This window comes from Mesoplodon mirus, assembly GCF_964341445.2.
Source record: "Mesoplodon mirus genome assembly, chromosome: 3".
Classification (NCBI taxonomy): Eukaryota; Metazoa; Chordata; class Mammalia; order Artiodactyla; family Ziphiidae; genus Mesoplodon; species Mesoplodon mirus.
Genome location: NC_138978.1, coordinates 179720144 through 179792232, shown reverse-complemented (window position 1 = coordinate 179792232; position 72089 = coordinate 179720144). Strand labels below are relative to the sequence as shown.

Genomic DNA, 72089 nt, shown 5'->3' with positions numbered 1-72089 from the left:
ATTTGTACTATTTTTTAGATTCCACTTTTAAGTGATATTATATAACACTTGTCTAACTTACTTATCATGATAATCTCTAGGTCCATCCATGTTTCTACAAATAGCATTATTTTATTCTTTTCTAAGTTGAGTAATGTTCCATTGCATATATACACCACATCTTTATCTGTGAATTATGTACTTTAAATGGTTAGATTGTATGGTGTGTGAATAATTTGCATAAAATAAAATGTACTGACTTTAACTTTATAGTTTGATAAATTTTGACAACTATATGCACCCATGTAACTACCGCCCCAAACAAAACACAGAAAATTTCTCTTTCCCCAGGGAAATTCTGTTTCTCAGAAAAATACCCTTTTTATTTAATTCATCCTTCCCCCAAAAGATAACCACTGTTCTGATTTCTATCACCATAGCTTCTTGGACTTTATATGAATGGAACCAGACATTATATATTTGGCATGTATGCTTGACTTCTTTTGCTTAGCATAAAATTTTTGAGATTAATTCACGTTATTAAATGTTTCTTGTTTGTTTTTTGCTGCTGACTAGTAGTCTGCTATAGGAATATATCACAATTATTTTTTTTTGCTTTATAACAAATTTAATCAGTTATACATATACATATGTTCCCATATCCCCTCCCTTTTGCGTCTCCCTCCCACCGTCCCTATCCCACCCCTCCAGGCGGTCACAAAGCACCGAGCTGATCTCCCTGTGCTATGCGGCTGCTTCCCACTAGCTATCTACCTTACGTTTGGTAGTGTATATATGTCCATGCTGCTCTTTCACTTTGTCACAGCTTACCCTTCCCCCTCCCCATATCCTCAAGTCCATTCTCAAGTAGGTCTGTGTCTTTATTCCTGTCTTACCCCTATGTTCTTCATGACATTTTTTTTCTTAAATTCCATATATATATGTCAGCATACAGTATTTGTCTTTCTCTTTCTGACTTACTTCACTCTGTATGACAGACTCTAGGTCCATCCACCTCATTACAAATAGCTCAATTTCGTTTCTTTTTATGGCTGAGTAATATTCCATTGTATATATGTGCCACATCTTCTTTACCCATTCATCCGATGATGGACACTTAGGTTGTTTCCATCTCCGGGCTATTGTAAATAGGGCTGCTATGAACATTTTGGTACATGTCTCTTTTTGAATTATGGTTTTCTCAGGGTATATGCCCAGTAGTGGGATTGCTGGGTCATATGGTAGTTCTATTTGTAGTTTTTTAAGGAACCTCCATACTGTTCTCCATAGCGGCTGTACCAATTCACATCCCACCAGCAGTGCAAGAGTGTTCCCTTTTTTCCACACCCTCTCCAGCATTTATTGTTTCTAGATTTTTTGATGATGGCCATTCTGACTGGTGTGAGATGATATCTTATTGTAGTTTTGATTTGCATTTCTCTAATGAGTAAAGATGTTGAGCATCCTTTCATGTGTTTGTTGGCAGTCTGTATATCTTCTGTGGAGAAATGTCTATTTAGGTCTTCTGCCCATTTTTGGATTGGGTTGTTTGTTTTTTTGTTATTGAGCTGCATGAGCTGCTTATAAATTTTGGAGATTAATCCTTTGTCAGTTGCTTCATTTGCAAATATTTTCTCCCATTCTGAGGGTTGTCTTTTGGTCTTGTTTATGGTTTCCTTTGCTGTGCAAAAGCTTTGAAGTTTCATTAGGTCCCATGTGTTTATTTTTGTCTTTATTTCCATTTCTCTAGGAGGTGGGTCAAAAAGGATCTTGCTGTGATTGATGTCATAGAGTGTTCTGCCTATGTTTTCCTCTAAGAGTTTGATAGTGTCTGGCCTTACACTTAGGTCTTTAATCCATTTTGAGTTTATTTTTGTGTATGGTGTTAGGGAGTGATCTAATCTCATACTTTTACATGTCCCTATCCAGTTTTCCCAGCACCACTTATTGAAGAGACTGTCCTTTCTCCACTGTACATTCCTGCCTCCTTTATCAAAGATAAGGTGACCATATGTCCGTGGGTTTATCTCTGGGCTTTCTAGCCTGTTCCATTGATCTATCTTTCTGTTTTTGTGCCAGTACCATACTGTCTTGATTACTGTAGCTTTGTAGTATAGTCCGAAGTCAGGGAGCCTGATTCCTCCAGTTCCATTTTTCGTTCTCAGGATTGCTTTGGCTATTCGGGGTCTTTTGTGTTTCCATACAAATTGTGAAATTTTTTGTTCTAGTTCTGTGAAAAATGCCAGTGGTAGTTTGATAGGGATTGCATTGAATCTGTAGATTGCTTTGGGTAGTAGAGTCATTTTCACAATGTTGATTCTTCCAATCCAAGAACATGGTACATCTCTCCATCTATTTGTATCATCTTTAATTTCTTTCATCAGTGTCTTATAATTTTCTGCATACAGGTCTTTTGTCTCCTTAGGTAGGTTTATTCCTAGATATTTTATTCTTTTTGTTGCAATGGTAAATGGGAGTGTTTCCTTGATTTCACTTTCAGATTTTTCATCATTAGTGTATAAGAATGCCAGAGATTTCTGTGCATTAATTTTGTATCCTGCAACTTTACCAAATTCATTGATTAGCTCTAGTAGTTTTCTGGTAGCATCTTTAGGATTCTCTATGTATAGTATCATGTCATCTGCAAACAGTGACAGCTTTACTTCTTCTTTTCCGATTTGGATTCCTTTTATTTCCTTTTCTTCTCTGATTGCTGTGGCTAAAACTTCCAAAACTAGGTTGAATAAGAGTGGTGAGAGTGGGCAACCTTGTCTTGTTCCTGATCTTAGTGGAAATGGTTTCAGTTTTTCACCATTGAGGATGATGTTGGCTGTGGGTTTGTCATATATGGCCTTTATTATGTTGAGGAAAGTTCCCTCTATGCCTACTTTCTGCAGGGTTTTTATCATAAATGGGTGTTGAATTTTGTCGAAAGCTTTCTCTGCATCGATTGAGATGATCATATGGTTTTTCTCCTTCAATTTGTTAATATGGTGTATCACGTTGATTGATTTGCGTATATTGAAGAATCCTTGCATTCCTGGAATAAACCCCACTTGATCATGGTGTATGATCCTTTTAATGTGCTGTTGGATTCTGTTTGCTAGTATTTTGTTGAGGATTTTTGCATCTATGTTCATCAGTGATATTGGCCTGTAGTTTTCTTTCTTTGTGACATCCTTGTCTGGTTTTGGTATCAAGGTGATGGTGGCCTCGTAGAATGAGTTTGGGAGTGTTCCTCCCTCTGCTATATTTTGGAAGAGTTTCAGAAGGATAGGTGTTAGTTCTTCTCTAAATGCTTGATAGAATTCGCCTGTGAAGCCATCTGGTCCTGGGCTTTTGTTTGTTGGAAGATTTTTTATCACAGTTTCAATTTCAGTGCTTGTGATTGGTCTGTTCATATTTTCTATTTCTTCCTGATTCAGTCTTGGCAGGTTGTGCATTTCTAAGAATTTGTCCATTTCTTACAGGTTGTCCATTTTATTGGCATAGAGTTGCTTGTAGTAATCTCTCATGATCTTTTGTATTTCTGCAGTGTCAGTTGTTACTTCTCCTTTTTCATTTCTAATTCTATTGATTTGAGTCTTCTCCCTTTTTTTCTTGATGAGTCTGGCTAATGGTTTATCAATTTTGTTTATCTTCTCAAAGAACCAGCTTTTAGTTTTATTGATCTTTGCTATCGTTTCCTTCATTTCTTTTTCATTTATTTCTTATCTGATTTTTATGATTTCTTTCCTTCTGCTAACTTTGGGATTATCACAATTATTTTATCAATTCACCTATAAATGGGCATTGTGTCATTGCCTGTTTTTAGCTATTAGGAATAAAAGTGCTATGAATATTTTTGTTTTTGCTTTAAGATCCTTTTAGTACCAAGGGTCACATGGAGTTCCCTCCCCCTAAATCTAGGCAGGCTCTCTCACTGCGTGGTGAATTAAAGCATTGAGGAGTAATGCTGTGCTTAAGAGACTGTCAGCTTCCACTTCTGATCTCTTGGACCACTCATCTGGGAGCCTTGAGTCCAACAACCCAGCTGAAGAGACCACAGGTAGAGGCCCTAGACAGACACCATGAAAATAGAGAGGGCCCAGCTGCATCTAGCCTTGCAGCTGTCCCCATCGAGAGACTCAACATTCGAGTGAGGCTATCCTGGACCATCCAGACAGGACCAGCCACCAGCTGAGGACCACCAAGTGACCCCAGTCAATGTCACATAGAGCAGGAGAGCTGCTCAGCCAAGCTCTGCCTGAATTTTTGACTCACAAAATCTTGAGCCATAATAAAATGGTGGTTGTCTTATGCCACTGTGTTTGGTCCTAGTTTTTCACACAGCAATAAATAACAGAACAGGATGAGCATGGACTCATCCTGCATCTGGGGCTCTGTAGTGTAGTTGAATAGTGTCCCCCAAAAATTCATGTCCATCTGGAACCTCAAAATGGGCCTTATTTGGAAGTAGGGTCTTTGCAGATATAATTAAGGTAAGGATGGAAATGCAATTATACTGGTAGGTCCTAGTCCAATGACAAGTGTTCTCATAAGAGACAGAAAATGATACACAGAGACATAGAAGAAGACAGTGTGAAAGCAAAGGCAGAGATGGGAGTGATGCAACTACAAACTAAGGATCCCCAAGGAGCACCAGGAGCCACCAGAAGTTAGGAAGATACAGGAAAGGATTCTTCCCTAGAGCCTTTGGAGAAAGACTTTGGCCCAGCTGACACCTTGATATCGAACTTCTAGCCTCTAGAACTGTGAGGTAATAAATTTCTTTTGTTTTACGTCACCAAGTTTGTGGTCATTTGTTATGGCAGCCCTAGGAATCTAGGACTTCTATTCTGTTGCATCAATCTGTGCAGCTCTTAAAAGTGTGACTGGTTTCTCCATCTATGTCAGGGTCAGCTACTCCCTCAGCTGTACTTGTGTTACCGAGTCCAAGCTTGTACTGCTTGCCACACAATAGGCCAATAAATCAAGAGATGAGTTGTTGGGGCAAGGAACAGGGACTTCATTTGGAAGGCCAGCAGACCAGGAAGATGGTGGACTAGCCTCCCAAAGAACCATCTTGCCCAGGTTTGGATGCTAGCTTCTTTTGTAGAACAAAGAGGGGAAGGTGAGGAGGTAAAGTAAAAAAAGGAGATACATTGTTGCAAGTATTTCCTGGTTCTGGCCAGGCTCCAGAGAGAATGTGTTAATTCACAGGTAGGCCTGGTCAGAATGTTTCCTGTGAGCTGAACAAAGGTATTTTAGCTTAATGCTCAGGCATGGGAGAAAGAGTTCCCAGAGACGGGCTGTTAGGTACACTTTAAACGATAGGCAATATCCCTTTAGTGATTAACTTGTAGCAAAAGCAATAGAATAGAAAGGTTAAAGTAAAAGAAACAGATCTAATATGGAGTCAGATTTGTTCTTCCCTATTACACTCGCAGGGATGCAAGCAGCATGGGTCTCTTCTCTCCTGGAAAGTCTTGTTCCTTGCTAGACTGAAGTTCATTTAGATTTCTTTGCAACTTCAACTCTCTGTTGGGTTTTTTAAATGACTAGTGTGTAACTTATCTAGCTTTTTCATGTTGTTAGGATGAGAGCCACATTCTCTTGTAACTTTCTAAATTCTAACTGCAAGCTCATGCAGAACTTTTTAATTTGCCATACATATATCTCAATAAAAGCTATCACATAATGAATTTATAACTACCTTTTTGTTCTTCCCATTTTTGTAATATTATAATAAAAATTATCTGAACCAGCATTGGTATCTGAGAGAATCTTTCTTTTAAGTTCGCCTTCAGTATAAGAGGCAGTGGATTAGGTCGGTCAGTTAATAATGAATTTACCCAGTTTTATGCACTTCAGCCCACAGTCCCCATCGCTACATTTCTTGTTCCTCACTGTGCTTCTCACCAACTGTTCTGTCCCCCTGTTTCTCTGGCTCCACCCCTGTTCCAGGCCAAGACAAATATAGGACAGACTCCTTTCTGTCCAAAAATTAGACTCTCTAAAGCTGAAAATAAACTTGTAAGTAACTGTGTGTCCTAATTCCTACAACGCTAATGCTTCCTGTACCAGACCAGATCTCATTCCCTAGCGCAGAGGAGATTTCTGGGGAAACAAATCTCCAGTCCCATTAGGATTTAACTAAACGGAACCAAGTTTTTAGTGCTAAAATTGTTAGTGTTATAATTAGACAAAATTATAAATATAAATGGTTCTTTGCATAGTGAAAGCAAAATGTAAGCTACACTTTCATTAGGAATTGAGCATCTTTTTCCAGTTCGCCTCCAGGAAGTTCTGTCAACAAACTTGAAATGTACACTGCTTTGCAGATGACACCACACTTGTGGTTCATTCCTTACATTCATCACTACATGTAGTGAAACATTCCTTTGTCTCTACATCAGACACTAACTGAGGATCCAAGGCTTGGGAGAATATAAATATTTTTCTATAAAAAAGAATTATAACCTGATTTGCTGCTCCTTCACCCAGATATTTGCACTGCTGGTATTTTTTATCACCTCCACTGCAGACTGGTCTTCAAAATGATCAAAGCTACTGAGATGCTTTATTTTCTTTTTCCCATAATGATTTTTTTAAAAAATACCCAGAGCTGATGAAATATTAAGTCATATATCTTTATAACTAGCTAAATCCAAGGTGATTATGATATTCTACCTTTCCCCTCCCAGGGAGGTAAAGCCAGGTCAGATGGGCACAGGGCCAAACAGAGCAAAGGTTCAATTTGGGTTTCGGTAGACATATTAATGTCCTAAAAAGAAGGAGGTGGCGAAAACCAGTGAGGCAGTACGATCATGCCCAAATAAAATGCCAAATATCAATCCTGGTGAAGCTAAATCCATTGTCAAGACTAAGGACAAGACTGGGAAGTCAGGAGCCAAGGATACAGAAGGATGGAACAGTTGATAAGGAGCAAGGCAGGGACAAGGCCATCTGGCCCATGACATCTATTGTGAACAGAGCAGTGTTCTTATAGGACACTGATCACATGTCACTGGGTTATAGGGGCTGATTTGAAGATGTGGAGTTCACTGAGGATAGGAGAGGCCCTCACATTTCCAAACTGGAAGTTGAAAGGTCCTCATATTTCTTCTGGACTGAAAGTCTTAGATATTTCATTGGCCCATGCCAAAGGATGCAGTGGAACTGAGGGAAATCTCTACATTTCTCTCTCAAATGGCAAGAATTTATGTAAAAGAACCTATCTGTTCTCCAGGTTTGTGGCTCACCTCTACCCCCTACCTCCACTGGGCACCTTCATTCTGATAACAGCTTCTTCAATTCTAGCTCTAATGTACCCATTGTATCTTATAAATAGCCCTTTATATCCATGTTCCTAGATCTGGAGCTCTGACTTACCTTTAGAAGTGTTATTCCCTGGAGACAGTTCCTGATCTTAAACCACAGAGGTTTAAGGCTCAAGTACAGGTGGCTTAATCTCCTGGGCACTGACCCCACCTGCTTGGGTTCAGAGAAACAGCCAACCCGGAGTCCCCATTAAGTTCTCTGGCCACCTCCCTTGGACTGTTGGTCTATCATGGCCACAGTCCTCAGGCACCAGTGGCTGGAACCATTGCTCTTAGCCAGCACTCCAGCCCTCAAGCTACCCCTGCCATTTGTACTCAGTGACACAACTATCAGACCAGTCTGTGATTCACCCTTTCTTCAAGAGAGAAGCAAGAGCCAAATAACCCATATTTGCATTTGTTCCCAAATATAGTGTCTAGCATTCATCATTATCCAAATCATTATCCCTATGCAGACACTTTCGCAGGAACTATTATCATGGAAAAGAACAGTAGTGCCGAAGCCAATGATAAATTAGCATATTTCTCCAAATATTTTATATTACTGAATATGAGTGCCCCTATATTTCAGAGATGTCAAACTATAGTCAACACAGAATGGATAAAGGAAATGTGGTGTATATATATATATATATATATATATATATATATATATATATATATACACATACATACGTACACACAATGGATTATTCAGCCCTAAAAAAAAATAGGAAATCCTGCCATTTACAACAACATAGATGAACCTGGGATTATTATGCTAAGTGAAATAATCCAAACTCAGAAAGACAAACATCACGTGATATTACTTATATGTGAACTCTAAAAAAAAAGTCAAACTCATAGAAACAGAGAGTAGAATGGTAGTTACTAGAAGCTGGAGGGGAGGGGGAGGGAAGATATTGATCAATGGGTACAAACTTTCAGTTATAAGATGCATAAGTTCTGGAGACCTAATGTAAAGTATGATGACTATAGTTATTAATAATGTATTGTATTCTTGAAATTTGCTAAGAAGGTAGATCTCAAGCCTTTCCACAACAACAACAACAAAAAAATTAACAATGGAAAGAGATGGATATGTTAATTAGTTTGACTATAATAATCTTTTCACAGTGTATACATATATCAAAATATCATGTTATACAACTTAAATATGTACAATTTTTATTTATCAAAAAAGAATAAAAATAAAAAATAATGTAGAGTCAACAAAATATGGAGATTTGCTATATTTGGCGGGCTAGCACACAATTTCTATGCTAAAGATCAGGCCCAGGACCCACTGGTAAGAGTAACAGAGCTACCAAGGTGGGTGAACTTGATGCCTGACAAAGTCTCTTACAGAGAGCCAGATATATCGGGGGCTACTAGGTACACAATCTAAAATAGCACTGATAACAGGCTCTGTTAGAGAAGGGACATATAGACACCATGCAATAAATGCAGTCCTGGCCCAAGTCCAGCTCACAATGTGCTAATGGGTCCACTGGCTGATCATTTTTATGGTCCCAGAGAGCATAATTGATATTGATACATTTAGCCTCTGGCAGAGCCCTCACATTGGTTACTTGACAAGCAGAGTAGGTGCAATCAGGGTAGGAAAGGGCAAGTGGAAGCCCTTGAAACTTCCTGCCTTCCTCTTCAAATAATAATTCAGAAGAAATACTCTATCCCGGCTGGAATGACAGCAATTAATTCTACACCTAACACCTAAGGGATGCAGGATTGGTGGACCTATCATAAAACATTTAACTCACCAATATAGCCCTTGAAAAAATAAATATGCCTCCCTGCATTCTGGCAGATGATGGTAGGCTATCAAAAATTTAGCTAATCTGTGTCCCTAATCACAGTTTGTATGCTGGGTGTAATATCTTTACTAGACAGTATATATATTTATCTGGTGAATGAATTCTTTTCAATATGCATCAGAAATACAGAGAAGAAGTGCCTGACTTCACATGGGTTGGAGAACAGTACTTTCCTAGTCTTGCTCCGGGGCTATGTCAACCCTTCTGCCCTCTGTTTCAATATAGCTTGAGGGACCATTGTTGATTTGCATATCCCACAAAACATTAGGTTGGTCTATTATAATGATGATATGAGTTAATTAGACCCAGTGAGTAAGAAATGAAAGAACTGTAAATGTCCTAGCAAGAAGCATGCACTTCCAGAGGGAGGAAGATTCATTCAGGGGCCTGATACATTGGTGAAGTTTTGAGTAACACAGTGGTTTGAACATGATAGAGCATCCCCTCCATGGAAAATATAAGTTACTGTACCTTCCCCCTCCTTCCACCAAAGAAACGGGCAAGCCTCTTCAGGTTTTAGAAGCAATATATTATCTGCACTTGGAACAACTGATGTTGAGATCAGTTTATTGGGGCCATAATAGGCTGCCAGTTTTTGTTTTGCCTTTTTTTAAAAATAAATTTTTGAACTACAATAGAACTTTATTTTTTATATAAATTTTATTTCTAATTTATTTTATTTTTGGCTGCATTGGGTCTTCATTGCTGTGCGTGCTTTCTCTAGTTGCAGCGAGAGGGGGTTACTCTTCGTTGCGGTGCGCGGGCTTCTCATTGCGGTGGCTTCTCTTGTTGCAGAGCATGGGCTCTAGGCACACGGGCTTCAGTAGTTGTGGCTCGTGGGCTCCAGAGCGCAGGCTCAGTAGTTGTGGCACACAGGATTAGTTGCTCCGTGGCATGTGGGATTGTCCCGGACCAGGGATCGAACCCGTGTCCCCTGCATTGGCAGGCGGATTCTTAACCACTGCACCACCAGGGGAAGTCTGGCTGCCAGTTTTGAGTGGGCATCCAAAGAAACAGAGAGCCCTACGATAAGTATAGGTTGTGTGACAAGGAGGCCAGCTGGCACATGAACCAGCAGATATCACAACGATAGGAGAATACACAGTGAATAAAGTTATCATGTAGAGTTTTTGACAAGTCACAGTAGGAAAGTCATCACACAGAAATCTAAAGTTCTGGAGCATGCAGTCTGCAACAGAGAATTATACACCATTTGAGAAACAACTCCTCATATACTGTGGCCATAGTGGAGTGTCTGACCATGGGGCATCCAATGAACGTGTCACTAGAGCTGTCCCTCATGAGCCTGGTGCTGTCAGATACACAAAAATCAGGTGGGCACAGCAGCAAATCATCAGGCCAGAAACTGTCTGTGAATAGATGGCCCAAATTCCCATGCCACTCATCTCTGTTGCAGTGACAGCTCTTCCTCAGTTTACACCTATTGTGTCATGGAGTGGAGTGGGGTAGAGTGAGTTTTACACAATCTGATAGTGGGGGGAAACAAACAAAGGCCTGGTTAATGACTAGATCAACTCAATATCGATGTGAGCCAAAGGTAGGCTGTGATCCTGCAGCCTCACAAGTGGGCTTGAAGACAGTGATGAGGGGAAACCACCACAACAGGCAGAGCTTCAAGTGATGTATTTGGTCATCCACTTTGTATGAAGAAAGAAGCAGCCATGGTAAGAGTATACATAGACTCCCGGGTTGTGGTAAATGCCTTGGCTGGTTGGCCAGGCACTTGGAAGAATCAAGCCTGAAAGATCAGGAACAAGGAGGTATGAAAGAAAAACTTTAAGAATGGGTACAAAAATGTAAGAATGTACAGAATACACATGAATGCCCACAAGAAAGGATCCAATGTAAAGGAACTGTTGATAAAACAAAATCCAGCTGAGTAACTTTGAAGACCTAATTGGCTTTATTCAATGATTTATTAATCAGGCAGCATCCCATCTGGCAAGAAGAAAGGCATTCTGTGTAGTTGTACGATTTGAGGCATTAACACCACCCTCAGCTACCATTCTGTAGTTCCTGCAACTTTTGTTGATTCTCTGTTTTTGTTTTGTTTTGTTCTGAATCTCTGTGGCATTCACAGGTCACAACTTCAGAGCCACATTTTCTAACTTGGTCATTCCCTTCATTTCTTTTTCAGTATTCCAATCTTAGGGAGATCATTTGGCAGTTAGCAGGTGCAAACATGCCCTTAAAACTTTTGAGAGACTACAATGCACCCAGGAGTTTATTATGATTATTATAAACAGGATAATTACCAACGTTTGGAGTGAACTTTGGAGCCAAGGTCCCCAAGACCCAAACAATCAAAATCAAATAAGTCTAAGAAAGACCTCAATGAGGGAGTCACCTTTTTAAGCCAAGTGTCTTGCTCAGTGAGCTTATGTAACTGAGTTTCAATCTCCCTGGAAGTGTTAATCCAAGTGCAGTGGGTGATGTTGACCACAGCACAGATACTTCCTTGTTCAGCTAAAAGATAACCAATGGCTATTCTATTACCAAGAACAAATTTGGCCAGAGAGTCTAAGTATTTTTGTTGGGTATCTATTGCTTTAGCAGTAGATTCTGCAATATGCTCAAGAGTTAAGGAGAGGTTCCTGATCATAACCCCATTTGTACTCACTCCTAACTAGGGAAGTAGAGCCTTGCCAAAAGAAGTGAATCCTGAATAGCGAATACCTCCTGGCAGGTCCCTTCTAACTCAATGGTGTAAATCCAGGGAAGCTGACAAATGAAGTGTCTTAGTTTCTTTATAGATAGTTAGGCACACAGTTAAGACAACCTAAAATGTGTTGTCCTGTTATGTGCCAGCCATCTAGGCATTAATAGGCTCAAAGAGAAAAATAACCACCACAAAAAAAGATAAATCCTGTAGGGGCACCAACAACTTCTACTAAGGTGGCACAGGTAATGGACTCATTTTCAGATATTGTTACATTTGCCTGTTCAAGCCAGGGGTCAGTTAGATATTTTCCTAGCCTGAAATTAAAAAGTAGTTCTAAATTCCAGAGAGTACTCCCTTTGCAATGGCCTAGGAGACATGGGTAATGGTGTTTCCAGACCAATGTGGGGAAAAGAAAGGGTTTCATGTTTAGTTAAAGTATTAAGTATCGATTCAGTGTCTTGGGTGGAAGCAGTCCACATTGATGTCAGCTATCTTTCTTCCTAGTCAATTTGACTTGGAGGTCTACAGCATTTGTACAGGACCACGTGTCAGGCAGAGCCTTTTTGGCTTTCAGATGCATAACCAAGGTTCAAACCCTTGAAGTTTGGCTGCCATTGTGTAATGAGGGGGACCTGGTATAGTCCCTTCCAAGGACATTCAAAGGCAGCCTTTGCTCTTAGGGATTCTAAATCAGAAGAGTGGGAGAAATTAGAAATGATAGTTTGCAGAGTTATAGCCAGCTATTTGAGGAAACTAGAAGAATTCAGGATCTAGTCCAGTTTGCATATAACAAAACCTCAAAGACAATTAATAGAATTAGAATCTAATACTTACATTGGTGCAAACAAAATTTTTTTCTCTCTACAATTATCCCCATTTTACCAAAGATAATCACAGTAAAACCATTTTTTTTTTTGCATTAAAATTGGCCTGATTATTTACATAAGTGTAGCAAGAATAGTGATTGACCATATAAGGTCTTTTAAAGACTGCTTTGCTGGAACTTTTTATCTCAGATTGAATTCTTAAAAGCTTTTGAGGCCAGGAAGCCAAGCCAAAAACTCACCACTAGATTTTACCTGCAATAACATTTCAGTCAAAGCTTTGGTAATACAGCCAATGTTTCCAATTGTGTCCTGTTATAAGGAGAACAGATTCTTACTGAACTTATGCAAATAACTACTGAAGGAATTAGGTAGGAGAAAAAGTAAATGTTTTCATCTTTGTCTAGAGAGGTATAATTTACTAAATTGCTGTAGGCCTTAGGTAGCTTAAGAGAAATGATTTCCTCAAATCTGATAAAGTAGCAATGTTTCAAAAAAGAAGTTGTAAAAAATTAGAATTATTCTCCTCAATTCATTCAGTCCCATGCTATTAATTCTTGCTTTGCTTTAATCCAGTTTTTTTTTTCCATTAGTCCTGGAAATTCTTACCCAGTTCAGTTTTATGTCTTTGAAGTTATCGGAATCCTGTAATTGTCAAAAGTCCTTTCCATGAATCTTTTTGAAAGTGAAGTACTTTTGCAGAAACACTTTTGCACAAGTTTCTGAGTAAAATAGTAACTGTCTGTAAATGACAAAGATTTTAAAATGCCCATTGTTGGAGCTCATTTGATAAGCAAATATAGTTATTTTTGTGATGTACAACATTTTATGATAACAGCTAGAATTATGATGACAACATTATACCAGGATATATCAGGCTTTCAGGAATTTCATGTAATTTCTGAAACTTATACATATACCTATGCAAACACAACATATAGAAGGCATAGTGTTACTTCTTACTTAACAATGCTTCCCATGTAATTTAACATAACAAATAAGCCTAATTAGTTTAACATCTTTCCTTTTATAAGGAGAGAGAGAAAAGTCTTTTGAGGTATTTCAGGGACCCCTCTGAAAAATCCCAGTTAGTTCAAGGTCAAAAAGATTTCGTTGAGCATTTGATTTGGGAAAGTTCGCCAAAAATATCAAAAGGTTTAAAAAAAAAAAACTTGGTCAAGTAAGATCATAGATTACTGTGAAACAATATTTAGTCAACTATTTAACCAAAGTGACAATTAAAGACCTCACAGGCACAAAAATGTACATAGTAGCAAAACAAACAAAATCAAAAGATAAAACAAACCCTAGCGATTTCAGTAGAGAAGACTGTTTTCTTAAGTAATCAAAAACCTGATAAGGCACAGGAAATTATTTTTTGTAAAATACAAAATCTTTGCCTCCTAGGCAGATTACCTAAAATCTAAAGAAAATTTTACCATCTGTTATCAAAATCAAACCAGAAGTCCAATAAGTCTTTCTCCTTTTAACAGTAAGAAAACCAAATTTTAATCTTACCAGCATACTTTTGATATTAAAACTCATTCACTTAATTAAATTCACTTTAATCTTAGCCAGTTCTGACCACACATAAAATTCCTTTCTAGAGATTTCTTTTCCACAGCCTTCTTACAACTTTCTTTTTTACATTCAGATTTTGTCCTGTGTTTTTCCTTTTTCCCATTCTGAAATAACCAGCCTCACTTTAGGACAAATTACTTTCTTCTCTCTCAACAAAATGCATTTCCATTCCTCATAACCTCTTTTACTGAAAACACACATACCATCTTCCTTGCATACAGAGTTGTTTCCCTCATTATTTCCAGTAGTCCTAATAACATATACTAGAAATCTTAACCTTTAAAAGATTTAAAATTTTCAGGGTAATATAAAAGTATTTTGTATTACATATAAACTCTTTTATATTAGCATTATGTGGCTTGGCAGATTTGTAAATACTTTTTATAATTGCTATGCTTTCTTGTAGTAAATGTTTTAATGTAGCACAATATATGTTTACTCACAAACACAAAAATCTTGAATTTTTCATCAACAAGAAGTCTAAAACAGATAAGCCATGTTCAGCAATTAATGTTTTAGTATTTTGTCCTATTTACAAATGATCCAGATATTTAATGAACCTAAGATGCCAAAAGCGCAGCCTCTCTGCATCAGTGGTGCCAAACTGAATCTCAGAGACAGAGTTTTGGGTGAAGTAGAAAGAGATAGCTTTATTGCTTTGCCAGGCAAAGGGGGGACACAGCAAACTCCTGCCTTGAAAAATTATGTGTCCCAATCTGGGAGTATTTGATGAGGAGTTTTATAACAATATTTAAAGGGTGAGGTTGCTGACAAGATTAGGGTGTGTGTGCAGGGCCTCATGGTCTAATCTTGAGGAGCTTCTCTGGTTCCTTTAATCCTTCCTCAGGTGGTTTCTTGGCTGCTCCTCCCTTGATTAGCAATCCACCCTTTGGAACTCAGGGAAGGTCATGGAGGCTGGAGTCTTGCCTACAAGAAATCAGGGACAAAAAAGAGGCTTCTGTGCCCAGGAGCCCACAGGACTCACTTCTCCCCCTTCCCCACAACACCCCTCCCGCCACCACCACCCGCCCCCTCGCCCAGTTTCACTTCTATCATTTAACTTAACTTAGCAAAATTTTAAGGCTCCACGTTATCAAAACGATTTGGGGAGATCATTTGAAAAGTTCACCTAAAAAACTTTAATCCAGTGTACATCTACTTGTTAATGTTAATGTTAATGTACTTGTTCTTAACAATTATGTTTAGACTACCACAAAAGCCTCATGAGACAGTAGACAAAGTCAACCATTATCCCAAGCTATTTTTCTTGCTGACAAATGTTGTAAGAGATAACATGAACTCATTTGACCTTTAGTAAGCCTAAGTAGAATAAAAGTATTATATACAATGCTGACAGTTGTAAAGACATGCCTGTTTTAATTAAACTAGCTTTATTTTTTTTCTTTTTTTTTTATTAGTTTCTGCTTTATAACAAAGTGAATCAGTCATACATATACATCTGTTCCCACATCCCTTCCCTCCTGCGTCTCCCTCCCTCCCACCCTCCCCATCCCACCCCTCCAGGCAGTCACAAAGCACTGAGCTGATCTCCCTGTGCTCTGCGGCTGCTTCCCACTAGCTATCTACCGTACATTTGGTAGTGTATATATGTCCATGCCTCTCTTTTGCTTTGTCACAGCTTACCCTTCCCCCTCCCCATACCCTCAAGTCCATTCTCAAGTAGGTCTGTGTCTTTATTCCTGTTTTACCCCTAGGTTCTTCATGACATTTTTTTTTAATTCCGTATATATGTGTTAGCATACGGTATTTGTCTTTCTCTTTCTGACTTACTTCACTCTGTATGACAGACTCTAGGTCCATCCACCTCATTGCAAATAGCTCAGTTTCGTTTCTTTTTATGGCTGAGTAATATTCCATTGTATATATGTGCCACATCTTCTTTATCCATTCATCCGATGATGGACACTTAGGTTGTTTCCATCTCCGGGCTATTGTGAATAGAGCTGCAATGAACATTTTGGTACATGTCTCTTTTTGAATTATGGTTTTCTCAGGGTATATGCCTAGTAGTGGGATTGCTGGGTCATATGGTAGTTCTATTTGTAGTTTTTTAAGGAACCTCCATGCTGTTCTCCATAGTGGCTGTACCAATTCACATTCCCACCAGCAGTGCAAGAGGGTTCCCTTTTCTCCTAAACTAGCTTTAATAATGAATATTTCCCCAAATCACATGAACTTGAAATTCATTTGAGCCACTTGTTATTATATTTCTGAGAGTTTAATTTATGTAAGCACTTAATTTTCTTTAAGCCAATTAAAAAGGGACTCTTTTACAAATTAATTTTGGCAATACCATCTAGAGATAGGAAATGCCACACATATGTAATGCACACATATAGACACACGTTAACATAAAAACAGACACAGAGACCTTATGACTTCCATTTTTTTAATTACCACCATGAATCAGATACAATAATACAAAACTCACCAGTTATAAAAGAAGTTGGATCTAAGTTGCTTTACTGATAGATGGAATAAGTTAAGGTTATCTGCTAGGATGACTAAGGCTTTCACACATGATTTTTCATTTGCCTAAGTTTCAGATGACCTCTCCCCTACTTTTTTCCTTCAGATAAGAATTACTTCCCTGAAGTTTGCACTTTAAAGAGATGGCCTAGATAAGAGTTAACATTTACTCAGGGAAAGGATGCAAATTTCTCCAAGAAGAACTTTGGTTTCCTAAGGCCAATATTTTACAGACATTTCAGATAAATGGAAGAGGTTTGGGGACTGGTAAAACAACTGATGGACTTTGAATTGTTTCTGGAGCCACATATCTGGTCCTGTAAAGACCAGATTAGGTTTGTAAAACAAGGGCAGCTGTTTTTAATTACTCAAAGAATTGGTCTGCCACCTAAATATCAAGGACTATCACACCCATACACCTATGTTGGAATGTTTTTTTCTTTCCCCCTGGGTACGTTTAGCTTAGGGGAGAAGGCCTAAAATAATTCCTATAAGACTCTGAATATCCACTTCCAATTTGGCCAAATTTCTGATCATAGAGTTACTAAATTTTTTCAGATTTATCAGTTTTCAGTCAATAGAAACAATAACTATATCTGAATCCAAGGGATATTGAACAACCCCTTGGATTCAGGATGCATTCCCAAAGAGGATGCAGAAAATATTATCTTCCCAAGATCTTAGAGCCACTCCCACATATAGCCAAAAGAAAGAAAGACTTAGATACTAACAAACAAAAAGGTAACAGTTGTCCCTGGGAGAGAAAGGATCAATAACAAATGGATCTGGATTTGGGCAGGAGGGAGACAACATGAAATCTTATTTTTCTCTCTCAACAGGGCTCTACATACAGAGTGTACTACTACAGTGAGTACTCAAATAAAGAGGACAGAGGGCAGCAGTAGAAGTTACATCAGTCTTTTTTTTTTTTTTTTTGTCTTGTTTTTTGGTACCTCTGTGTGTTTAATTTTTCAGTAGCCATTTGCAATGAATCTTTCAATGAAGCTACTTTGGAATTTTGAAGTCTTTTGGAGGTTTCTGCATTACCCATTAAAATAGGTATTCCATTCTGTTTGATATGGGAACCCTTACTTTCAAGTGTACTTCTTAAACAATCATATCTAGTTGGAACGTTCCTCATAATAGCCATTGTGATTCTAGGATGTAATTTCCCCTTAGGGCTGCCATCAGTTTGGTAGGACCTTAGCCACAAATGGAGGTTAACTCATATTTCTATCCAGCCATATCTAACCACAGATGGAATGCAACCCACATCTCTGTCTCGATATATTTTGGGACCCTCAACCTGTTGTTTACCAAGCCAAGTTCTCAGAACACAAAATTCTAGGTTGTCTTAGTAAGATTTTGCCATTTTTGTAGATATTTATAGTTTCCAGGACCATAGCTCTTAAGAAGGTATGCTGGTAGATTGTAACCAAGCAGGACCCCATGGGGGCCTTCCCGGGACCTGCCCTCCCCCATATCCTCTGCTTTAGCTCCTCTCTGAAGTACCTAGATAATAGTATCTGATGCACATTTCCTGAGTTGTGTTGCAGATGTTAAAAAAAAAAAAAAAAAAAAAACACCTCTCCTACAAATGGAAGACGTTAACTACCAAGAGCACATCGTCCCAGGCCTCCTGGAGGCTAAGGACTGATAACATTAACCCCTATGACACCACCCTGCTACCTCACCATCAGCAAACCAGAGAATTGTGCACAAGCTGATCACATACCCTGCGGACCCCCACCCACCCATGCACTACCTGAGAAGAATCCACATTTTATCCAGACTTGGATCCATGTCAAGCCTTCCTTAGGGTGCATCACTCAGTAAGCACTGAGTTAGTGTTACTAATTGACCAAAAGCGGAGCCCTTCAGAAGCAATGAGCCATGAGTGAAAATTCTGAGGTCAACAGAAATGGCTCCTATGATAACAGAGTCTCTATAATGTTTCCCCTGATGCACTGGGGTGGCATTCAGGAACAATTAAAAGGATCTACCATTCATAGAGGGGAACTTTACTGCAAAACTAAATTGAATCCACAGCCTACAAGTGAGTACACACGTACACACACCCCAACCTCTCCATTGTGGAAAAGCAGCCATGCTTGATTTCCTCGTCACCAAAATGATTCATCCATAGCAGACAAAAGAAATAGCCAAGTTCTATCCAGGTGCAGAACAAGAAATGCCTTTTTTCTCTTTGCACATCAAGTTAAAAACTACTGCTTGTGGAGCAAAGCTGAGATTGCAGGACAAAAGCAGCAAAATCTAGCTCACTTCTGGGGAAATACTGAGACTCATTACAATTGAAAGCTTTGTCTACCTTTGAAGGAGAAACACCTCTGTAGAAATATAATAGCCACAAAATCTCTGTCTTTTAATAGAGTTGCATGAGGCCTTTAGAACAAAAGAAGTGTGTATCTGTCTCCCCTACAAGACCTGGCCCAGCGTTTTGTCACAGGGTCTTAGTAAATTATTATTGGATGGATTGCTCATATCAGAAAATCCATGTGTCTTGCTGTCATCTAGATCCTTTCTACTTAACATGTGGTCTGTAGACCAGCAGCAGCATCCTGGGAGCTTGTTACAAATGCAGAATCAGGCTACTCCCCAAAGCCACCTATAGAATCTGAATTCTGACAAGATTCCAGGTGATTCATATGCTCATTAAAAGTTTTATAATCACTGCTGTAAACAAACGCTCTCAACAAAATGTAGAAACTCTGCCCCAAGATGACTGAGGGCCTATCCAGTCAATCAATCAACAAAATATTTCCTGACAGTCTGCTCTGTACATGATGCCAATGGGGTAGCCAAACCTTTATCCAAACACTAGAACATTTATGCAAAATAACATCAACAGAATGACAGTTTGGCAGTAGTTCTCTGGAAGGCACTGGACATACTACAAAGGGACAAATGAGAGAGGAAATTTGGGCCACATGGGATTTGTCTCAAAAGGAACCCTGGGAGTCTGAAGTATATTAGTACAGCAATGATTATTCCCTTCAGCCTCTGCAGACCTCTCCAAGGTGCCTCTCCTGATAAGGGGGCAGGCAGATCCGAATGAAGATCTTTAATTTAATCTAAATTAAAGATAGCAGGAAATAAGCGAGCAGTGCATTAGAGTGGAGCTAAACCAGGGGAAGGCAAGAGGCAGAGGCCTGTCCCTAGCAGTGGCTTTAATAACCAATCTCTGGGCTGCCAGAGACAATCTTCATCAGCAGTCGTGAGCGAGTGAATGAATGGCTTCTGTCACCATTGTGACTCTGCTCCAGCTGTAGTTCTATTGCCTGTTGGATTTCGTTTTAAAGTAAAAGAAAGAAGTACCCTGAATGAAACAAAAATGTGTCCCCTGCCTTCTATTTAAGTTCAGCAATGGCTGGAAGACAGGAGATCAGAAGGCAGACTGAGTGAGACATCAGGTTACTTCCTTCCTTCCCTCACCATCCACACCCCTTGCTCTGGGTGTGGCAAGAGGGTGAATTGGTCCCTGGGGGATATTTGGCCAAGTATAGAGACATTTTGGATTTTATAACTAATTGGCTGGGTACTACTGTCATGTCATTTGTAGAAGCCAGGGATGCTGCTAAAAATCCTACAATGGAAAAGACAGCTTCTACAACACAGAATCCTATGACCTGAAGTGTTGACACTGCCGAGGGTGAGGCACTCGGCTCTATGAAAACAGCCCCATGGGGACCCTTCCTGCAAGGCCCTCTTCAGGCAACAGATTCCTGTCATTATTCCTCCCATATGCCTCAACTTCCCTTGGGTGTTTCTTAAACCTACCACTCCCCTGAAGTTAGCACCAACATGAAACTTCCTTCAAAAATCCCAGCCACGTGAATCTTTCGTTGCTTCCCAGACCCTATGTTGAGAGTTTAGCTAAGCTACTTCATGATATTTTTATGGAACCAGATTTATTTACCTGACTTGCAAGCCAAATGATGAGATGCCAAGGTTTGCAGCAGAGATAGAGTTTATTCACAAGACACATAACTGAGGAGATGAGAAAAAATATCTAAAATCCACTTCCCCAAAGGTAAGGGGTTTGGGGTAAGCTGGGTGGACTTAAGCATGGGAAAAATGAGGTAATCAGTGTTCTGTAAGTTACCTGTTTCTTCATGGGAGGCATGTTCAAAAATGGAGATGCTTAGCATGATCTGAGGGTGGAGTTTTCGGCCCTCTGACATCAAAAGTCACTCATCAGATACCTGTGCGGTCCAGTTTTAGGGTCAGTGGTCCCAAACAGTTTTAGCTGGCTCAAACTGGATAAGAGGTGACTCCAAGTTCCTGAAAAACCACTTAAGCCCCCATTACTATAGCAAGACATACATCAGAGGTGTTATCTATAGGAAGTGCTTAAGAAGTCTTGTGATATATCACCTAGGTTATGTGAAGCTTGGAGGGTATGCAATTAAAGAGAGGAAAAAATAATAACTAAAGCGAGTTTAGTCAGAGAAGGCAGTTTACAAGTGGAGGGGTTTTTAACAAGCTGTTCCCTTATCTGTTGTTCTGTAAAACAGGCTCAAGAATTTCTGCTGGTCACCAGCCTCTGGTAACCCTGTGGGGCATTGTTGCAACATATCTGCCTCAGAATCCATCCTGTTTAGCCAAGTGACCTGTGAGACCATAAACCACAACTAGCACCCTCATGCAAGCACGAGCCCTGGATAGCAGCCTCAGAGTCACAAGCAAATGTAAGTGCTGATGTGACTTTCCAACAGCCCTTGTGACCAACAGTCTCCCCTCCCATCCGGGCCTTCCCATTGTGGGCCCCTTCAATAAGACCGCCTCCCCCCCAACGAAGCTTACAACATCCCTGTTCTTTTGGTTTGAATTGACCCATCCAGCCTTAGGCTGGGAACCCCAAAGCACTCTACCCACAGACCCTAATAAAGGCATGTGCCCCAGGTCCTGCCTGTCTCTCTGCCTGCACCCTGCCTTGACCCCTGCCTACGGCTCCTTGAGGCTTGTGTGGAGTACCTCCTCTAGGATCTGTGAGTAATAAACTTCTCTGTTTCAATTCCTTTGTGGTCTTTTGTTGAACTGTGGCTCACAGCTGACACCCCCGGAGCTCTACCTAGCAAATGCTAATTTAGCAAGTCATAACACCCCAACTGGTCCAAAGAAAGACCAGTAATGAGAAAAATAATACTAGGATTTGTCCTGAGGCAGTAATTCTTAATTGATGACCTGGCCAATGCTGAAAAGAAGAGAGAATAAGGTCTGGAGGCAGGGGGGAAGTGGGGTTACAGGGTTCATGAAGAGCCTCTGCAAAGACTGTGATGGGGGCAGCCTTGGAGCATCCAACCCCAGCACGGGAGAGGGCAGGGCAGGCTGCATGGGATAGAAGTGCCCTTCCCCACCCTCAGTAAAGCAGATTTACCTTGATGAACCAATGATGAAATAATGAAGTCAAAGTGGTGGCATCTCCCACTTGCATGAGCACTTTCCAAGGATGTCAGAGATGTCCTACCCTTACATTGTTATATATGTTTGTGAGATGCTCAAAAATGAGATATTTTAACTGCACCTGGTTAAGAATATTGCCTCTTTCCACACCAACTTTCCCTCCATCACATTTTCATTCTCATAAGGTAGCATTAGGGGATACAGCTAAAATAAAGTTGAAGTGGTGATGCATGTAATTTGGATGTAGTGGGATGTACTTATGCAATTCACAGTCACTTTGGGATATGATAAAGTTATTGCTAGCCATCCACGTATAAGAATGATTTTCAGGAGTACTTCTATCATCCACTGTAAGAACTCACCTGGCTTTGTGACATGAAGGGTGAGTCCAGAAGTCACATGGAGATAGGAACCTGTCTAACAATGTTGCAGACACAGGAGAGGAGAAACAAGACTTGAAAGGCATAAAGACAGACACTAGTCTATGGGAAATTCTTCCAATCATCAGATGTGTAAAGTGTTAAAGATAAGTTAGTTCTCTTCATCCTCTGATCAAAACAAAATTTCTCTCCTTCAGGAATATATTCAATAATTTGGAATACACAATTATAAATGTACCATAGATTATTTTTTTCCTTTTTGGAGAGGGGGACTATCAGGCTTGATTTCTGATTTCACTAAGGGTCCCCTCAGCCCCTTTGTAAGAGCACAAACTACACAAATGTGTATGTAGTAGCCTCGATGATAAGGGTTGGAAATATGTATACAGAGCCTAGTGAAACTGAGCAGAACCCTGTGTCCGCCAAGTACAAAGCCCCCTCCATGTCACCTGCCTCTAGTTTGTAGAAAAGGCAAAGTCTCCCAGGCCTCCCTGAATCACAAAAGATCAGGGTCAAGCAGTTAATGATTAGGACAATAGAGTTACAGAATCTTTCATTGTTTGATGCACATTCCTGAGTTGTTTTACAGAGGGAAAAAGCTAACTGCATGATGACCAGACAATAGCCATGACATAAGCTGCTTCATCTTGAGCAGTACTGAATCTATGGCTAGCACAATTCCAGAACTTGGCCTCAAGAGAATGAGATTAATACTATTGCTCATAATAATCTGTACCTTTGTGGGCATCAAAAAAATTGTAGATTGCTCTGCCTGGGCAACTAAAATTGTCAGCAAAGAAATGCTACAGACCTATGTCAACATCTTCCGTTCTGAGAATATGATGCCTTATATCAGCATGAAGAAATTATGAAGACAGACCTTTGCCCATAATCCCATAGAAATGGAATGATGTCTGGCAGTGGGGATGTGTAAGCAGCTCTTTGCCGGAAAGAGCTCTCTGCAGGAGGCCCCTTTTGTCTTGCCACTCTAGAAAAACTATATTGTAACTCACCTCTGCCCAAGCACAACTTTCAAATCTTTTGATGACACAAAGCCTTGCCTAACCTGTTGATTCTTTCCTTAGATCAAAGAGGTAGAAATGAAGAATAAGAAAATAACAGATGACCAGATCTTTTCTGCAGCTTCTCCTTCAGTAATCTCACAAGCAAACTGTGTGAATGATATCCCATCTAAAGAAAGATCACAAAGAGTCAACAAGTCTGCATGCAATGGGAAAGGACAGCAAATATGACCCTCTACCTCAGTGATTAACTGAGACTACTTTCCCTTTAAAAACTTCCGTGGCAGAGCAGAATCCTCCAAGTTGGTTCCGGGACATTAGTCCTCCTTATCCCCAGGTTGCCGGCCTCTTGAATAAAGCAATCTTTCTGTTCCTACCAGTACCTGTATTGGCTTTTCAAGCAGCGAGCAGCCAAACCTGAATTCAGTTAACACTAACGGCGCATGCAAGGTGCACGACACATGAAACGCATAGATGGATGGACGAATGAGAAATAAACTAGCATGGCCTCGAGTGATTGGAGAGGCTTCCTGGGAGAGGTAAGAAGTCAACAAGAAGTAAGACAGCTCTGGAAAGGAGCCCAGTGTGAAGTGAGGTCGGGGGAGGAGGGCAACTCACTGAAGAGCACTAGCCCTCCAGAGGAACGAAGAGAAGTTTTGCTGGGTAGGAGAGTAGGGCCAAACACAGGAAGTCCTTGGAAGCCAGAGTTTTTATGCTGTAAATAACAGGAAGCCCTTATAGATTCCAGAGCAGGGTAGTAGTATGATGAAAGGTGGTGTTTTCCAGAAATTATCTTGACAGTGGGACCCAAAACAGATCTAGCAGGGAGAAATCAGATATGAGGAAGCACTGTGGTAATGCAAGTACACGATATGGGCCTGGATTAGGGTGCTGGGAATGGTAAGGAAAAATCTTAAAGAGAAGACTCATGGTAGGAATAATCTCAAATTAATATTAATCAAAATCTCTATGGTGTTATAAACTACTTCATGGAATTGGCCATGGACATAAAGATAACTAACATCATGGCTCTGAGTTCTCAGATGAGCAGTTTGACCACCGTAGACTCTAGGATTGTATAATATGACCAAGAAAAATCTCTCTAGATATCTTGGTAAAGAAAATCTCAATGAAGCCAGTTTCTTGTCCCTTGTCTACATTCACAGTCAGCTGCTGCCACTGTCATTCTCTGCAGCTGCTCCACAGCATATGACATCCTGAATGAACCTTCCCCGGAAATCCAGTGGGTGTTGATGCCCATCTTAGGGCCTGCTGCCTGGCAGCGGAAATGCACGTTCTCCCTGAGGGTGGTGGGTGTGTTCCGGAGACTTCATTCAGATGAGTCCACACAGACCTCTCCAAAGGAACTTCAGGATAATTAATTAAATCAGTGCTTTTCAGTCCTCTTGATTACACATTGAGCCATCCCCAGTGGTTTTCCTTCTTTAGGAGAATCATCCCACTCAGTGGGGAGCTATGTCGATTTTCTCTTTCCGCTGGTCTTCGGGCAGGAGAAAGCAAGTCCAACCAGTGAGCAAAAGAACCATTCATAACTTTTGACAATACAGGCAGGAAATTGCTTTTGCTAAATGAATTTGCATTATTTATCCCTCATCCTTACTCTGCAATTTCATGCTGCAGGATCTACTTCTTACCCAGAAATTTAGAAGTATGGCAGCATCCCCTGTGAGCACTATCCAGGGGTCAATTTGTGCTGTGGCTCACCAGGGCCCTCTTCTTGATGGCCTGTGAGATCCGTCAGGCCAAGACTTTAGCTGTAGAGGTGAGAGATACAGCATTACATCTCTCCTCTTGAGGGCTGAATTTTTATTTCACAGGCCCAAGATGGTTGAAAACTGTTCTCCAGAATGTTGTGCTTTGTTTTTCCTCAGAAGGAGCCCTAATCTTAGCACTTAACCTACCACTCCCATTTTAACCAGATTAAGCTCTTAGATATTGGTAAATGGCCACAGAATTGTGGCCAAAAACCAAGCAAAAAAAATGTTCAAATAATGCAAAATCCAGTGAGAATGGAAAATTTGACAACGTAGATGAGGAAGTACAAAATTCATTTAACTACCCTAATCATCCAGCCAAATGACTAGAGACCACAAAACTGGGGGTGAGAAGAGTTCAAGAATTCCTCCTATCCAAAACAGTCAATAAAATGTTGAAAAGAGGATAAAAATTGGGTAAAGGGGAAACTTGAGAGCACAGGCTGGGGTACTCTTGTGCTTAGCTGACAATTCCCAACCAAAAGAAAGGATTCCACAGATTCTTCTATGACTGAGTTAGATTTTACAAAAAATAAGTATCCCATTCACATCTCTGGAGAACTGTGTCCATTTCATGGCCCTAGCCTTTACCTCTGCTGCCCTAGCCCACTTGATAGGTAGGATTAAACTTCTCCCTTTATCAGATATATGATTTTAAAACTATCAGAAGGTGCAAAAATAGACAGAGATGGTGAAGTATATAAAAACTTTGTTTGAATACCTTTTGTCAAATTTAGGAATGTTTTGCATAAGGATAAGGATATTCATATATTTTTCTTATTGAAACAATGCAATTTCAAATTTAAGTTACTTGTGATATTGTGATTTATAAGAAATATACTTTAGTCTTTTCTCCATTCCTGGCACAAAACTCCTAAAATCCTTGGAATTTCCTAAGTAATGAGAACTATAAATGTGTCTTTTGTTATGTTAACGAGGTAATTTTTGGAAAGCCCCTAAGTAACCTAAGGATGGGGGTTGGTTGCTAAAAGAGCCAACCATGTGATTAGAGGGTTGAAACTTTCAGTCCAAACCCAGACCTCCTGGGAGTGGAGAGGGAATGGAAAATAAATTCAATCATCAATGGCCAATGATTTGATCAATCAAGCCTACAAAATGAAGCCTCCATAAAAAACCCTGAACTACAGGATTCAGAGAGCTTCTGGGTTGGGGAATATATGGAGATGCTGAAAGAGTGGTGCACTTGGGGGCATGGAAGCTCTGTGCCCTTCCGCATACCTTGCCCGACACATCTCTTCCATCTGGCTGCTCCTGAATTACAACCTTTTATAATAAACCAGTACATCATCTAATAGGTAAATGTTTTCCTGAGTTGTGTAAGCCATTCTGGCTAATTCCACAACCCAAAGAGGGGGTTGTGGAAACCTAGAACCAATAGCTGGTGGGTCAGAAGCACAGGTGACACATGGACTTGTAATTGGCATCTGAAGCTGGGAGAGGGCAATGTTGTGGGACTGAGCCCTTAACTCAAGGGATCTGATGCTATCTCCAGGTAGATAGTGTCAGAACTGAGCTGAATTGTATGACATTCACTGAGAACTGGAGAATTGCTTGCTGGTACCAGAAAAGCAGACACACACACACTAGACTTGTGCTTTTCATGCAAAATGTGTAAGAAAGTTTCTTTGTAAACAGTTTAAAAGTTCAACAAAAATTTATGACACATAAACATGAATTAGAGAGAGCTTGCTTTCTGAGTGTGTAAATTTGCTCTTTCAAGCATTTGATGTGTTTAAGAGAATCAGATAAATTGCATTTTAATGTACACAAAGATATTTAAAAGATATAAATTAATTAGGTTTGTAAATGGGGTTAATTGTTTAGAGAAAATCAGTCTGTTAAACTTAATAATTTATTAAACATTACTAATGTACATGGAAAGGTAAATATTCTTATTCTTACCTAAATATTTAATATATTTATAGGTAAAATAACAAATTTTGTAAGTTGAACTTTAAGCCTTAAGAAAAATAGCTTTTTTATTTTGTGACTTTAATAAACTATGTATTAGTTTAAAGCCACTTAACTATAAATAGTCCTTTCCACACACACAAACACACACATACACACACACACACACACACACACATACTCGCTCCCTGGGCAGTGTTAAGCAACAACTTTAAAAAACACATGCCAATAGGATTTCCCTGGCAGTCCAGTGGTTAAGTCTCTGCGCTTCCACTGCAGGGGGCACCAGTTTGATCCCTGGTGGGGGAACTGAAATCCTGCATACTGTGTGTTGTGGCCAAAAATACAAAAACGAAAACACGTCAGGGCTTTCATGGAGTCCATCAATTCTCATCTCATCACGAAGTGTCCCTCCCCTGGCCTAGCTCCTTCCCCTGCAGGGAACACATCAGACTTTCAGGTTGGGTAAGAGGTGTATTTCCTTAGGGGTAGTGCTCATGCCCTCTGTCCCACTTGACCATAAACCCCATAAGGTGAGAGACCATGTCTGTTTTGCTCATCATTATATATCCCCATAATTTTCTCTCCAGCATGGGACCTAATAAGAAGTCACTTAAATATTAAATGAGTGAATGAGGGAATTGTGGGTGTGCCAGCTGCCTGGGCTCCTGCCCCATTCCCTTGACTGTGTCTAGACAGGGGTTTGAATGCCTTGCCCTCTTACCTCACTCTCCAGAATCTGAACTCCTACAACTTTATACTACTTACCTGATGTGACCCACCATGTACCTGGATACATTCTAGCTCCAGTTTTACCTGGGTTGAGATCTCCTTGTCTCACTGAGTGGTAACATTGAGGTTCTCCCACTGTTGGTCCCATTTCTATGACTTGCTCTCCACCTGTGGCCCTGAGTGCTCATCCTACCCCCATGACATTTAAGTAATGGAGCTGACATTTCCTATCTGATATTCTCTCGTTTGCTTTCTATCTCTTTCTCCTTCCCATTGCTCAACATTTTAGGGTCAAGGATTAAAAAGGCGAAATATCAGAAGGAGAGAGTTAAGATGAAGATGATCGAATCTCATGTTTCTCTTTTTATGCAGCCAAGAGAAAGTAACTATAGATAACCTTTACCCTTAAAGAAAAGAAATTCCTTTCTGTATACCCCTGGCTCCCCCGAGATGCCATTTTATTTTGTGAGAGTTAAGAAAATAAATGTAAAAGTCGGCATTGTACCAAAAAAAATGCCACATATCTAATGGTGCTTCTGATTGTCAGCCTCACTCAGAGGAACATATAACTCTAAATTTGAAATTTCTCTAAAATCTATTAAATATTAAAGGATAGATGCTGGTTTGGATATTTTTTATGGTTACCACGGATTTAATCTGAATTAAAAGTCAAACTTAGACATTTTAATAGTATTTGAGTGTCATTTCTGGTCAAAATAAATGGAAAACTTTCATGAAATGTATTAAGAAATGTAAATGCTTTATGGTAGTTGAATAGCTTCCCATCTTTGTTTGATTTGTTTTGTCACCAAAAGGACTGATCTCTTCAAGACCCATTTGAGGCTTTGGTATAAACTATATGTGTCTAAAACCCTGGAAGGTGGTCCAATAGCCCACATCATCCTCTCTATTTGAAGTCTTTTGACTTTTTCAGGCTTTCAAGGAACACTGGTTTACCTCAGGCAACATGATGTTTTGCTAAAGGGAAGAAATGGCATGCTAAAAAAAAAACAGACTTCATGGAAAGTTGTTCAGGACACAAGAGCAACGTTTATGTCCCAACAGTAGCTCCGACTTCTATCTCACCTCTCCTATGAGCTTCTTTTCCTTTCATTCTCTTTGTTTCTCTTGCCTCCCCCTTCTCTAGTCTTGATTGTGCCTCTTGATTTTCCTCCCGACTAATGGCTTATGTTCATTCACTGTCCTCTCTGAGCTCTCTTAACATATGCTGCCACTCTCTGTGGATCATCTGTTTCTCACATAAAAATAGCCATTAAAGACGTATTTGGGGTCTCTTAGTCATTGTCCAATACAAAGCATGCTCAGTGGACAGGACTCTCCTGAGCATCACCCAGGTGCCCCTTAAGTCAGGCACCAATTCACGGAGTCCAGGGAGCAGGGACACATGGTACAAATCATTTGTGATGACTTTTCTCCAAGGAGGGTAGTGAGCATGACAGCCACTCAGAACATCTGAGCCAGTATATTTACATTTTATAGACATATGGTTCCAATTTATTTTTATGGCAACAAAATTAAACCTAAAGAAGGACCACATATTATTACATTATAAGCATCTTCCCACATATAAGCTTGTACCACAGACTTATGGAAAATATAATAAGCCAGCTTCTCCATTTTCATTGAAGACACTAATAGAGTGTCGAGCAGGATAGACCATGAAGACAGAATCCTCAGGCACCCCACGTTAGTGACCAGCCTGGTCACAAATCAACATTCTTGCAATGCAGACAGTGTTTCAACCAGTTATGACTTTATTTGGCTTTATTATCCTATTTCTTCAACTTAGAAATGAAAAGAACTTTGTCAAAAGCCTAGTAAGCATTAAGCTACCTTGTGGATTTGGAAAGTTTGGCTTTTCCATTTTTTTAGTTATCCATAAAACATGTCATTATTGCCTAAATTTTAGGCTCTGAAAGTGAGCTTTAATACCATTATTGTTATTACCCAATGTGTTACATTACTCCAGCTGAGCAACTTCTTGCTGGGTTCAGTTTAGAGTGAAACTAATGCTCAAGATACTTTTTCCCCTTTCCATTCACAGGCTGTTCAGCAGAAAATTGAATTAAAGCAAGCATCAATGAACACTACCTGGTCTATCAGTTTAGTGACCCCATCCCTAAATGAAGCGAGGTTAGCATGACATGTTCTCAGTGAATTGGTGTCGGCTTTTACAGTCAGCACTGGTTCCTCAAAGAATTCAAACCGCCTGTCCAATATATAACTCCAGCCTTTGCAAGGGTATCAGACTTAGAAGTTTGCTCCTTCCAAACCCCAACATGTCCCATTCTCAAAAATGGCCTTTCATTAATTGAGCTGTATTTCATCTCCAAACTTTAGTTTCCATTAGGACTCCTACACAAAGTCTCTACTATCAATACTAAAACAAACAAACAAAAAAGCTCACAAAAAATAGGGGTGGGAGAACTACCATCTAGAAAGGCCCAAATGTGGTAGGAAGTTTTTGCTAATTGTTGTTTTGTCTTTCCCCACACGCATAATGCAAGTGGCTCCAGCCTAAGATGCAACCCACTGATATGAGCTGAAAGACAAGATCCTTCAGGGTCCTTGCCTGTGGCTCTCACACTGGACTCTAATTCCCTGGAGATTTCAATTTCCTGTTCTCTCCTTGAGAACCTCCTGCAAAGAATCCCATACTACACAAACTGGTGGGCTCCTTGGCTTCTGATTATTCATGCAATCAATTAGTGTTCATTCAGCATATGCTGTGGGCCAGGAATTGACCTAGCTACTAGGAATGAAGCCATGAATGAGACAGACAACGGTTTTGCTCTCTTGGAGTTTACCTTCTAGTGTTTTTGTTGTGTGGAACTTATATTGCACCACATGGATTAGCATTGCTAAGCCTTTGCTCATTCTGTTCCAGCTGCTTTGAATCCCATCCCTCATCATTTCCATTTAACTAATTTCTAACATCTTTAAAGCCCAGCTCAACTTATACCTCCTCCATGACTCTTTCCCCAATTGCCCTAGTGGAGGACTTCTTTAACTTCCAACCAAACACACCCCTGTACCAATCATTTAGTCTCTAATACCTTACTTATTACTTAGACATATTCATGCACATATCCTATCTCCCCAACTATTCCGAAGTCCTCTGAGAGCATGAAATGGATCTTGTATTTTTCTGAAGCCTTACACTAAAAAGAGTGCCCTTTGTGAAGTGGTTACATCTTAAATGGTGGTAGTTAATGAGAACGAGAGAAAATTGAATAATATTTTTCCTTTAATCTGGAACAAAGAAAATAGATAACAAACCAGAACCTACTGTATAGCACAGAGAACTATACTCAATATACTGAGTATATTGAGTATATTTTCCTGACCCACTAAGTACTGGTTAGTGCATTGTTATTGCAAAATCTAGCTTTGTGGGAACTTTTAGACTTTTATGCATTTTAAAACTTTTATCTTAGTTAAAGCCTGGGGGTTGAGAAAATGAGGTACATAACCACAAAAAAAAGCTCACTCATTATTGGCAGGAAACCTACTGAGAAATTCCATTTCAGGATCTTTTTTTTTTTATGAGAATTTCCATGGAAAAGGCAGAATTAATCTGTTCCAACCATATATGTTTTTGTTTCTTCATGAGTCATTTCATGTATTCATTCATTCCACACATAATTCTTGATCGTGAATGTTGTTTAAGACACTGTACCAGGTAGTGATACAAAGAAAAGAAGTTTCTCCTGTGCTTAATGAGCTCAGAGTCTGGAGCAGAGAACAGACAAGTCGATGGATTCTCAAGTCAGTGGGGTCTAGGCTATGATGGAGATCAGAGTCTTAAGGGAACTGCCAGCAGGGGCACTGGATCAGTGTATCAAATTACCACAAATCTGTGGTTTACAACCACATTCTTTTATTATTTCACAGTTTCTGTGGGTCAGGAATCTGGGCACAACTTACATAAGTCTTCTGCTCAGGGTCCCACAAAGCTCTTCTCTAGGTGTCAGCCAGGCTGCCTTCCTTTCAGGAGCTCAGGTCTTCTTCCAAGCTCATGTGAATGTTCAGTTCCTTGTAGTTGTAGAACTGAAATCCCCTTTCTTTCTGGCTGCCAGCCGGGGGCCACTGTCAGCTCCTAGAGGTTCCCATAGATCCCTGCCACATGGCCCTGACAGATCATCTCATAACACGGCAGCTTCCTTCTTCAAACACAGTAGGAGAATCTTTCTGAATCCTAGACCCCCTTTTATGGGCTCACCTAATTAGGTCAGGCTCACCTAGGATAATCTCCCTTTCGATTAATGCAGAAGTCAACTGATTAAGGACCTTAATTGCATCTGCAAAATTCTTTCACCTATGCCAAGTAATATAACCTAATGATGGGAGTGATATGCACAGGTCCTGCACACAAAGGGAGAGAATTATATGAGTATGCAGTCTACATAGGGGTGGGAAACATTGGGAACCTCCTTCAAACTCTGTCTACTATAGGCACCTACCCCAAGATGGTACCTTCAGTAGCTTCCTAAAGGCAATGACACCAGAGCAAGTGTTGAATGGGAGTAGAAAGAGATGCAGAGGGAGAAAGACTAAACAGTTATTAGCAAGTACAAAGTCACCAAATGAGAAATATCATGGTAAATTTGAGCAAAATGTTCAAGTTTTTTGTGTTTCTATGTTAAGTGAAAAATAGATGAGGTTAATTCCACAGAGAACTGGATTTCAGTGGGAGAAATGTGTTCATCTTTGGATATATTGAATTTTCTTTGGAGCTTCCAGAAGAAATGACCAAAGAACTATAGGAGCATTGAGTCTATAGCTCAGAGAGAAAGATTAGAACAAAAAGGACAGATTTGGGGCTATCAGTACAGAGTTGGTAATCATGCCATAGTAATAGATGAGATTAGTCAGTACATGTGTGTAGAGAAGAAGCCCACAGATGAGGACCTCAAAACAACACTATTCAAAAGATGCACAGAGAAAGACAAGACTGGGAGGAAGACTGAGAGGGAACAGCTAGAAGTGTAGAAGAAAAGCATGTTACCCCAAAAGCAAAGAGACAGACGTCTCAAGGAGGTGAAACCCAATGTCAAATGCTGCCCAAATGTTCAGATAAAGAGCAAAAAGTAGTCTATTTATTAACTGAGACCCTTGGTTATACTTGAGATAGTTGTTTAATTTGGAAGTAAGGAGAAAATCAGATTGCAGTGGTTTGAAGAGTGACTGAGCATATGAGATATGGTGTAAGATATGGCATAAGCATAAACCATCCTTTAAGGTAGCTTGAAAGAAGAGAGGTGGGACAATGCAGGATGGAATTTGATTAAGATGACTGTTGATCATAGTTCAGAGGATGCCATAATTCTGTCATGGGTGTCAAATCATGGTAACATGTTACAGCTGGAACAGACTATAGAAGTCATCTAGATCATACTACTAATTCTGGATGTCAGCTAAAATCCCTTCCTCTGGAAAACTCTCATGGATCCCTTAGGCCAGATCTGGATCTTTCTTTGACATGCTTTTATAACACCAGCCTTACCTTTCCTTCAGAGCATTTATCACAGTGGTAATTTTGCATAGAGTTGTATGGCTATGTGACTATATAGATTTCCTCTACTAATTATGAACTCCATGAAGGTAGAGATCATGCTTGGTTTGCTCACCATTTTGTTCCTAGAGCCTAATGTAGGGCTTTGTGTATATCAGCCATTCAATAAACATGTAATGAATATATAACTTGAATCATTTTATTTTACAGGTGAAAAAAGTGAAGCCCAGAGAGGTTAAGCTACCTGTCCTGGTTACACTACTATTAAAAGCAGATTGACATGAAGGTGGGTGTGTTCATTTCTGCTCATTTTTAAAGAATGGCCACTTCCTACTCACAGTGCTATTAAATTTCCTTTGAATCAGCATTAAGCACATGTTAAACACACTCCTCCAGCATCAGCAGCTTAGGCATACTGCTATCTAACCTCTTCACACATTCATGTGATGTTACCTGAGCTCTCTGATTCTACAACCCCTCTTTTTAAATTTCCATTTATCATGTACTCACTCTGTGCTAAGCACTAAGGCGCTATGGTCTTTATGTCCATTTTCTCATTTGATTTTCATAACAATTCCTTAAGTTTGTTGATATTATACAGGATACAAAGTTAATATAGTTCTGACAGTAACTTTGGATAGTTAGTATCAAATTTGAATTAAATTGTTGGATACCCAGTTGGAGTCAGAGAATTAATTGATTGGTATGAGGGAAAAAACACACACTCTTGAACAGATTTGAGGTTCTACTATGAAAGAAAGAAGGTAAATATCTTTGGAGTAGAGAGCCAGCAGTGTCTGCTATACTACCAACTGGTTAGTCATTCAGGTCTCCACTGCCCACTAACCTAGAAAATATAAATTGCCAGTACATTTTTAGAAGTTAAAATACTGAGGGAACGGTACATTATAATCTCTTCATCATTAAAGGGACTAAACATCTCTTCTGGTCCCTATTCATCCAGAGGCTGAATCTTGACCAAAGAAAAAATGGTCACTACACCTAAAACTACCAGCCACTACCACTTGGGTGATTTCCTATTACAAGTTATACTGTGTTTTGACCACCTGCAAAAATTTTGTTATGGCATTTGTGAAAAGCTTATTCATTGAAATTATATGATGCCTTTATGAATCCATACAGAGTTTTACTGTTTCAGTAATTAGATAAATTTAAGTGAATTACCCATTTTAAAAAAAATCTAGTCATATTTACTAGGAAAATACAGGAAACACCATGCTCATAAAGAGAAAATCCCATCTCTTACTGTGTCATTCAGGCCCAGCCCCTTCCCGTGCCTAAGATTTACTTAGCCAAATCTCCTTCATAAACTCCTTGTCCCCAAGTTCATTGGTTTGATGCCTTGAAGCGCTGACTCTGCCCTTTTTAGTGCACTCAGTGACTCACACTCACTTACCACTCGCTCTACCAGATGCTCCGAGTGCCTCGTGTGAACCTACCTCCTTTAATCCTCACACCAACCACGTGAAGTAGATGCTATTTTTGTCCTCACTTTACTAATGAAAATCTGAAGTTTAAAGGGTGACTTGTCCAAGGTCACACAATAATGTCGAAAAAATAATTTCATACAGTGGAATCAAGATTCAAAATCAGAGGCATAGGACTCCATAGAATCTGCTGCCTCATAACGGCAAGCTGTTTGAATGCTAATTTCTTTCTGTTTCATAGTGCTGATTCTGGTGATCGATTTATCATTACCTTAGAAGATGAGCAGGCTTGGCTAAGATTTTTTAAGTCTGTAGTTACGTCTGAAAGACATGATTCAACCTGTGAAGACTCTGAATCCAGGTGATGTTGAATGTGATGGTGTGGAGTTCTACTGTATTTTAGAATGTATGAGAATTATACATGCAACATACTCATAAAACCTCAGGGAAAAAAAAGGAATTTTACTGGTGATCTGTTATTTCTGACTCAAAAGTAGCAAATATACCTGCAGTAAACCTCATCGATGATCATTCAGTCTGTGTAAATACAGTTAGTAACTGTGAGCACCCTCCAACTCGATAAAGTGGCCCACTGCTAGACAGCACTAGTTGTCCCTTTATAATCCACCCAACTTCCCACCCCCAGTTTGGTCTGGAGTCAGTTACCCAGAACTGAACTAGGAAGTCCCAGAGCAAGTCCTTCCTTTCTGCTGTTCAGGTCTATTTCATTTCCATTCCAAACAACCACAGACCAGAATCATGTCTTTATATACTAATTGACTTCATTCACCTCAAGCAATTAGAGGTGACAACTGCTCCACAGACACCCACTTGCTCTTAAAGTATCTCTGCACAGGGAGAAGGACCACCCCCATCTCCCTGACCCCTCCTATAATTCATGTTTAATAGTCAATCATTTCATCTTCAGTTGAACCCTATCCTGTTCCTCACATGAACTATTCCAAAGCATTTCTTTCTTTTTTAAAAATTTTTATTGAAATATCATTGATTTACAATATTGTATTAGTTTCAGGTATACAGCAAAGTGATTTGGTTATACATATACATATATATATATATTCATTTTTTACATTCTCTTCCATTATAGTTATTACAAGATATTGAGTATAGGTCCCTGCACTATACAGTAGGTCTTTGTTGGTTATCTATTTTATATATAGTAATATGTATATTTTAATCCCAAACTCCTAATTTATCCCTCCCCTATTTTCCCTCTGGTAACCATAAGTTAGTGTTCTATGTCTGTGAGTCTATTTCTGTTTTATAAATAAGTTCATTTGTATCATTTTTTTAAAATTTTACATATATGCAATATCATGTGATATTTGTCTTTGTCTGGTTTACTTCACTTAGTATGATAATCCCTAGGTCCATCCATGTTGCTGCAAATGCCATTATTTCATTCTTTTTATGGGTGAGTAATATTCCAATGTATATATGTACCACATCTTTTTTATCCATTCATCTGTCAATAGACACTTAGGTTGCTTCCATGTCTTGGCTATTGTAAATAGTGCTACTACGAACATACAGGTGCATGTATCTTTTTGAATTAGGTTTTTCTCCAGATATATGCCCAGGAGTGGGATCATATGGTAGCTCTATTTTTAGTTTTATTAAGGAAACTCCATGCTGCATAATGGCTGTACCAATGTGACCATACCAATTACAAGTACTGGAATTGAATTTGTGATTTTAAAACTCCCAACAAACAGAAGTCCAGGACCAGATGGCTTCACAGAATTCTATCAAACATTTAGGGAAGAGTTAACCCCTACCCTTATGAAACTATTCCAAAAATTGTAGAGGAAGGAGCACTTCCATACTTATTCTATGAGGCGACCATCACCCTGATACCAAAACCGGACAAAGATACCACAAAAAAAGAAAATTACAGGCCAATATAACTGACAAACATAGACACAAAAATCCTCAACAATATCCTAGCAAAACAAATCCAACAATACATTAAAAGGATCATACACCATGATTAAGTGGGATTTATCCCAGGGATGCAAGAATTTTTCAATATCTGAAAATCAATCAGTGTGATACACCACATTAGCAAATTGAATAAAAACCATATGATCATCTCAATAGATGCAGAAAAAGCTTTTGATAAAACTCAACAACTATTTATGATAAAAACTCTCCAGAAAGTGGGCATAGAAGGAACCTACCTCCAAAGCATTTTTAGTAGCTTTAGATTTCCAAATCTTTTTGTCTCCCTCAAGCTCTGGAAAAGGAAGGTGCTTCCTCATCTCTCTCTCTCCAACTCAAATACCTGTATAACTTCATTGGTCCTTCCTTCCCCCTACAGAAGAAGTACCATTCTCCATCCTAATTCAACCATTGACTTATGTCCTTAGTCCCATTTCCTCCAACTTTCTCCAGAACCTGCCTTCCTCAACTATCTCCTCTCTGGGATCCTCAGTCTCTTTGCCACCCACCACACCTTCACTGTTTTCCTTTTGCTTAAAATATGCATGCACCATCCTAAAAGAAACCAAAACAGAATCTTCTGTTTTCTGTAATCCCTTTAAGAACTTCTCTAGCTAGTCTCCTTCAGTCTTGAACCTGAAAGATAGCCCTGTCCCAAGGTTCCATTCTCTTCTTCTGCACTCTGTCCCCTGTCAAATGTATCAGCTCATAGAACTCCAAATCTCAGCTATGCAGATAATTGCCTAGTCCATGGATCTAGTCCAAACTATTCTTGTAAGATTTAATTCTGTATTTTCCTGCCACTAGTACTTCTTCACATAGATACATCATCAACACAATAAACTCGTGCTTTGTGACCACCTAGAGGGGTAGGATAGGGAGGGTGGGAGGGAGACACAATTGGGAGGGGACATGGGGATATATGTATACATATAGCTGATTCACTTTGCTATACAGCAGAAACTAACACAACATTGTAAAGCAATTATACTCCAATAAAGATGTTAAAAATATAAAAAATAAACCCTACAACTCCAAAGCCAAATTCATGACACACCTACCAAATCTTCCAGTTACCCAGGCTCAGAACCTTGAAGGCATAGAATCTGAAACCTTGGAACTAATCCAAGTATTTCATTTTTGAGATGAAAATTGTGAGGGCCAGAAAGGTTGAATCTGTGAGTTTTCCTTCTCTCTTACTTCTGCTGAGGAAGTTCCTATCAACTCTAACTACAAACAGTTTCCCATCCATCCTTTTTTGCTCTGGGCATTGGTTCAGACCATCATCATATTTTTCTTGAGCTACAGCAATAGTTTCATAATTTATCCCCCATCTACACTGTTTGCCACTCATCCCTTCTTACCCTAAGACAATGCTAATTTCATTCAATACCTTTGATGTGTTTGTGTGTGTGTGTGTACAGGTATACTTCAGAGATATTGCAGGTTCTGTTCCAGACAGCTGCAATTAGTGAATATCACAATAAAGCAAGTCACACAAACTTTTTGGTTTCCCAGTGCATATAAAATTTATGTTTACACTATACTATAGCCTATTAGGTGTGAAATAGCATTATGTCTAAAAAAAACAATGCACATGCCTTAATTAAAAATACTTTATTGATGACAAAGGCCAACTATCATCTGAGCCTTCAACGAGTCTTCAGTGATACATAATCTTTTTGCCAGTAGAGGGTCTTGCCTTGATGTCGATGGTTGCTGACTGATCATAGTGATGGTTGCTGAATGTTGGGATGGCTGTGGCAATTTCTTAAAATAAGACAACAATAAAGTTTACCTCATCAATTGACTCTTTCTTTCACAAATGATTTCTCTGCGGCATGCAATGCTGTTTGGTAGCCTTTCATCCAGAGTAGAACTTGTTTCAAATTTGAAGTCAATCCTCTCAAACCGTCCACTACTTTATCAGGTAAGTTTATGTAATATTCTAAATCCCTTGATGTTATTTCAACAATCTTCACAGCATCTTCACCAGAAGTAGATTCCATCTCAAGAAACCACTTTCTTTGCTCATCCATAAGAAGCAGTTTCTCACTTGTTCATTTTATTACGAAATTGCAGTAATTCAGTCACATCTCCAGACTCTACTTCTAATTCTAGTTCCCTTGCTATTTCCACCATATCTACAGTTATTTCCTTTGCTAAAGCCCTGAACCCCTCAAAATCATCACTGAGGGTTAGAATCAGCCTCTTCCAAATGCCTCTTAACGTTGATACTTTTATCTCTTCCAATGAATCACGAATGTTCTTAATGGCATCTAGAATGCTGAATCCTTTCCAGAAGGTTTTCAATTTGCCCACATCTATCAGAGAAATCACTATGGCAGCTGTAGCCTTACAAAATGTGTTTCTTAAATATTAAGACTTGAGCCTCAAAATTACTCCTTGATCCATCAGCTGCAGAATGGATGTGTTAGCAGCCATGAAAACATTAATTTCATTGTCCGTCTCCATCAGAGTTCTTGGGTGATCAGGTGCATTGACAGTGAATAGTAATATTTTGAAAGGAATCTTTTTTTCTAAGCAGTAGGTTTCAATAGTGGGCTTAAAATATTCAGTAAACCATGTTATAAACAGATGTGCTGTCATCCAGGCTTTGTGGTTCCATTTAGAGAACAGAGGCAGAGTAGATTTAGAATAATTCTTAAGGGCCCTAGGATTATTCGACTGGTAAATGAGAACTGGCTTCAACTTAAAGTCACCAGCTGCATTAGCCCCTAACAATAGAGTCAATCTGTCCTTTGAAGTTTTGAAGTCAGGCACTGACTTCTCCTCTTTAGCTATGAAAGTCTTAGATGGTGTCTTCTTCCAGTAGAAGGCTGTTCTCTACATTGAAATTCTGTTGTTTAGTGTAGCCACCTTTATTAATTATCTTAGCTAGATCTTCTCAATAACCAGCTACAGCTTCTACATCAGCACTTGCTGCTTCACCTTGTACTTTTATGTTGTGAAGATAGCTTCTTTCCTTAAACCTCAAGAACCAAACTGCTAGCTTCAAACTTCCTTCTGCAGCTTCATCACCTCTCAGCTTTAGAGAATTGAAGAGAGTTAGGGTCTTGCCCTGGATTAGACTTTGTCTTAAGGGAATGCTGTGCTGGTTTGATCTTCTATCCAGACCGCTACAACTTTCTCCATATCAGCAATAAGGCTGTTTCACTTTCTTATTGTTCTCCTGTTCACTAGAGTAGCGTTTTTAATTTCCTTCAAGAACTTTTCCTTTGCATTTACATCTTGGCTAACTGTTTGTCTTCAGGAGGCCTAGCTTTCTGCCTATCTCAGTTTTCAACATGCCTTCATCACTAAGGTTAATCATTTCTAGCTTTTGATTTAAAGTGAGAGACATGTGGTTCTTCCTTCCTTTCATTCGAACATTTAGAGGCCATTGTAGGGTAATTAATTGGCCTGATTTCAATATTGTTGTGTCTCAGGGACCAGGGAGGCCTGAAGAGAGGGAGAGAGATGGGGGAGTGGCTGGTGGATAGAGCAGTCAGAACAAATACAACATTTGTCCAAAACAATTAAAATAGTAGCATCAAAGATCACCGATCAACAGGTCATTGTAACAAATATAATAATAATGAAAAACTTTGAAATGTTGCAAGAATTACCAAAATGTGACACAGAGACACAAAGTGAGCCACTGCTGATGAAAAAATGGCACCAATGGACTTGCTCAACACAGGGTTGCCACAAACCTTCAATTTGTAAAAAGCCCAATATCTGTGTAGTGCAGTAAAGATAAAAGCCATAAGATGAGGTCTGCTTGTACCTGTTTGGGACTGTGCCCAGGCCCCTGAGCTCAGACATAAAAAAGCCTCTGCCTTCAAGTGTGGTGCTTAAGAAAGACAGTTAAATCAGACTGTAGACGAAAGGGAGGGTTGAGGAAGGCCCCTTGCAAGAGGGTTATATTGACAGTTGAGCTAAGTTTTCAAGTACTGATCGGAGGGAGTGAGATGATGAAGAGGAAATGGAATTCAAGAAAGCTCATATAGGGCTTCCCTGGTGGCACAGTGGTTGAGAGTCCACCTGCCGATGCAGGGGACACGGGTTCGTGCCCCGGTCTGGGAGGATCCCACATGCCGTGGAGCGGCTGGGCCCGTGAGCCATGGCCACTGAGCCTGCGCATCCAGAGCCTGTGCTCCACAACGGGAGAGGCCACAACAGTGAGAGGCCCGCGTACCGCAAAAAAAAAAAAAAAAAATACAAAGCTCATATAGCAGGATCAAAGCACAGAGCAAATGATATACTAGTGAAACTGTGAGGATTTTAGTATGGCTGAACAAAGATCCAAGATGGTGGCAGGTTGTAGGGTAGAGGACACAACAGAGACCTGTGAAACTGGATGGGTACACAGGATCAAGACCACAAAGCAACAGGATAGAGTTTGAAGGAATTCTAAGCAGCATGCATGACAAGATCAAGTTAGCAATTTAGAAAGAACATTTAGTCAAAAATATGGGGAACAGGTTAGGAGGCAAGATTGAAAACAGGGAGACCATTAGTTGATGGTTTCAACTAAAAGAGTGAAGAGGAGGAAAGAAAAGAAAGCCCCAGTGCTGAGGTTTTTCTGGGTCATTGAGCAGAACAAAATGGAGTAAAGAAATCAAGAATGTTGAGAACAGAATGATGTAAAGGGTCAGTAAACCAGAGCTGTCAAGTCAAGTCAAGCCCAGCACCTGTGTTTTTATGCCAAAAGTGAAGACTAGTTTTTGCATTTTTAAACAGTGGAAAAAATTCAGAAGAAGAAGACTATTTCATGATAGAAAATTGTATGAAAATCAAATGTCAGGGTCCATAATAAAGTTTCATTGGCACACAGCCAGGCCCATTGTTTACATATTATCTGTGGCTGCTTTCATGTTACAAAGGCAGAGCTGAGTCGTTGTGACAAAGATTGTATGGCTCACAAAGCCTAAAATATTTACTATGTGGTCTTGTACAGAAAAAGTTTGCCAATCCCTGGTTTAGATGTTGAAGCATGAGGCCTTCAACACTTGATAAAGTAGGGAAGAGGAGAGAGGCATGAAACACAGAGGTCCCTGGGGTCTAAGAATAAGAATGATGAGAACAAGGAAAGGTAAACAGTCTGAAAGGCCAGGAGATGTGATCAGAGAGCCAGATACAGGAGGGAAAGAGGTGTGGCAGTTCTAAGTGATAGAGTGGATCACATGAGGGGCCCAGGAAGTCTGTTTTTCTCCCCCATTATTAAGGTCATGAATCTGAGGCTGGATAGTCATGTGTTGCCTTCTACTACCAAACCCTGTAGCTGCCTGTAGCTCAGACCAACTAAACAGATCAAAATGCTATCACACTCATGTCCACCATCTATCACATGCATATCTACCATCAAGTTAATTCTTGAATTAACATTAACATGTTAACATTAACATGTGAATGACATCATTAACATGAATAGCTTTGAATCATTGAAAAGGTTTGAATTAAATTTAAAATTTTTCCATTCATCAGTTCCTGTGCTGCCTCCCACAAAGAAATTCAGGCATAAAATCTTCATTAAAATAACAGAATGATGATTCTCCAGGAAAATGAAAGTGAAAAAAAGATCCATCACTCCTGAATTTGCTAAAGTTTTTCCTGTGGCTACAAATAATCCACATTTACTTTATGTCCATAACCCTGGCTCCAGTGCATAGAAACAGGTCTTCTTTGTAGTCTCATGCCCTGGGAGCCCGGGATTGATAAAACTATAGGTAGCTTCCATCACTTTCATTTGATCCCCATAGTAAATAAGGCCTGCAGTGGATAAATTCTGTTCAGGGACTGATTACAGCCAGTGGAACAGGGAGAAAAATGCCCCATCTCAGTGCTTTCTGGATTAGAGCAGAATACCAATGTGCATTTCCCAAGACTGAAGTGATCATAACCACAAGGCAATTTGGCAGCTAAATGAGATATTGCTCATCATCCAGCTTTGCATAAAAATCACCATGGTACCAAGCACACACATCAAGGGCAAATCACCACTTCTCCCTCTATGTGCAGAGAAAGGGAGGAGATGATGCCTCACCACTTGAAGTGTCATCAGTCGAACCCACAGCCAGGGATTTAGAGTCATCAGCAGTAAATTGAGCTATTGGTCTCAACTACAAAGAATTTGAAGACAATAGAAAATGGAGTTTTACCACTGAGGTTAAAAATACTCATATTCACACATTTCCACCAAAATCAGGAAAGGAGCAGCAAGTTCTCCTGCTTAGGAGCCCAAATAAGAAACTTCATAGATTAGAACAAATGCTGTATTTCCAAGACACAAGCATGTAAAATTATCCTCCATTTTGCAAAATGCAGAAGAAAAAAAGGGCATTTCAGAAAATAGGAGAGATCTCACCTCCCTGCCTGCAAAGAAGGCACAAGCAAAATGGATCTCTTCACTCTGTCACATCCTAGACCTTGATGCACCTCTAACCATGACCTGCCCATTTCTCTGCTCATTAAGTGCCTTATTCATCATAGAGCAGCCCTGCTCAAGTCAAAGGCAGAGTGTTCTTTCAGCTCCAGGAGCACCGAATTGCTCCATTAGTTTTCAGATATTGATGGCAGGTCAGAGGCTCCCTGAGCCTGTCTGGAACTGAAGAGACCTCACAGATCCTTGCATCCGAGATTCTGGTGGAATCACCAATGGAGGAAAAATACCTTGACATGATGAAATTTAAGGGGAATCTCAGATAAAGGAAACCACAGCCTCGTGAAAACACTTAACTTGTATGTTGTGGTTCTCTTTGACATCAAGTTAATTCTTTTCTCGCACTAACCCTGGGACCTTGAGTTATTTGGTTTTAAACATCTTTTTTTCATATCATAAATGACTACAAATGCCAAAATAAATAATTTACAAGTTTTCCAGTTGCCATAGCCTATGGTTGAAAAAGGCTCTAAGGGCTTGCATGAAAGCGAATGCAATTTACAAATGGCAGTTAGGGGAGTCTCATATTTGTGATTACTTTAATACATCTTTCTAAGAAATCCTCAACATTTAAAATCCTAGCTGAAAGAGGGCCTGCAGGCATATGCAGAAAAATTGATGAAATCCCATCTCATCTTTTTGAACTTGGTATTCTTCACCCAGTTCTACGCTTATCTAGTGTTTGCCATACCGATATTTCCCTTTCGGATCTGTAGAGTTGCCACACACGTGGTCCCTCCCCGCGCAACCCCTGCCAAAAATAAAGACTGTTTGCTTTTCTAAGAGGGAATCTAGCCTAGTAATAAAACATGAGATTTTCCTCCACAGCCTCATGCAGCCTTTTTCAACCTTGATAAGCAGTGAGGGTGGGTGTTATGTCTGCCTGGCCCTTCACCTCTTGTCTACTGCCTGGCACACTGATTAACATACACTGGACACTCACAGATGGTTATTGGATGAATCCAAGAATGAAAAAACTTTCCTAGGAGAGAGGGAGTTTGTTCATCGGCAGAGACTGAAAAAAAAACAAAAAATCATAAAGTTATTGTATTTCTTTTTTCAGGCCTAATTTTAAAAAAGATACCCTTAGAGATGGATAATGTGTGAGAAAGTCCTGTGGTCCACTCACGTCCAGAACTGGTTTTTTTACTCTGTTGGGTCAGATCATGTCCAGAACTGATTTTTTTACTCGTGGCGAAGTACTCTGAAAATGTCATTATTTTGTCCTTTCCTGGTTTAAAGAAAAAAAAAAAAAGTCTTCATCATGGGTGACAGGGGAAAATGATCCAATTGGATCATATGATTCATTTGTCGCTCCAAAATAGCTTTGGTCTAGTGGGATTAAACCAACAGGCTTAAAGCCCACCAGTAAAGGGCAAAAGCACGATTTGTCTTTGAGGAGACAGTAGCTTTCACTGGCCATGAATTAATGAGAAACACCATTACTCATTTATTCTGAGGTCCTTTTCTTATTTTTCAAGTAGGCTATTTCAGTCAACATGTTTTGACTGACCAGAAGGAGATGCATTTTCCACCAAAAATAAAAAACCTGTCTCCTTGGTATTTCTGCTATTTTCTAGGAAGAGAATTTATCATAAGTTACTCTTCTGCAAGGGTCTTCAAAAAGGTTCATGAACTAACTCTAAACTGAAGCCAAGAAAAGCGTGTGTGTGTGAGCATTTGTGTCTGTGTCTGTAGGAAGTATGCTTTCCTCTCATTCACTGGTGGTCCAACCACTCTGAAGGGCAAAGGGGCAGTGAAGAACCTTAAGCCGTCCAAAGCCCAACTTCCTGGGTTGAACCTCATTTCTGCTGCTTACTCTGTGAACATAAGAGCAGGTTACTTGCTCTCTCTATGCCTGTTTGCTCCTTTGGAAAATGGAGATGATAATAGTACCTCCCTCAATGTCGCGAGGAAGGAATGAGATATATTACACACAAAACACTTAAATAGTGACTGACATAGTAAATAACTGAGTGAGTCATTGCTACTATCCCTCATGCTAATAAATTACTAATACCATTAACAAAGGATGAACTGTACATACCTTTCATACACCAATCCTACTTGTAGGAATTTATTCTACCTATAGATGGATTCACTTGTGTGTACAAGATATATTGTGCACAAGGGTTTGTGGCATTGTGAGTGACAGCAAAAGACCACACAAGCACTAAATTTCAAGGACTCAATAAAAGGGTTGGTTAAACTAATTAGGGAATTTCCATACTATGAAATATTGTGGAGCCTCTAAAAAGGACATTACTGCATTACATGGACCAACATGGAGCTCTTTCTGAGCTGTATTGGTAACCTTTTTTTCAAGCAGGATGTAAAAACAAATATCACATACTACTATTTCTATAAGAAAAGAAAGATATATATGTTTATATATCCAAACACAATCTCTGGAAGAAGATATAAGAATCTGACAATGGTGATTGCCTGTGGGAAGAGGAACTCAGGGACTAGAAGAAAGCAAGAGAAAGGAGACATTTTTATTACTACCATACACTATTGTATCTGTTACCTATTCAAAACATAAATATGACATAAATGATAAAATTTTATAAGAAAACTTAAAAGAAAATAATATGTCACACAGCAAGCTTGAAACTATATTGTCAACGTACAAAACTGAATATTTTTAGATTATAACCATGAAGGTGAGATGACCCAAGAGCAAAATTCCAAGCTCCAAAAGTGGGTAGCTGCATGGACCCTGGAGGAATGGTTCAGGCTGAAGGATCTAAGATGTTGTCCCCAGAAAGGGGGTAGATTCTGGATCCACTGAGGATAGAAAGGCCCTATGGTGCCACCCTCCACTTCCATCCTCTGCCCATAAAAACTGAAATGAGACCTCTCATCTTATCTATGAGCACCTAAGGGCCAGACCTTAGTCAAGGTTACCAAGATTTGGAATTTCTGATCACAAATTACATCATTTTATGACTTCCAAAATACAAAACTAGGGAATCTCTATATTGAATGAGCCTTAAAAGTCCTCTAGATTAACATTAATTAACCTAGAGGTTGATCATGCTCTATAGTATTTCTGATGTGGTTGCCAAGGCTTCAGCAGCCAGAAACTCACTAACTCCCAAAGTAGCCCATTCCCTTTTCATATTCTCTAATTTTGTCTTCCACTGAAACAAAATCTGTCATACCATTGTATCTATTTTTTGTTTGGTTTTTTTCAAAACAAACAACTTTTTGTTGAAGTATAGTTGATTTACAATGTTGAGTTAGTTTCCATCGTATCTAACCACTAGTCCTACTTTTAACCCTTGGAGCCTTACAAAACAAGTCCAATTTCTCTCCTAAGTTCATTCACTCCTTTTTTCACCTACTATGCCCTAGGCACTATTCTAGGTGTCAGGAAAACAAAAATGAGTAAGACACAAATATGTCCAGTCTAATGGAGTAAGCAGATATCTAAACAGATCAGTAAAAACAATATAAATGTGAAGATAGAGATAGACACAAGATATCATAGAAGCCCATGTGAAATACATGAATTCTCCATCTTGGGTGGGGTTTGGGGAAATAGTGCTAGAATAGGTGACATTTGAGCTGAGATGGGAAGGATGGGTGGAGCTGGGGAAAGCGGGCGAGGAGGGATAAAGGCGTCCTGGACAGAAGGGGCTTTGGGTATTTGGTCTCCAAGAGAAATAGTCCTGCATGTGTGACTGTGGCTTGAAGGGTCAGTGGGGAGTTGTGAAGAAATAAAAAATTCATCTCGAGAAAATAATCAAAAATGTTAATGTTTTGTATATAGATTACTTTGTGTATTATTTTTTAGATTAAAAAAGTGTATACGAGAATTATTTTGCTGTATGTCTGAAACTAACACAATATTGTAAATCAACTACACTTCAATTTTTAAAAACTTTGATGTTAACTGTACCTATCTCTGCATGGAAGAAATATTGTCAACTTTTATCTTTATTTTTCATCATTTTCCAATTTTTCTCAAATGACCACATAATGCTTTTATAACCAGAAAAGGCAAATTCATGATGACTCTGAAAACAGCACATCCCTCTGGGCCTTCCACAATCGTTCCCTCATCACCAAAGGCCTGAGTCAACAAGAGCAAAGGGTCTGGTGGGAGCAGTTCTGGGGTAAGATGTCTCAGCGTCTCCATTCTAGAGCTGTATTTCCAAGTCTTTCCTGCTTCATTATGACATTGTCACAACAGCAACATTTCTCAGTTAGTTTGATTCGTTTGAAATACCAATATGTAATCATCCTTCACTTGAATTTTCCAAGACTTGTTTTTGTGATTAGTTTTTATTATAATTTTTTTATTTGCACCCGTCTTCAGGACGGGTTTGCATTTTTAAAAGATGCATGAGGTCTCCCTAATGGCAAAGAAATGCCATGTTGGATGAGGAGCTCTGTGTTCTGAACAGATCCTGCCAGCAATGATGCAAGCTCATCAGGGACCAGGACCACAGATGGAGAGGGCTCTGAACAGGGACCATGAACTGGGAGGGAATGGAAAGACAGAGGTGACTGAACTAAACCAGTAATGGTTGTGGTTGACCTTCACTGAGCACTTGGACTTCACTTGTTTCAATTAATCCTCACAAGAACTCTGTGAAGCAGGTAGTAGTAATAGTAGTACCAATAGTTGTACCAGTTGTAGTAGTAATAGTACTACTAATAGCACTAATTAGTACTGATTAGTACTAACTAGTACTAACTAGTACTAACTAGTACTAACTAGTACTAGTACTAGTGGTAGTCCTATTTTGCAGACAGGGTAACTGTGCCCTAGAGAGGTCAAGTAACTTGGCAAAGACACCACAGGTCATCAGTGAGGAACTGGGTTTAAATCCAAGGGTCTTCACCTCCACCCCGTGCTGTCACCTCATAGCAGACAGCAGGTGAGGACAGAGCACAAACACGCCAGACCCACAAGGAGCCCTGGCCAGCCTCTGTCCCTGCTCAGCAGTGTTGTGAGGATTCAGGGTCCGGGTCCCACCAGGGAGCCACTTGAAGAGCAGGGCACAGGAGGCCTCAGGGCCACTGCATTTCCCTAATCACATTTGCTGAGCAGCCTCGTTGCCCCTCCTATGCAGCCCTTCCTCCCGGTCTTGGATCCTATCATCTCATCATTTCTTACCTGGATCGTTACTCTCCCAACTGGGGTTCAAGCCTCTGGGCTGGTCCTCCACATTGATGCTACAGGGCTCTTTCTAAACTGCAGACCTGATCATGTGCCTCCTCTGCTTAAAGCTCCTCAGCACCTCCTGATGCCTTTCAGAATCAAGGCCAGACTCTGTTTAACAAAGCAGAAAAGGCCCTTCCGGGGCTGGTGGCTGCCTTGCTCTTCTAACCCCTCCCCTATCACTCTCACTCCCTTCACATCCCCACCACACACAGGCACACACACACACACACACACACACACACACACACCTCATCGGCCATCCCAAACTATTCATAGTTCCCCAGGTGGGCCATTAGCATCGCATGGCTTTGCATGTGCTTCCCCTTGGCCAAATGTTCTTTTACCGCTCTTTCAGCTTGTCAAATCCTCCTCTATTTTTGAAGCTTAGCTCAAGCACCATCTCCTTCAGGATTCGGATGTGGAAGCCCCTTCCCTTGCTTCATCCTTCCTAGCACTCATCACACAGTCCTGTAGTAAATGGTCCATCTGCCCACCTCCCCCAGGAGGCTGCAATATGACAAGAAGCACAAAGTCCTATTCGATTTTGTATTTGCAGCCCCTACAATACCATCTGGGCTCAGCTAATATCTGTACATGTGTAATGAATTGTTTGGGGAGAATCCTGAGTTCCCCGATCTACATTCCTGTGCAGATGGTGGTCCACTAAAGTAACGGCCCCAGCGTCTCTAGAATAAACAGCATGCTCGACGCGGAACCTCCTAGGCTTTCTTCTCTGAGTGAGTCTGCCCTCAAGAAGCTTGCCTCCCAGCCCACAATCTACCTGGCAGTCAGAGCCTGCCCTGTGGGGGAGGCCTGTGAGGGTCCAGCTGTAAGGACCGGGTAAGTCCTTCTAATTAAGCAGGAAGGCGTTTGGTTGTTGACCCAAAGCTATGTTCTCCCATCGGTTTTTTCAGTAATAAAAGGGATATTTTTATCTTCATATCAGTTCCCGTGTCAACTTCTCAGTGGGTTCCAAACTCATAGGAGGAGGAGAGAGATGAGATTTATTGGTTCCCTGAAACCTGAATGAAATGTTTAATGAATGAATAAATTAATTACCACCCCATAATTACCACCCTGATATCAAGTCCCAGGCTTGGAGAAATTTCCAATCAAATAAGGGCAATGAGAGTAGAAGGGAGACTGTTTAACACAGGTTAGAAGGAGGACTGGGTGGGCGCAGGGTGACATGAACATCTTTGAATCAAAGAAGGTAAGGTGTGTGTGGAAGACAGTGAATAAATGTGATTGAGGCCCATGGAGAGTGAATGTGCAAATATAAGGAGGGGAGACTGGGGTGGGATCCTGGAAAGAGCCCTAGGCCTGGACCCCAAGCACAGGTTCATGGCTGACTTTCCACTTATAGGTTCAAGGGCCTCTCTAGGTCTTGGTTTCCTCCTGGAATAATCAAATATATTTCTCAGGATTGTTGTGAAGATCAAATGACTTAGTATGTAACAAGTCTGCATAAACTGTAAAGTGCTTTGCAAATCTGAATTGAGTACATGCAGAACCCCTTCCCCAGTGGCTGTCAGCGTTTCCACAGAATTACTCCTCCATTTTCCTCTTCTCACCTTTGGCTTTGCCCACAAGGGAGGCACACATTTGACTTTGAGAATAAATTTGGTTTAGGACTCTGGCTTCCAGGGAAGGGTCATCATGTTTCCCATGAACCACCACAGAGGCAGCCCTTTGCTGGAGTCAGAAAGGGAAGGAGATGGGGCTTTTATTTTGCTAAAATGCATTACTTAGGCCAACTGAATAAGCTCTTGGGAGAAGATGAAAAGATTTTCATAAAGTTAAATGAATGTACGTCTACAAAATAAGTGGGGACATAGAGACCTAAGCTCTGACATGTATCTCATCCCCATACACGAACACACAAGCACACTCGCAAATGTATGAACACGGACATGTGCGTACATGCATGCACATGCGTGCACACACACACACACACATACACACCTTACTTTCCCTTCTTTGCAGAGCTAATTTTCTCAAATGCGGAAGCAGACAGATAGTTGTCTGCACAAAGGTGGGGTGGGATGGTCTTCTCTTAAAGAAAATTTGCCAGTGTCTTTGCAAAAATAAATGAAAAAACATTTTTTCTGGTGCTTTTCTGAAACAGTGTCAGAAAACTTCTAAAGTAGTTGGTCTTACATCCTGCTTTCTTTTATTAAAATTAAAAAAATAATAATCATAAGCTTTGCCTTATAATAATCATAAGCAGGTAAAAGATTATTATTATAAAAATAATAATAATCTTTTACCTGCCTCAATTTTCAAATTACTAGGGACTTAAACTGAAAAGTCTCAGTTCCCAATAGTTGCCAGCAAAGCAAGAGCGACTCTGGTATTTCTCGATGTCACAGTCCAGACTTATCCAGTAAGAAACACAGTCCAGTGGGAATCCAGAGAGGCAGGAAAACTTCGGATGTTACCTGTTGCTCGGGTCACTTTGAGCTTCTTCCCTCCCAGAGCATCTTTTGTCTATTTCTGAATTCACCACCAAAAAACATTTCTTTGCTCCCAGAGTTCAGGTATTCAGTCTAAGCTTGAAAGGAAACACCGAAGACTATGATTCGGGCCTTTCTTTGGTGACTTTTCTGCGGTATTTGGCACTGCCGACCCCTCTCTCCTTGAAACTCTATCCTCTCTTGGTTTCCATGACACCAAATCACTCTGCTTCTCCTTCCTTCCTCCTCTGTCCCTCCTACTCCTCTTCAGTCTTCTTTAGTGAGTCTTCCTCCTTTGGATGCCCTTTCTGCTGTTGTTCCTCAGCGCTTTGTCCCAGGGCTCTTCCCTTCCAAATCTTCATAAAATCACTGGAGAGTTGGCAGCAATATACCTAACTGCCAGGGAAGCAGGGAACTATGGTTTCATATTCCAAGTTGCCTTGAGCCCAGCTACATAGCAGGGGTTCCTCTACTAAGGAACATAGAGAGAGAGAGAATGGAGGTTTGCTAGGCAAGCAGAAGCCTGCTTCAAGGGATGTGAAGGGGAGATGAAGATACTCGGAAGGCAAATTTCTGCACGCTGTGATTTTGTCTTTGTGTTGATCCTGGAACAATACCATTAAATGTGTCCTCCACGAAGCTTGCCTCCTTCCTCACCCATCACAAGCAGGCTCCACTTACACTTTGTTTGCCCCTCAGTTACTGTCTCCCCACACTTCATGCATACATCTCTCCCACCAAATGTCAGCTACATGAAGGAAGCAGGGACTCTACCGTACTCATACCCCTCCTTCTGGTGGTTCAGAACCCTACTCATCACAGTCTTGAACAATAGCTGTTTGAATTGGGTTAAAACTAATCAAACTGAGTCACATGGAGGCCAAATAGAACATGGACATTTCTGGTACGAGGAGAATGGCCTGGGTCAGCACAGGAAAGCATCTTCTAGAAATAGCACGGCCCAACCATCAGTGAGCATGTGCTCTATATGGCCATCAGTGGGGCTTGCTCAGGACCAGTTCAAATCATTTTCTCCCAAATATCCCATAGAGCTATTTCACATCTCTCACATGAGGACACCAAGCTGCTTTTCTGGTACAAAGATACACCAGATGCCACTCCACCAAGCTGTTCCCATATACAGTCCTCACCAGCACTATGGATCGGCCCCCAAAGAAACCTGAATTTTTCCAAGTGAAGAATTCTAGGAGAAGTAGAAATACCACTGAGCCTGCCTAAGGCATAGCACAGTTTATTCCACTAGTGGGACACGGAGAACTTCAGACATCTCAAGGACAGCCTTCTGGATCACTCAGCTCTTGAGAGTATCTTATTCTTATTATGTGGTTACAGTAAGAAGGAGCCTCCTGATTATCTGAGCTGCTAAATCAGGAAATTTTAGGTTAAAGGTCAGAAAGCACTCAGGTGGTCTCCATAATCCTGAGATCATTTTGTGATACTACCTATGACAAGGAAACATACCTCTCTCTTTCCCCTACCGGACAAAGGTGAACAGCATTAGTCCTTAGAGGCCAACTCAAGCATCAGCAATTTTACCATTTTCCCACTCTGAGGAGACAGATTCAGCAAATAATCTAAAATGAGACAACAGGGGACCGGAGGATGAGGATGTGCACAGAAAGCCAAGATAGGTGAGGGAAAGGCAAGGCTTGGGGTAATCAAGACATTCTACGTGGAACACAACCCAAGCTGAAGTCTCCTCATTAACTGACTCCCTGTTACCAGGAAAAACAATGCAAAATTTTAAATGCCCAGAGGAATTGTTGAAGTTATTGTATACTCAGAGGCCTTTGATGTTGATTGTCTCTGGCAAATTAAGAAGTAAATTTTTTCCTACAGTAATATTTTACTACTACATTTTTTTTGGCCACACCGCAGCATGTGGGATCTTAGTTCCTGGACCAGGGATCAAACCCAGGCCCCCTGCATTGGAAGTGCAGAGCCCTAACCACCGAACTGCCAGGGAAGTTCCTACTACTACTTTTTGGATGTCCATTAATAGCAGACACTGCTATGCACAGGTCATATACATGAGTTCACCATGGAACACGTGGAACAAGAATAATGTCTCCATTTATAAAGGAAGGATCTGAGCTCAGAGAGTTTACAACTACATAGCCATTAAGTGATCAAGCCTTATTTCAGTTTTAATGATGGCTTACACATTCTTTTAATTTCTGAAAGAATTAAAGCTTTGTTTACTATAGAGTGAGATTTCTCAACCTCACCACTATAGACATTTTGAGTCAGATAATTCTTTGTTGTGTTCCGTCCTCTGCCCTGTAGGATGATTCGCAGCATCACTGACCTCTACCCACTAGATGCCAATAACACTACCACCCCAGTGTAACAACCCAAAATATCTCCAGACATTGCCAAATGTCCTTTGGGGGACAAAATTGTCCCTGGTTGAGGACAATTATAGAGTGAGTTTTAAATGTCCTTTAAGTACATTAAAGGTAAATACAGAGACTGGCTTCACTGAAGATAGACTCAGGAAAATGTGACTGGTGAAAATTTGGGGTTAAGTGTCAGGACATATTTCCCAATAAGGGATACTATTATGCTCTGAGTTGTGTTTATAGACAAAGCTGTAGGGTCCTCATCTCTACGATCTGGCTGAGGTGCTGTCTGAGGAGAGGCAGAGGTGGGAAGAACCTTTCCAGACCTTTCTAGCTGCAGGAGTTCATGATTAATCAGTAAGAAGGTGAGAACTGTCCACTTGGTTAAGTAGCCTGTATCGTGTTTCTATATCTTAAGGAGTTCCAAAAAGGAAGAATGAAAGGAGACAAGAGGAAAACGAGAAGCAAGAGAGAGAACCTTGAGAACATCCAACAACCCTATGGCATAGCCCGTTGGGAAGGAGTTAGCAAAGTGAAAGAAATAAATGACAGCACATGGCAGACTGGCCCGGTGGACAAGGAGGTGGGCCATTAATTGAATGTTCTGGACAAGCACTCCACTCCACAAGTATCAGAGATCTTGGGCCAGGGTGGGCCTGTTTTGCCCACTTTGGAGCTCAGGCCAAATATCCAGAGTCCCTTGCTTGTGTGGATTTGGCATAATCTAAATGATAAGGGGCAAAGTCACTTTTTTCTCTTCATCAGTATATTTCAAGGGACACCCACCATCTGTTTCTGCCTTGTCAAATCTACAGCCATAGCACGGCTTTAGAGAGATGCAGTTGCCATCCAGATAATGGCATGAAGATTCTAATGTGCCAATGTAAGATTTTTCAGCTTTTTTGTTTTTTTCTTTAAGCAAGAAAGTCTGGTTTCTCTGGGAGAAAGCAATCCAAGTAATCAAAGATAACAAAACCAAATAGATTCCAAGCCTGGCCAAGGGCTCCTCTAATCTTCTGAACTTCCGACAGGAAGGAAATTGGGTGACACAGTCCTGATGTGCAAGGTCAGTGCCTCTGCCCCGTGTTCCCCTCTGTCCCACTGAGAATGTAGATGGAGCACAGCAGATAAGTTCCACGTTTGTTTTACTGATCATTGCATCTCTCTGGAAGCAGAAGTAGCAACAGTGGGAACTGTGACTCTGGTGTCATTCTGATCAAGAGGAAAAACAGGGACAAAATGTGTAAGTGGCAAGTAACTTGGGAAAAATAAACTATATCACCTGAGAGTTCAAAATAGGAAAAGACAATAAAGCCCACAAGACTGTAAGGCAGCAAACAGTCAGTCTTGTTCACTGATTTTTCTCCAATTCCTCACACAATACCTGATGTACTATAGGCACTTGATAACTATTTAGTTACTTATGGGCCTAGAAGTTTCCTAGAATCTAGAAAGGAAATTTGAGAGGAATAAATGGATATGATTTTTATCACTGAATACATCTTTTTTTAAGTTGGATTCCAAAAATGGGAGTCAGAAATGAAATTCTGATCATACAATCTCTAATAATAAAAAATTAAGAAAAGGAAAATATATTGTATCAGTTAAAGATGCATTTGGCAGTAAGTAACATAAAGCTAGGCTAACAATGACTTAAACCTAAGGATATTTATTATTTATCACAAGAAGTCTGCAGGTGGGTAATGCCAGGATTGGCTCATAAGCTCCACACACAGACACTGGGTTGGGATATCTGTGATTTTTTGAGTTTCCCTCAACTTCATAAGATGGTTGTCATAGAGCCAAGCATCACATCCTCACACATCTAAAAGCAGGAAACAAGCAACTGGCCGTAACAAGGAAAAGCCCCCTTGCGGTCCTCCCTCCTTGTATAAAGGACAAAATATCTTGGATTTGACACCAAAAGCAAAGGCAACAAAAGCAAAAATAAGCAAGTAGAACAACGTCAAACTAAAAAGTTTCTGCACAGCAAAAGAAACAATCAACAGAATGAAAAGGCAACCTATCAAATGGGAGAAAATATTTGCAAATCATATATCTGATAAAGACTTAATATCCAAGATATATAAAGGACTCATACAACTCAATACCAAAAACACAAACAACCTGATTAAAAAATGGGCAGAGGACCTGAACAGACATTTTTCCAAAGAAGACATACAGATGGCCAACAGATGTATGAACAGGCGCTCCACATAGCTAGTTATCAGGGACATTTATATCAAAACCACAATAAGATATCACCTCACATCTGTTAGATTGGTTATCATCAAAAAGGCAAGAAATAATAAGTGTTGGCAAAGGTGTAGAGAAAAAGGAACCCTTGTGCACTGTTGGTGGGAATGTAAATTGGTGCAACCACTATGAAAAACAGTATAGAGTATTCTCAAAATATTAAAAATAGAACTACTGTATGAGCCACCAATCCCACTTCAGGGTATATATTCCAAAGGAATTAAAATTAGGATCTCATAGAGATATCTTTACTCCCATGTTCATGCAATATTATTCACAATAGCCAAGATATGGAAACAACCTAAGTGTCCATCAGCATATAAAAGAAGATAGATAGATAGATAGATAATGAATATTATCCGGCCATGAGAAAGAAGAAAATTCTGATGTTTGCAACAACTTGAATGCACCATGGGGGCATTATGCTAAGTGAAATAAGTCAGACAGAGAAAGACAAATATGTATGACATCACTTGTATGTGGAATCTGAAAAAGCCAAACTCATAGAAACAGAGTAGAGTAGTGGTTACTAGGGGCTGGGTGGTGGAGGAAACGGGGAGATATTAGTCAAAAAATACAAACTTCCGGGGCTTCCCTGGTGGCGCAGTGGTTGAGAGTCCGCCTGCGGATGCAGGGGACACGGGTTCATGCCCTGATCCAGGAAGATCCCACATGCCACAGAGCGGCTGGGCCCGTGAGCCATGGCCGCTAAGCCTGCGCATCTGGAGCCTGTGCTCCGCAATGGGAGAGGCCACAGCAGTGAGAAGCCCGCGTACTGCAAAAAACAAAAAACAAAAATCTTCCAGTTACAGATTAACAAATTCTGGGGATCTAATGTACAGCACGGTGATTATAGCTAATAATACTGTATTATATACTTGAATATTGTAAGAGTTAAGGCTTAAATGTTCTCACCACACAGAAGAAATGGTAATTACATGATGGAATGACGGTGTTAGCTAATGCTATGTTGGCAATCATTTTGCAATATATAAATGTATCAAATCAATACGTTATAAACCTTAAACTTGAACAGTGTTGTATGTCAATTATACCTCTATAAAGCTGGGTGGGGGGAAGAAGAAAATAATCAACAGTGTCAAATGCTCCTGATTGTCAAGTAAGATAAGGTCTGATCATTGACCACTGAACTTAACAACATAGGGTTGCTGGGAGGAGATACTGGCAAAAGCCTGGTTTGAGCGAGTTTTAAAAAATGTGAGAAGAGGAATTGGAGATGGTGAGTTTAGACTCTGAATTTGATTTTGAATTCCTTAGAAAAGTGTCTTGCAATGGGGAGCAAGAATTAGGGAAGTAGTTGTTAGGAGAAGTGGGATGGAGAGGAGATTTTTTTTTTTTATGGGAGAAATAACAGTCTGTTTGCATCCAGCAGAGGAGGGGAAGATTATAGAGAAGAAGAGGATAACTGCTGAAGCGATGATCTTGAATAGTGAGAGAGGATAGGGTGCAGTCAGCTTCAGATAGGATCACTTAAAGCAACCAGGCAGTGGGAAGGCAGAGGTATGAATGCAGATGCCGGCAGGCAGGTAGAATGTGGAGGAAAAAACCTGCCAACATTCTCTTCTAAGTGCTTCAGTTTCTTAGTAAAGCAGGAGTCAAGGTCAGCAGGTGAGAGTGAGGCTAGAGGAGGATTTGTGGGAGGTTTGAAATGGTGAAATGGCCCTCTAGGAACATGGGAGAGTAAATGGACCAGGGTGATATACTATGAAAATGATGCTGGGTAGCATTAAGGTCTCATTTGAAGCTCATGGTCATGAATATAAAGTCAAACCAGGCATCAAGGTTGTGATTTTCTCCAGGAACATTCACCTCTCCAGGTGTGGTGACAGAACAGATGGAGAGAGAGATCTAACCAAGGCTGTAGTTTTAATAAAACCATAAAATGGCAGAGGGGCAAGGGAACAGAAGGTACATATAAATGAGTGATTATAAGGAATGATCATAGCTTCAGCTGGGTAAGAAGTGAAGAGAGGGTGTCAAAAGGGTGAGGGTCAGTGAAAAGAGAGTAAGATTAATTTGCTGGAGGTCCTCATGAGATTGAATAACTGCTGAAGGTCATGGTTCCCAGGGGAAACGATGAAAAGCTAAGATGGTGTTAACAAAATTTGAGATGCATGGAACTGAGGGTGTGGACCACAGCAAACAGGTGTCTAAGAAGCGGCATCCTAAAGTATTTGAAGAGCGGAAATGCATTATGGAAATAGACGTTTTCTGTATGATTTTTGGACCAGTATTTGGAAATTATAGGAAGAAAAATTTCAGGACCAGAGGAGTGTTCTGTAAAAGGAGAAATGGAACAAAGATGCCTATAAAAGTAGTGAGAGTTCTCCAACAGTTCAAGCAGAGGCTGGATAACCACCCAGCCTCTTATGAGAGGCATAAAAGGGAAGATTTCTGCAGTAAATCAATCATATGAGAAAACCATACAGGGTTCGTCTTGCTGGAAAGTTCTTTCTATTTCCAAAAAAAAAAAAGGTTTTGCCTTATTGTAAGCCATAGAAGGGGAACTTTACAATAGTGTGGCCATATTTGCTCATGGGAGTTGCCCTCCCTGCTAGGTCCCTTCTATCTTCGTGATGGTAGGGTCCCAGAGGTTCTGCAATTTCTACAAGTAACCTATTCCCAGGAGCTCCATCAAATACTGGAGGGTAAATATCGAGTAGCAAATCCAAACACATCCGCTTGGTCTCCATGACTTCTTGCTCTATCCTCCAGCTGCAATGCTCTCCTCACTGCTTCACACACCATTTCATTGTTTGTCCTCACCCACCACCTGCAAGGCCTGTGGCCCCTGCCCTCACCTTCAAGTCATCTCAAAACCAACCTTACCACAAGACCTCCCCAGGGTATCTTCACCCCTGTGACAGCCCAGAGCTTTCTTGCCCAACTATCACGGATAACACATTTGACACATTATTGGAGAACTATTTCTCCCCATCTTCTCGTATTTCTAAGGGATTTCTCCTCAAGAGCTCTCTCCCTAGGTGGAGGATTGTTAGAAGAAGCAATTCCGAACTCCATCTCGAATGGCTCCTCTGAAAAAGAAGAGTTACAATCTGACTGACTGAAGCCTGACACTCAACGGCCCATGTTTTACGAGGAAGCATGTTAACTGGGCCTCAGAATCAGGAACCAGGCCCATTGTTGATGCTGCCATTGTTGTGTTTCGACTCCTGTGGTCAGTGACAGTTTCTTCTCCATTTCCTGTCCCCATGCAGTATACACATGTGAGTCATTCAGCTTGTTGGTAAGAGCATTTAGAATCGCTTGTATAGGTCCAGTCATATTGGGGGTGGGAGAAATGAATCCCCACCATGACCTCAGATCGAATTCATATTCCCCAACACAACTCACCAGAAGCAATGCTTGGGGTTATTACCCAGAGTAATAAATGAGTAGCTCCTTTCCCATTTAACTAGTGTTGCTTTAATGATTTCTCTAGCCCCTGGAATCCTAGAGAAGCAGAGGTGAGAGGCAACTCAGTCCTCCCGCACTTAGTATGTGCTCTCAAGTACCAATCTCTTTCAATGCACAGATGTGTTGCTGCCAAAGAAGATTTGGCAATCTTTGAAGGCAGGAACACCTTATGCCTCTTTATAACCCCTCTAGCACCCACCACAGTGTCATATGGGTAATTGTTATTCAATAGACTACTTGCTAACGATACTATCCACAAGCAAATAAGCCCATGAATCACTAGCCCTGCGCTTGTACTGCCAGCTCCCCAAACGAAGCCTTGCTATCAAATAAGGGCATTGAAGAGGTTGAGTGAAAAATGAGACTTGGAGAGGACACATCTGAATTCCCACTGTGCTTCATTTGTTTCTCCCAGTGGCGCAGGCAAAAAAATCTCTCATCCTCTTTCTGCGGATCGCAACACTTCAGAAACAATATAGATTTTATCTCTGGTCCATTTAATTGAAAAAAAAGCAAGGTCACTGCAGCCATTTGGTCCCCGTGCCTTGAGAACCATCACATCAACTGGGAATATTTAGCTCTCCTGTCGCCTACGGCTTAGAAACGATACAAGTGGCATTAATAGGTCTTTAATCTTCTCATGAGGGCAGGCAGATGGGCTGGAGTTTGTGAGAGTACTGCAATGAGTATGAGAAAAATAAGTTTCCATGGTTCTTTCAAATAAGACTTAAGATCACAAGAGCACACTGCAAATGCCATTCTCTTCCTCCTGTTACATCTAAAACTCATATTCATATGGAAGGAAGAACCAAAACTACTTTAAACCTGAAACAAATGGACTGAGAACAAATGCATTGCATTGTACAGGCCTGCCTAATGCACTTTTTTTTTTCTAATGCACTTTTAACTCGGCCCCAGTTGTAGGTGGTTCTTACCAGAGAAGCCCCAGATACCTAACAAACACCGATAGCACCCCTGTAATGTGAACAGCGCCAGAGACCACATCTTAAAGTAACCAGTAAGGTACTCTGGATCACATTCTTCTTTATATCAGAGAATGTACACTACCAGTATTGAATAAGATGGTTAATAACAATTTTATTGAATACCCACGCTCTGACTCATTTTTCCTCCTCAAGGTACTGTCCAGGAAGCACTGATGAAATGAAAACTGGCCTCTTGTTTTGTATGTTCTTAGATACATCAGGGCCACCAGTCATTAAACCACTCTGCTTAACTGGCCCTTGCTCTTCAAGGCAACCTGAAGCCCCACCCCCTCTGCTCCTGCTCTGACCACCTAAGCCTGCCCAGTCCTCCAAAGTCCATTTCCTATGCCATCAACTCAGACATGATCCAAGCCCTCTGACTTCACAGATCTTTAACCCTTATCCCAGAATCCAATGTATCGGGGTTCAACCTCACGGTACTCAAAATCAACATTATTTTTGAATGTCTGTCATATGCAGCCCAATTAATAAATATGTATCAAGCACAGCTAAGTACTTCCCTGCATCGCCTCTTATTGAATCCTCACATTCATTCTGTGAGGGAGGTCCTATCACTACCTCAGTTTTATTGATGACAAGATAGAAAGCAAGAGGGTTACGGTTGTTGCACAAGCAACCACCCCAAAACATAGTGGCTTAAAATTACAATTGATTCTTATCTCTCACGGTCATGTAAGTTGATGGGGGCTTAGCTGGGCAGTTCTCTCTGGGGTTTCTCATGCAGTTGCAGTCAGATGTCAGTTGGGGCCACAGTTCATCTGGTGGTTTGACTGGGCCAGACGTCCAACATGGCTTCTACACTCACAGGTCTCTTCCACATGAACTCTGTCTCCAGCAGGTATTCATACTTCTTCCATGGCAACTCAGGGCCCCAAAGACCAAGGCAGAAGCTGCTAATCCTCTTGAAGGCTAGTCCTAGAATGGCTTAGCATCACTTTGGATGTACCCTGTTGGTCAAAGCAGGCTGAGACCAGTCCTGATTCAAGATGGGAAACAGACCCCATCTTTTGATAGGAGAGTGTGAAAGAATTTCCAGCCATCTTTAATCTGCCACAGAGAGGTTAAGCAACTTACCCAAGACCACACAGCAAATAGGTGTCCAACCTAGGGTTCAATCCAGTTCAGTCTGACACCAAAGCCCATTCTCTTAATCAGCCACTCTATTCTCTTCCCAGTGAAGGGCACTTCCATTAAGCTGCCAATGTGGGGCAGAAGAAGTGAGCCTACCCAAGACTCATCACAGCTCAGGGAAGAGTATAACTGAGGACACAGGCTCTCCCAGGACCTTAGCCCTTCACTGAGTCCTAGTTCAGCTGTTGGTCCCTGTCTGTGGGTACAGGGACCAAAGGCCCCACCTCTGGAGGTTAGAATTACTCTGACCCTGGCACAGAGCATCATGACCTTGTAAAATATATTCAGAAGTAACCCAGATTCCTTCTCTGAACAGTTGACTATGCCAGGGGTGAGACAGATAGAATCTCAAAAGATAACCACAGAATTTTATTACGATACCAAGTTCCAGGTCAGGCCATGTACAGAAATCCTTTGAGAGCCTTACCTGAACAACACTGAGGGTGGGGGCGAGTAGATTAGAATCTGGGGTCCCACATGGGACTCTCCAGGGAACATTCTGTTACCCAGAGACAGATAGGTAGTAATGATCAAACTGGCAGTGGTCATAAGGATTTTGTTAGCAGAGAATCAGGGAAATGGTGGATGGGGTTGCAGGGAAATAGAGACAAGACAGTTAATCTCGAAAGAAGAAGTGTCAGATGGGGGGATGCACAAGGCAAAGGAGCAGGGGTGTTGAGGGAAAGCATCATGCCTTGTCCTAAGAGGGATGGTCAAGGTCTCCAAGAAGAAGCAGCAGGAGAGAAGATTCTGCGTAAGCCTCTCCTCTTTCGTCTCCAGGGCCAATGACCCTGGTCATTCTCCCCTGAAAGGATTCTAAGTCTTTGGCACCAGCCAGACTCCTTGGCATCTTGCCCATGACTGAAACACACCTTTCCAGGCACCTCCCCTACCCTCCAGCCTGCATGATCATTCTCTCTTATCTCGCTAAAGCCAGCATCTTGGTAGCATTTCTTTGCATTAATGATTCATCAGCCAGCCCTGGTCTGCGGGGATGCCATTTCCTTCAGTAAGAACCCTCTGTCCAGCCGCAGTCATTACTGGAAGCACACAAATTGCCACACACATTTTCATTTGCTCAAGGCAGTTGTTTTTATGGGCAGTGGTGAAAACAAAATTCCATTACGTCAAAGTTAATTCCTCTGCAGCACATCAATAGATGCTCCTCGGAGGCAATGCATTAGCCCAGCTGCAGTCAGTAGCTTAGAGGGCTGACGGAATTAGAGTTTCGGTGATGCATTCACTATTAGAATCACAGTAATGACCAATCTTTCCATTTATCTGGGGCTGCCTCATCTGGATGAATCCAAAAATGAGTCACTACCTACCTAAGTATCACTCATCCATCAGCTAAAGTAGAGTACCCATTTGGTAACCCCACCCAGCACATGCCTGCCTCCAATTCAGGTCACAGAAACATGGCCTGGGGGACAATTCACACAGAGCTAAGCAGCTCTGACTTGCTTTTCTCTTGCCTATAAATCTGGTCTCCTGGGAATTTAATTTGGTCAGGGATCTCACAGCTGCTTCCCACAGGCAGAGGCAGCTGGCAGGATTCCACAAGGGAGCCATTATGGCCACAAAGCCCCGAGGAAGGAAAGACAGATGTGAGTTCACATCAGTTAGTGCCTACCCAAGAACTTCTGGGCTGCTCCTATAGCAATGCGGGTATTCTAAAAGCCACTTGGGGCTGCTATGGGACTGGCATCAGGGATTTCCTGATGAAGCACACACAGCCTTAGGGAGTGTGAAGCCAAGGACTGCTCTGGGGTCCAGAAGTTCAGGGTGGATTTGAAGATGCTGTGGGGAAAGGTCAGTGATGAGCAGATCATCCTTGTGGGTGGAGTAAGGAGGAGTTAGGGGAGATGCTTTTTTCCCCCCAACCAATGACATACTGTTGTAATGTGGGGGACTCCAAGAAAGTATGCTCCATCTCCCCAAAATAATAAGTTCACTTACAGGAAACAGAACTTCTTTAACAGGACACAAGGTTAATCAATCCGCAATTAGGACAAAAATCAAAATGCAGTTGTCCCTGGGAGAGGCAACTCATCATTTGGGTAAATGATTGATATGGGAGCCTCTTCAGACAGATGGGAAAGGAGAGAAGAAGGTGTCTCTGGGAACCTCATGAGAGGGGAAGAGGGTGACAATACTGAGGGGGTACGGGACTTCAGAAGGAGGAACCACAGACAGCTCGCTACTTCACAACCAGGGGAAAGCTGCCCCTACTAATTAGAGACCTGGGGGAGTTCCTCCTGGAGGATTCCTTTAGAGGTTGAGAGAGTTCAGAAATTAAAGATTGGAGGGAGTTCACAGTATCTCCCCTCCCCTGTCATTCTACCCCATGAATTCATCCTGACAGCATAATTTTGACCCAGCAATGGCCATACCTGCTTCTCTTACCCTGGTTTAGGGAGATTTCAATGTCACTATTTTATTGTATTTACTGCTGGAGCAAAGAGTGCTCATGAGATTTTTCAAAGAAGGATGACTTAGATCCATCAAAGAAAAAACAACTCTTGATTACCTGTCCACACTGGTTGAGGTTTCTAGGTCATTTCACCTCGATGTTTCTCTTTTATTCATAAACTTGGTCAAGGTGAGCATTCAGTAAATACTTGTGGCCTCTAAACCTAGTGAGACAAAGAATAGTGGAAGGTGGGTCTGATGGCTGGGAGTTTACCACATGGCCTTAAGAAACTTGGGATGGGAAAATTTAATTGTCCAGTGTCAGAGAGATAGCTTGGGGGATACTGAGATAGTTGGAAACACACCACCCTGGCTACCTGTGGTCATTCCTTGCAATAATAAAAAGTAATTGAAAGTGAATAATTGAAGGTGATCTGAACTCCAAAATCTAACAACAAAGAGAATGCTTCCCAGAGGGTGTGGAATTTTAGAATCCACTTCGGTTATTTGCAGTGTTAGGGTTTGAGGTCGATTTTTCATGGCTGAATCACACTTCTCATCCTTTCCCCCTAGAATTCTCAACAGAAAGAGAATACTCAGAAGGAACCGACAGCTCAGTGGAGAACAAAACACAGTTCTGTTTATAACTGTGACAGTGCCTAAGAGCCCCATAATACAGACTTCTTGGGTAAAACTGAATTGGAACACATGGTTCAGAAGACCCAAATGGAGCCATCCACCTCCTCCCAGAGCAGAGCTTTGCTCCTACCTGTTTAAGCATACACTCCAGGGGTGAGAAATATGACAGAATTTCATAAGGTGCCTAGGGTCTAGTTGAAAGGGACTGGTCAATTTGTCTCAACAGATCCAATCCATACCCAACCAAGAAAGGGGGTGAAGATAGTGTTCAAGTCCATGTACTTTCCCTGTAGAAGGAGAAGGCTGGATTTGCGGCCCTCTATCAAGATATGTTGAAACCTGTGGAGATACCACAAAAGTCATACAAGCAATAGTTTGCAAGAATATCTCTATATCAATGATTGCTTTACTGAGAAGTTCCATTCTGAGAAGAGGTAGGTAGCCCAAATGCCTACCTAAAGGCCAATAAGGTGTGAGGTTCCTTCTCAATTCCACAGAAAACCACCTGGTTCAAGGTAGGGTAATGACCCTTGAATACAGAGACTTACTGGGATTCCTTGCCCTCATAGGGCCTACAAAGACTTTCAGGAAATGGTATAATTATGCAGAGAGAGGCTATTTCTAGTCATTTAGCATCGGGCACTTAGGACTTAGACTTTCCCACTGTGGATGGTGGCAAGAAGAAGTTGAACACACCCATAGCCCATATACAGTTGGAGAACCTTGGACCATGGTTCAGTGCTTTGTCAGGGCATCAACTGACTCAGGAGAATTTGATGCCCAGAGAGATGCTGAGTGTTCAGAATAGCTTCAAGGGCTTTGCTGGTTGACCTGCTGTCTGAGAATGGGGGTGCCCTTGGCCCACAAGCTGTGCCCTCTCTTTTCTGGCCATGAGAGAAACAAAGAACAGTTGAGTAACGCAAAGGTTAGCCTTTCTACTTCTGCTTTGTTTGGGATAATGAAAGAAGACTCTTCACACATGCCAAATGGCAAGATGGGAGAATGCCATGAGGTCTTTAGGTAATTTTTTTGAGAAGACAGCTAAAGCATAAACAAGTGACAAAACTAAAAGAGTAAGGAAGGAAAGAGAGAGAGAGAATAAAGCCCTTCTGATCTGAAGACTCCATCCTCACTTCTTCAAGCTTTCAAAGGTATTTCCAGGCCACTTTGAGGGGCAAGAGGAGGTGGAACAGGCAAGTTTTCACACTTGCTTCAATTACAGCCATTCAATTTAGTGTTATATGTTGGGATTTTATACCAGATTTCATTTGGCCAAAGGGGAAAGTCTTCAATCTTAAAAAAAAAAAAAAAAGTTGAATGCCACTATTCCAAAAAGGATAAAAAAGAGGAATTCCTAATATAACATGAAACAAAACTCTTGGCCTCTAGCATACCCAATTATATAATTCGACTCAAGCATAACTGGAATGAAAACTGCTAGCTTCTGTCTGCTTTACCCTCTCCCTTCTTTCCTATGGTTCAACAATTCCAAGATCCTGTGGCATAAAAGAAAGCACGATGAAACAAAAGACGTAAAGTAGAGATTTAGTTCCTTTGTTTACTAGTGATGTGATCTGTGCTCATCACCTCCGAGCCTCTAATTTCTTGACTGTAAAAGGACATTATAATCCACACCCTCCCTAACTCACAAGGTTGTGGGGATAATTTACGTGAAAGAAGTTTTTCATGTGAAAGCATAAAGCAAATCTGTGTTTGTATTTCTGAATATCTTGTAGCACCTATGCATTTTCCAGTACATATTTCAGTCAATGAATCACTTGTTCAAATCAACCGAAATGTCTGTACCTGTAGAAAAGCATGGGTCAGTGAATGATCTAGACTCTTAAGTTTGGGAAATAAATTCTAGGAAAGTCATAGGATAAGGAATTCGGGAATCCCAAATCCCAGTGTGGATGACATGGCCCCATGTCAATTACTCAATGCCTCCCACTGGCCTATGGGTGGGCTGAAGACCATGTCAGTCAGAATTTCAAAAGGGGCCCCCCAGCTGCCCTCTGAGGGAGACCTGGCTAGGGGATCCACTCATCACTGCCCACAAGGCACAGCAGCCACATTGCCACAACCTTGCTTCCTCTCGTCACCCTGCTCCAGGCTCACACCCCAGGGTCACAGAGGGCCTCAAAAGGTGGCTGCCCCTGTCCATTCTGGCTCACAACCCCACGCCTTGAAAGATCAGAGGAAAGAAAAGATGATGTAGATGAAAGGCAGGAGAGCCTAATGACTATGATGAGACCGTTGGCCACGAGGTTCCAAAAGGAAAACAGATGGACGATTTCAATTAGGATAGGAAAGGAGAGAAATAAAACCCCATGTTGCTGTCCTGTATTTTCACAAGGAGAAGAAAATCCATTTGTAGTTCTTATAGATGCAAATACCAGTATTGCAGTGATCATCTGGATTAGCAGCAAGACTGCACATACCAAGGCTGCAGCAATGCCCACCCCTCCAAACCTCTCAGCACTTTCTTAAGCACCCAAACTCTCAGCATCAGGTTAGAAACCCCCTCATTCAGGAGTGTTCCTCATTGCTCCACAGCAGCTGCAGATTTAACCATGAAAATGCCACCAAATGCTGTAAACAAGTAGAGTGGTTTTAAACCATAAATTAAACCCAGGCATAAATGCAAGGTTTTACCTTAAAATGGAGAAGTACATGTGGCACTTTTAAATGCTGTGCCTCGGATAACTGTGTATGTTATAAATCACTGTCCTCATCTTAATTGATGACAATGAGAGCTAAACATGTTCACTGAAAGAACCAATCTCAAGATTGTAAAATTGGAACTGGATTCTGAAGAGCAAGCAGGTAACAATAAAGTCGAAACAAAACAAACCACAATCAGACTGCACAGGAAACTGCTCTGTTGTACCTTCCATAAAAAACAGGACTGACTAGGGAAATGATCACATTAAATCATGAAAATTTTAAAATGAATCCGAATTGACTCATAATTATACTTGACCTTTAAATATTGCCATGCCATTTTCAAACCCCTTTCACACGCATTAGCAAAGTTGCTGCTCACAGAAGCCTTGAAAATAAGCAACACAGATCCCGTTCCCATTTGGCTGATGGTCAAACTAAAGTCCAAAGTAGTTGTGCGACTTCCCCACAGTCACACAGCTGGTTAAGTGACAGAGCTGGGCCTTAAACCCAGGGCTCTAGGCTTTCATCTCAGGCTTCCTGCTATGTAAAACCTGCTATTATGAAAGCTAAGAAAAAGCAAATAAAAATCCTACAGGAAGCATTAAGTTGTTAAGCTTCTTGAAATGATATATCAGAAAAAATATGGCCCACGTCAAGGAATGGCATATCATGATACTAGAAGGCATCGCCTTAGCATCTCTATGTTGTAAATCTACCTAGAGTCCCATTCTCACCTATTTTCCCAATAAACACACTGAGGCATAGAGATGCTAGAAGATGGGCCCAGAATGAACTAAGGAAATGTCAAGGTCTTCCCACTACCAGTTTCAGTGCCAATGATCAACATCACTGAGTGCCTACTAGACACCAAGGCCTTGGGAAGATGGGGAGAAGGTGCACAAATGAGCAGAAGGCACCGTCTTGCCCTGGGCAAGCCAGCTGAAACAGCTCTCCCAATGCAGTGTATGTTAACAGGGTCAAGGTCATCTTCACTTTTCTCTAAGGAATCTGGGAAGTCCACTTCTCATTGACCATTGCTCTATTTCTCATGAGTCACAGCTCATTGTAGAACCATAAGGAACCTACCTCAAAGTATCCTCAGTAGACAAAAAGAATCCATTTTTAGAGTCTCTGTACCTGTTTTGAGAGGTACTAGCTTCCACGTCCACGCGAGATACCTATCATTTGGGGCAGGTGTTCTGTGTTTTGCATTTTGTGTCTTTGCCTGGATACACAATGTCATTTAAAATATTCATGCTCATAGAGCAAGGTAGGCCCCGCTAAGCTCAAGCAAGAAATATTAAGTTTATTATTCAACTTACTATACCAGAACATGAGGAAACCAAAGCAAATGCCAGGCTCATTACTGAAATGGGTTTGACACCCAAGAGATGAATGGGCTATCTAGGCTCTGAGACAACACATTTTGTGGCAATAATACTTTACTAGATAATGAATCAGCAAACTGCCCTGATGGTTTGTTTCATGTGCTTTGAGGAAGATTGGTCTTCCCACCACACTGTTTTTCTGGTTACAATCTGGGGGAATGTTTTCTTTTCCAGTTCTCAAGAAATACCACTCTTGGTTTGGATTAAAACACAGTCCTAAGCCTTGTAAGGAAAATGGAGACTAATAAAATAGAATGCAACATTGTAGAGGAAACTTCAGACCACCCAGCTAAGTACTGAAAGCCAGAGATTTTCAGCCCAAGCTGGGAAGAGACCCAGTGTCTTTCTCTAAGAAAACAATATCACAATGCATCAGCATAGCTCCAGCCAGGACCACTCAGTCCTGACATGGATCAAGGCTAATTAAGTTTCCAGATGGACTAACTGTGTTAAACATTTTAAGAGATAGGCTTTTACTCTCTAAAACAACCTACTCTGCCCCTGTTCTGGGTATAGGCCTAGGTGCTCCCAACCTGCCCTAGAATGTTCATGGCCCCTGTAAAGAGAAGGAAGGGGTCAGGAACTCTTGTTACTTGTTAAAAGCAGGGAAGCATAGTGTTCTCTTAAGTCAGGGTTCCTCAGCGGTGGCAATATTGACATTTTGGACTGAATAATTCTTTGTTGTGAGAGTATTGGTTTGCTAGTGCTGCTATAAGAAAAACTGCCACAAACTGGGTGGCTTAAAGCAACAGAGATTTATTCTATCATAGTTCTGGAGGCCAGAAATCCAAAATCAAGGTGTCAGCAGGGTTGGTTCTTTATAAGAGCTATGAGGGAGAATCTATTCCATGGCTCTCTCCTAGCTTCTGTTGACAACCGGCAAGCCTTGGCATTCCTTGGCTTGTCGATGCCTGGAGAAATGCATCACTCCAATACATGCTTCCATCTTCCCGTGGTTCTCTCTGTGTCTCTGTATTTCCACATAGCCATTTTCTTATAAGGGTACCAGTCACATTGGATTAGGAGGTCCACCTACTCCAGTATGACATCATCTTAACTAATTACAAATGTGACAACCCTATTTCCAAATAAAGTCACATTCTGAGGTACTGATGATTAGAATTTCAACATAATTTTTTGGGGAGACACAATTCAGCCCATAACAGGGGAGTGTTCTGGGCATTGTAGGATGTTTAGCAGCATCCCTGACTTCTACCCACTAGATGCCATTAGCATTCTCCCCGTCTTAATAATCAAACATGTCTCCAGACATTATCAAATGTCTTCTAGGGACAAATTCAGCTCTGGTTGAGAAATGCTGTCTTAAGGCTTTGGTTCAGAAAAATAAAAATTTAAATTCTGATTCTCTTTTAATTACTTGTGCTGTGACCTTGAACAATTTGGTTAAACTCTCTGGTCTCCACTTTTTTCACCCATCTCATGGAGTTGCAGTGCTGCTGAAGATTAAATGAGATGGCATATGAAAAGTATTTGTTGCATAATGGGACCCAATAAATGACAGCTTTATCTTTTGTAAATTAGGGAAGTTGTCTTTGCAGGATCGCCCACAGGTCTCACTGTTATTGAACTCTGGCCCTTGTCCCTAAGATCTCCCGAAGGCAAAGGAGACTTCTGGGTCTGCTCTACATCCTCTTCTGGGGGGTAGAAAGTCCCCTTACAGCCCCGTGATGCCCTTGTGAGTGCATCTGTGAGTGCAACACCAAAGCTGCAGATAGCCATAGATCACAGCCAGGGAAGGGGAAGCTCTGAGTATGACCAGAATACTAATGTGGTTGCATTGCACCATGGCCAGTATCAGCCCAAGTGAACGCTGCAGAAAATCTGCTGGAGAGGACAAGGATGGGGAAGATGAGGAAATCTTACTCTTAGATGTTGGGTATGACCTAATTTTAGAGACTTTACCTCCCTTACCATGACAAGGTAATCTGAGATCCCATGCTAGGTGTTTATATAAAACACATTGCAATGAACTATGATTGGTGAATTACCAGACTACTTTCCTCCCCAGAGTCTGGGGAGCATAAGAACTATATCTTCTTTAATTGTCTATCTCATGTGCTCAAAAACCATGCCTGCCATATGGTAGAAGTTCAATAAAAGTATGAATTTATTAAATGTGCCACCTCCATGTCTCCAAGGTCTCTTACCTTCAAGATGGCATTTTTCTTTAAAGCTCTAACATAAATAATCCAAGCCCACATCTCGTGGATTTGAGAGAATGCCTTATTTTTTCAGATTTCCTTCTGTCAAGGAATTTCTGGGCATTCCCAAGGAAGGATAATGTGTTCCACAAATCTGGTGGACATCTAACTCTTCCATCAATCATCCTCCAGGTTACCACTTGCCATCTTTTAATTGGCTTGTTGTTGCTCACTCCATATAATTTCAACTCAGGTGTGAACCCCCGTTCGAGTTGCCCAATGCACTGCTAAGAGCAGGTTTATAGCATTTAACAGAACTGTTACCAAAGACTCTGAGAGACCAAGTGACCTCACATCTGCTAGTAAACATAGACACTCCTATGGTCCCCTGGCCTCTATTTGACTTCATATCTCTGCCTATTTCCCCACATTTGGTATTTCCATTTGGTGGGATAAGGGGGGAGGTGGGAGCTCAACCCCCATAAGAATTTCCAGGCCTTTCTCTGCCCAAAGACCTGGCCCCATTCCAGTTTCAGATGAAAGAATGACCGTAAAATCCTCCCTCCCTTCTCATTTCCCACCCCAGGATGAGTGACAGTGGAAACATCATCTTCTTCAGGAACATGGTGCAATTTGGCCCCTATTGCTCCCCAAAACAATCAGCATATTTATCAACAATTTCTAAAATGTGGGTTTATTCAACTTTAAATAAGACCATTGAGGGTCTTCACTACAACAGCCCAGGTAACACTGAGCTAAGCCCAGTCCTGGCACTTTTCATAGTCATTCCTCTGGAGTAAGAAAAAGGAAAAGTCAAGCACATCATCCCTCCTGGCACAGCCCAGTCCTCTGTGAACAAATCTGGGTCAAAAAGACACCCATATCTCCCAGGAAGAAACAATAATGTTCCAACATAGGGCAACACAATTCCAGGATTAAGTGGGAAACATCTAACTGCTAAAGACACACTCAACTCACATTAACAGAAGACTGAATATCTCAGTCTAAAGAATTTCTTTATGATTTACTTTGTTACTTCAGGTGTCTTTCAATACATTAAGGGTAGGTTTGTGCCTTATGTTTGACTGATTAAAAGGACTTATCTAGTGGTACATATCTACAATGGAGTACTACTCAGCCATAAAAAAGAATGAAGTAATGCCATTGCAGCAACATGGATGAACCTAGAGATTATCATACTAAGTGAAGCAAGTCAGAAAGAGAAAGACAAATACCATATGATATTGTTTATATGTGGAATCTAAACTATGACACAAATGAACTTATCTACAGAACAGGAACAGACTCACAGACATAGAGAACAGGCTTGTGGTTGCCAAGGGGGAGGGTAGGTAGAGGAGCGATGGATTGGGAGTTTGGGATTAGCAGATACAAACTATTATATATAGGATGGATAAATAACAAGGTCCTACACAGGGACCTATATTCAATATCCTGTGATAAACCATAATGGAAAAGAATATGAAAAAGTATATATATGTATAACTGAATCACTTTGTTGTGCAGTAGAAATTAACACAACATTGTAAATCAACTATGCTTCAATAAAATAAAATTTTTAAAAAGGACTTACCTAAACTATGGAAGGGTATTGGACATTTTCATTTGACTGCTGACCAGG

At 40.8% G+C, this 72089-nt stretch overlaps 1 long non-coding RNA gene across 1 annotated transcript; it reads left to right on the top strand.

Moving 5' to 3' along the window:
- Nucleotides 1–24030: 24030 nt before the first annotated feature.
- On the top strand, nt 24031–58722 carry LOC309800579. Its single transcript, XR_014293481.1, has 3 exons — nt 24031–24058; nt 33705–33780; nt 58609–58722. It is a non-coding gene; the product is annotated as an uncharacterized lncRNA (long non-coding RNA).
- The last annotated feature ends 13367 nt before the right edge of the window (nt 58723–72089 follow it).